The 72,089-nt window shown below is 35.1% G+C and overlaps 4 protein-coding genes across 5 annotated transcripts; 3 read left to right on the top strand and 1 right to left on the bottom strand.

Annotated features, from left to right (window-relative positions):
- The first annotated feature begins 29,685 nt into the window (after positions 1-29,685).
- On the top strand, positions 29,686-39,701 carry LOC132630688 (probable anion transporter 3, chloroplastic). The gene is made up of 8 exons (XM_060346246.1): positions 29,686-30,319; positions 35,302-35,528; positions 36,235-36,586; positions 36,714-36,758; positions 37,483-37,629; positions 38,214-38,351; positions 38,497-38,530; positions 39,214-39,701. The coding sequence occupies exons 1-8, from the start codon at positions 29,912-29,914 to the stop codon at positions 39,381-39,383; spliced, it is 1,521 nt and encodes a 506-aa protein (XP_060202229.1). The 5' UTR covers positions 29,686-29,911; the 3' UTR covers positions 39,384-39,701.
- Positions 39,702-40,133: 432 nt separating this feature from the next.
- LOC132633796 (uncharacterized protein At3g17950-like) lies at positions 40,134-41,443 on the top strand. The gene is made up of 2 exons (XM_060350254.1): positions 40,134-41,127; positions 41,388-41,443. Exons 1-2 carry the CDS (start codon positions 40,494-40,496, stop codon positions 41,441-41,443), a joined length of 690 nt encoding a protein of 229 aa, XP_060206237.1. The 5' UTR covers positions 40,134-40,493.
- Positions 41,444-47,278: 5,835 nt separating this feature from the next.
- LOC132630685 (uncharacterized) lies at positions 47,279-48,387 on the top strand. The gene has a single exon (XM_060346245.1). It carries the CDS (start codon positions 47,922-47,924, stop codon positions 48,258-48,260), a length of 339 nt encoding a protein of 112 aa, XP_060202228.1. The 5' UTR covers positions 47,279-47,921; the 3' UTR covers positions 48,261-48,387.
- A 5,014-nt stretch (positions 48,388-53,401) lies between these two features.
- Positions 53,402-62,291, bottom strand: LOC132630684 (protein DEFECTIVE IN EXINE FORMATION 1). Of its 2 annotated transcripts, none has more exons than XM_060346243.1 (13): positions 61,979-62,291; positions 60,006-60,116; positions 59,271-59,353; positions 58,874-58,991; positions 58,610-58,782; positions 57,283-57,899; positions 57,125-57,195; positions 55,629-55,885; positions 54,986-55,167; positions 54,624-54,907; positions 54,389-54,506; positions 54,126-54,308; positions 53,402-54,024 (listed from the first exon to the last, which is right to left on the bottom strand). In XM_060346243.1, exons 1-13 carry the CDS (start codon positions 62,110-62,112, stop codon positions 53,707-53,709), a joined length of 2,649 nt encoding a protein of 882 aa, XP_060202226.1. In that variant the 5' UTR covers positions 62,113-62,291; the 3' UTR covers positions 53,402-53,706. The 2 variants fall into 2 exon arrangements, with proteins under 2 accessions (XP_060202226.1, XP_060202227.1); XM_060346244.1 differs by having other exon boundaries at positions 58,610-58,767.
- Positions 62,292-72,089: the final 9,798 nt, after the last annotated feature.

Raw genomic sequence — 72,089 nt, 5'->3', positions numbered from 1 at the left:
ACAGAGTCTAACTTCCTAACTCAGACATTTGCTAAGAATCTAGTGTGTTTAGAAGTGCGCAACCTCAATTACTCCTCTTCTGCCAATAGTATGATATGTCAAACTATTTTAAGACTGAGAAACTAAATTCATTCTGAAAATTAGTAAAACCAACATACTCATTATCAGAACCAAAAAAAAGAGAGTAAAACTTCAGATGAAGAACTGGCTTCTCACTTCACTTATCAAAGAAAAGGATTAGAGTTCAATGAATTGGTTTCTTTGAGAAAACTACTTTGCCCCATAAGGGTTTGCAAATGGTATTAGGTGAAAATTACCCCCAGGACAGGGCTTAAGAACAGCACAAGGAAAGATTATTCCAATAAAAAGCCCAACACAATCTTATATCTAAATAACACGGATAATCAAAAAAGGTGGGGTAAACAAAGTAGAAATAGAGGAATAACTCAAGTTTAAGTGTACAGGAAACTCACATAAACTGAGCAGCAGAGAAAAAGAGTCGGGCGGATGAAGCAAAACGATAGAAGATGCTGAGAAAATATTGAGATATGGAGAAAGAACTTTTAGGCAATTCCGCGAATACCCCTAATGCAAGTACGGATGTAGTATCTAAGATAACAAACTCAAAATCCAGCATTACTCACCTTGAAAGAATTGAAACGCATGAATTTTAAGATTAAACCATGAAACGATCAAAAAAGAGCGGGCAAAACAAAAAGGAGCGATTAAGGCCAAAAAAGATAAACAAAAGGAAGGAATTTAATGCTCAAGAACATGGAAGAAAGGGGTAAATACAATAGCAGTGACGTCAACCACGAATTTAATTTCGAAAGAGAACCAGAAGAAATTAGGGAAAAATTTGACATTAAAGCTTAGCAAAAAATTGCAAAACCGACATGAGAAAGACGAAAAGAACTCAAAGAGAAATCCTTGAAAATATTGAGAAGAGAGTATAGTCGAGATATGGTGGAGTCGAGTTCTCTACGTCGTTGGCACAAAACAGAGTTGGAATGATAACGACAGCAGCTCTAAAATTTCAGTCGTCAAATTCAAAAGTCTAAGAAAGCTAGAAACAAAATTTGAAAGACGAACTTACCTAGAATTCTAAAAAATCCGATCGATGATAGCCGAATAGGAGCCACGAACCGTCAAATCTTAGCCTTGCCCTTTCTTTGTGCTTCTAAATACTCGAAGTATAAACACATCCAAGTTCTACATTAGAAATCAAGAAGAAAAATACCCATATTGCTATACTTCTAGTTAGATCAAATTCTAAATCGTGGAATTGGGGAAACTGACCCACAAGGGTAAAATGGAAAATTGGAAGATGGAATATGCAATTCATGCTCTAGATGATCAAACCCCCTATTTAATTGCAAAAACAACTCAAGATTAAGCCTAATTCGGATTTAAAGCAAAACCCCCAAATTTGATATGAGCCTTAATTCTTTAGTCCTCAAATTAATCACTAATAATGAAAGAAATAAGCTTAACAATAATGAATTCATCAAATTATTTGGTTATACTAGTCAATTTCACCATCAATTTCCATTTTGGAAGGCTAAACCTATTTCAAGAAATTTATTATCATACTCATCTTCTCCACTTTGATTCTAGTGATTCTAAGCATGAATTAAGGATCTAGGAAGGTAAATGATGAAATCTATGGTCAAAGATCTTACCTCCAAGAAGATTCAGTGCAAAAGCTTTTCAATTTTCCCAAAGTGTGCTTAGAAAGTGATAAAAGGCATGATAGGGTTCAAGGGTTTTTAACTTAAGGAAAATATGGTAACCTTGCTGCTGCAGCGAGCTCCCCACAGCGGCCAGGGGCCCGCTGTGGCGACTCACGCCAACTCTCGCCTAGCTGGTACGGCAACGACATTCCAGCTACAGCGAGTCTGCCTCAGTGGATACCAGTCCACTGGGGTGATTCACCATGAAGTCTTCTCTCTCGTTAGAGCAGGGTCTTCCTCGCTACAACAAGACTGCTGCAGCGAGGCTAGTGCCACTGCAGCGGACACCAAACACCAGATTTTTCTAGTTTTTGACAATCCTCAACCTTAAACCCTACTATCACTTGAGGCCCCACAGATTCAAAACAACATGCATACCCACATAAAAACGTGCCATGAATTCATCTGCAGCCTCAAAATTTCCAATGGTGGTCTATTTGAGCAAGTCAGCCCCCAATGGCCTAAAGCCAAGTTTCTAACCCAAGTCTCAAAACGCTCCAGAGTACATTGGGGACCAAACCGAACATACTACCAAGTCACAAACGGTCATCCAGACCTCTCAAAATCGACGAAATTTCAAAAAAAGTTTGTTTCCTCAAAAGTCAACTATGGGTCAAACCTACCTTTCGTAAAGGCTCAAAATACCAAGAGTCACACCAAACCCACCCGATGACCTTGGGAAAGGGTCAACAAGGGTAAAATGGTCAATAGTAATATAATGACCAATCGAGTCATTACAGGATATATCTATTACTTAGTCTGTGTTAAGGATACAGACAACTAAACCTTAGTCTGCGTTAGGGATACAGACAAGTAGACCTCATGTCACGCCCAAAAAACCTACCCCGGACGAAACAAGATGCTATGAACAACACCGGAAGCACTTTATAAAATCAATAAATTTCCATTCTTTTGCAATAGTCTTTCTCATTCATTTAAAAGAAGTCATAAATGGCTAAACGTAAACATGCTCAACTTAATAAAATCTGCGAAAGTCTATACTAAACCATTGAAAGCTAAAAGCAACAAATTAAATTAGAGAGGTGCCCTACGAACAAGCATGTGGGTTCACCAATTAGCTTGGAAAGCAGCAAGTTCTCCTACATCGTACGTGTATCACGAACCTGCTCTTCTTCGATACCTAACATATCCTAAAAAATAACAATGGTATACCTAAGTACTGGGTACTCAGTAAGTGTCTCCAGGACAATAGTTAATAGAAAAATATATAAGTAATAAGTTTAATTGAAAACAGTATTGAGAAAAAGTTCAAAACACATAATAGAATATCATGAACATCCAGTATAAGTCAATGATGAAGAAACAATCACTTTCAATCCTTAAGCCGTTCTCATTACCTTAAGTTCTTTCAAAAACAGTTCGAAATCCAAAGATAGAATAAGTCAGTAACCTTGGTAAAAGCACCAGTCTAAGGCAATAACATAGAAATATATCAATTTCAACTTAGTATACCGTTCATTACGTTAAGTGTTTTCAATCATGAACCCAAGATCATCAATAAGCCATTCACAGGCAACCAAAGTATATCACATGCCAATACAGTCCCAAATCAATATAACGAAGGGATAACCATTTAAGGTTCTCTAAATTGCATAAAAGCACCACATCAAGGCTATAAACCCATGATGGCTAGAGATAGAATGTACGAGTCTATCAAACAGTGTAGAGAACCAGGTTCTCTATCTATTCTCTTAAATAAAATAGAAGGTAAATGACACAAGATATTTAAGTGGAAACTTCTTGCTCAAGGAATTAAAACTCACGACCTACCAAAGTAGGATTTCCTCAAACTTCACTAAACTGAGAAACTTCATATTACAACCTACTGCAACCGAGGAATTAAATTCTTAATCCCTCCCCCTTACAATAACTTTATTGCAAGGCCTTTATAATAACTCTAATGCAAAGAACACACCTTGACTAACTCTAGCCAAGTAAAAACCACAAAAGGTTGAAAATTTGTCCTACCAAGAACTTCTTAAAAGCAGTGTAGGAATACAATGTTAGAGAACAAAAGAAAAAGACTCAACAACTTAAAAAGACTTAAGATATTGACAGTAATTAGAGAACTGGTCCTTCAGTTGTTGCAGCTTTGTTTTTTATGAGCAATTTGAGAGCAGTGGCGGCTACTACTTATGAGAAAATAATTTTCTAATTTGCAAAGTGTTGGGGTTTTTCTTGTGACACGTTGTTTAAATAGGTGGAGCAAGTGATGTTATGAAAGAGACATTTTAGTGCCCACTAGCAACAACACAGCTGCTAGTTGGTATAGTGTCAGCAGCTTTACAGCTGTAGAGTTGACTGAGCAACGGCTAGAACCTGATCGCATCTGGTTTCTCATCTGGTCCCTCTATAAACATAACATGCAGCTATGTTGTCGTACAACTGCTAGTTGGTACGGTGTCAGCAGCTTTGCAGCTGTAGAGTTAACCGAGCAAAGGCTAGAACCTGATCGCATATGGTTCCTCATCTGGTCCCTCTATAGATATATCTGGTTCCTCTATAAACATAGCTGGTTCCTTGAATGAGTTTGTCAAATCATCAAAACGCAAAATATCATAACTCATCAATTTTTCCCTTTTTGATGATGACAAACACATAATTTATATTCCCCTTGAGAACCAGATCCCTACTTGTTCCCCTAAGAATTAGACATGTCTTTCAGCAACAGCAGCAATTGAAATGCAGTATCGTTATCGTATCCTCCTTAATTAACCCATTAGAAAACTTTCCCCATTAGCAAACTTAAGTCAAACGACCCCATTAGTAAACTTCCTTTTTTTGGCATCATTAAAAAGAGTAAGGACATGAACATTAAGAGCAAAGTTAGTGACATTAACTAAGCCCACTTTAGGGCAACACTAACATGAACAATCAAAAGCAAGCAAGATAGAATAACATTGCACGGAATAAAGATAGTGCCTAACTAGTAACACATTAAGCAGTAGCATCAAAAACATAATAGTAGCATCAACAAGTACAAAACATGATAATCAAACCAGCAATAGTGCCAGAGTCATTAAAACGGAGTTCAAGAAGGAATAAACGGGGGCATGAAAGTAGGGGTTCTGAGGGGTTAGGACACAGAAGGGAGAGAATGAGAGTGCTAAGAGGAGGAACAACTTAAGGAATCAGCTTGAGTATCTTGTCAACTCGCTCATTTGCTGCTCTGTGGTCATGGACCAACTTCTTGGTCAAATCATCCACCTGTGCCTTTAGCTTTGCATTTTCTTCTTTCAGTGATTCAAAGGCACCAAGTTCCCCACCTCCCATTGCATCTTTCTGAATTTTAGTCTTCAGAATGGTGCTCTCAGCTTTTAACCTGGCCAATTTCTGCATTTGTCACCTCTGGTGCATCAATTAGGCTTGAGATTATCGAGTTGTTCCAAACTCCTTCTCTCTTTGGTACACATTCACACTCCTCCAAGGTGCTCAATGTAAACATTTGTTTCTTCGAACCCACGGTTGCTTTCCTAACTTTGACATCAAAATACTCAAACACCTTTGTAAGAAAGAAGCCATATGGCAAGCCATGTCTACCACCTTTTATACTAATCACCTTTTGTATATGCTTAATCATAAGAGCTGGCAAACTGATAGGACTGAAATTGCCAAAGCCTCGATGAGGTACAGTGTCACTACCCAATTTGACATAAGTCGTGCAGGCACTTACCTTTTCAACCTTGGTAAGCAAACCCTCGAACCAATGATAAATAAAGGCATGAATAATTAAATCAAGCAAGCGGAAAGAATAAATACGTATGTCTCACAATATTATATAATAGGATAGTGCGGAATAAGAAATACCACCAAGGTCTAGTCTAAGTCTTACAAGAGCATCTAATGAAAATATACAAGTCTGGATAATAATACATAAATCCATCCATGTCTCAGAATAGCAAAACAAGACATAAAATAGGAAGAGTCTTCAAGGCAGCGAACGTCTATGCTCACCCTGGAAACTCGCAACAATCCTGAAGGAGACGATCAACAACGAGAGATGAAAGTAGAACCAACCTGATACTCTGCATTCATAAAGGAATGGAGCAAGTGCAGTCAGTATAAAACAATGGTACTGGTAGGCATCATCGGCCGACTAAGCATAGCTAACACAAGTTAGATAATAAAGCAAGATATGCAGGAAAACTAACAAGTATATGTCAAACATAATCGAAGTCGAGTACACGTCATTGCCTAAGTGAAGCATCTAATCCCAATTGCACCAAGTCTCAATATATAACCGAATCCAACATCACAAGTACATAACCAAGTCATCTCAAAGTAAACCGTGAATGCAATGCAATGCCATGCAATAATTTATGGATGTCGTGCAAATGTTGTGTACACATGTACTCCAGACGGAAATATCAATGTCTCGGTAGCACAACCCAAGGTGACTCGCGAAGTCTAAGTGCCACCCCTCTCGGATCTTTGCCCAACTACCCCGGATCTTTTTCCGCGGAGGGTTCTTATCGGCACCATCCTGGGGGACCCGCGGAGTCCATGCACTCACTCAATCCACGAACATCGGATATCGAACTCTTATGTCACTCAAGTAAAAATCGAGCCCAGCTGATCACAATGTTTCATCAAGCATCATCAATATCTCAACAGTATATCATGAAGAATGAGAGTGCGTGCAATGCATGTATCATCATCAATAATCATGCTCAATATCACAAGTACTAACAATGGGTACGCCAACAATATATCCGAATCACAAGTACCAACAGCGGGTACGCCAACAATATATCAGAGTCACAAGTACCAACTGTGAGTACGCCAATAATATATCAGAGTCACAAGTACCAACAGTGGGTACGCCAATAATATATCAGAGTCACAAGTACCAACAGTGGGTACGCCAACAATATATCAGAGTCACAAGTACCAACAGTGGGTATGCCAATAATATATCAGAGTTACAAGTACCATCAGTGGGTACGCCAATAATATCATATTCAAGATAGAACAACAGATTTCAATATCTACTAACAACACGTGGCCTCAAGCCAACACAATAGAACAATCAAATCACAACACAACGGGGTGGCTAGCCCCAAACACACAACAGGGCCCAACCTAAGACAATATCCATCCCAACTTCACACCCGAAGGTTTACATGTTGTCTCCGACAATATCATCTAAATATATGCTTCGCTACACGAGGTTTCACCAAGGGCAAGCCATAACGTACCTGAATGGCCGAACCGCAAATACCAACAACTCACTCCTTTGCCTTGCCTTGCCTTTCCGCTGAGCCTCAGATTCAAAGTAGTCTAAGCAAAATCGAAATCTAGATTAGAAATCATGAAGAATGATACTAATATTACCACCATTCAATTTAGGTCAAATCCAACCCTAGAATTTGGGAAAGCGGGGCCCACAAGGTCAAAATTCGAAAGCAAAATATCAAATTAAGGATTAGGTGATCATAGTCCAACTACTAATTGCTGATTTAACTCAAGGATAGACCTAATTTCTGATTCCAAGCAAAACCCCCAAATTTGGGTATAAACCCTAACTCTTTGATTCAAGAATTCAACTCTAATAATAGGAGATAAGTGATTAACAATCTTAGATTCATCAAAATCTAGCATAGACCCCATCAATTTCATCATTAATAAGCCTAGATAGAACATTCATCAAAATCCACTTTCATCATCCATTACAAAGGAATTTATAAGGAAGAAGGGATCTATGATGATTAGAAACACGAAATTAGTAAAGGGATTAGTAAAACTTACCACTAAGAGCTTTCTCCAATAACCTTCTAAAATAATCCTCAAGAGCTCACTTTTCAAAATGATAGACTAAGGGCTTATTTAATGCACACTTAATGAAATAACAGGCCCGTTACCGCCACGACGGTAACGGGGCCGCAATAAGGGCACCACAACAGCGCCCACCAGACCGCCCCAGCAGTCTGTGCCAAGACATACTTGGCAGCCCCAGCGGCCATCATGCCGCAACAGCGTTGCCGCTGGGACGGCACTGGTGCCGCCAATGCGACACCAGGTACCAGAATCCCACCAGAATTTCTATGTCTCAAACGGAATCCCGAACCACTCCCGAGGCCATCTGCTCATAAACCACATACACAGACCCACACAAAAATATGCTACGAACGTGCTCGTGGCCTCGGAATTCCAACGGAGGTCTCGTTGACCGAGTCAACTCTCGATACCTCATCTCCAACTTCTCAACCCAAATCTCAAAATGCATCCGAGTGCATTGGGAGCCGAACAAGATATACATACAAGTTCTAAATGGCCATCCGGACCTCTCGGAATCGACGGATTTTTGAAAAGGTCCATTTACCCAAAAGTCAACTTCAAGTCAACTTTTTTTGGCTTAAAGCTCATATTTCACAAAAATTCGCCCAAATCAAGTCTAGACACCTCGAGAAGTATGTCAACGCTCCCCTCGGGTTAAAAGTGAGGTAATCAATACTCAAGAAGGGACGAAAATGTTGAAAAGACTATAACGACCAAACGGGTCGTTACATACATATCATGAATAGCTATAATGGACCTTCTCTCAACACGGGAAAGTACCACTTTGTTGACCAATTCAAACAAGAGTTGATATTCGGGCTTAAGTTGTTTCTTGAACATTTTTTCTCCAGAAATGGTCCCTTTTTTACTTCATAATGATGTTCATGAAGTCCGTTGAAGCTACCCTCCCTTTCACAGTTTTTAATCCATCAATAGGTACTTCAAGAATTTCCCTGAGCTTTTCTTCATCAACCTCAAATTCAATGCCATTCACATAACTTAGAAGAGGATCATCTTTGACAGACAAGTTGAGATAGAAATTTCCAACTTCTTCTTCAAACACATTAGGGACTGGAGGTAGAAATAGCTAGTTCCATTCCTGGAATTCTACTATCTCCAGTAGTTCTTGCATTCTTGGTTTTTCTGCAATAACTGGATCAAAGGCTCTTCCATTTAGAACCTTCTAAGATTTCACAATATCCTTCCTCTCCCCCTCTGAAAGTTCAACTTTCAACCTTTTTGACAAGGAACCAGGTTCCTCACTTTCATGTTCCTTCCTCTTTCTGAGAGGAGCTTTTTCTCTCTTTTCCTGGGATTTCTGAGGACCCATTTCCTTCTTATCACCAGCAACTGACTTACCCTTCTTCATTTTATTTTTCTTGACATTTTTCCTCTCAAGTGGATCCTCTTCCACCTCTGTATACTCTTCATCACAAACTTCTAAAACTTATTTGATGGCACCTCCTCCTCATCAATCAACGACCTTCTCACCAGATGCTTGTTCTTTTCTAACGAAGTTTGCTCTTTGTTAGTCTTTTGGGCAGAGTCTAACTGAGCTTTCACTGATTTAGTGATTGGTTTCCTTTTAATGGCAACATGCTTTTGTTTACTTACTCTGGACTTTGGCAAGGACCCATAATTCCTTTTAAAAACAAGATCTAAGGGTACATCCTCTTCATCATCATCCTTTGAAGAAATAGCGGGACTAGGTTCCTTTCCAGTAGATAATTTTTCTAGTGGCACAGTTATAGTGGACACACGCTGGGAACCTGGTGTCCCATCACACAATGGAGCACTCTTAACCACAAGAGAACTGGATTCCCCCTATACAGAGGCACCAGGTCCCTCTATAATTTCACCCCTTCAATGCATCTACAAACCCAGCAATACTCTCAACTTATTTTACCAAACTATTTGTCCCACCATTTTCCCTTTCATTGAGAAACTCATCAAGGAGATAATCGACAGAGGACTCGGAATGTCCTTTGTCTAAATCATCAGCTTTAGCACTATCTAGGGGAGTAGGGTTATCTGGCATAGAAGTTGTTTCCTAGGGACCACAGTGGTTTCCTCAGATACCATCTTTTCTCAAGAAGTCCTCGTTTCTCATTAACAGAGCCAGACGAACTTGGTATAGTAGTCGTTTCCTCAGGGACCGTAACTGTCTCCTCATATACCATAGTTATTTCCTCAGAACCCACCTTTTCTCCAACAAGTTCTTATTCTTTTGTATCAGCACCAGAGGAACCTTTTATTTCTTCCTTATTATTGGTGACTATGACCTTTCCATCATTTTTCTCAATTTCTTTGGTATTCCCCAAAACTTTCTACTACGATACTATCTTACCACTTTTATTCGAAACTGGGTTCTCTTTAGGAGCAAAGGTCGGAGATGAAGGCATGAATTTCTTATCTGATTCCTTTGAGTTCATAGAGGAACATAGGATGTGGGTTTTGAGGGTGAGAGTGAGGGATTTTGGTCGGAAGGAATTGGCAATTTTAGGGGTGATTTCTGAGGGTTTGGTTCAGACGAGTTTAGGGATTTTAGAGGGGATATGGTGATCTCTGTTTCTGGAGTGTTTAGGATGGTGGATTGGGATTGAGACATGGTCAATTTCTACAGGAGAGACTTGAAGAGATGAGGTTTGATGTGATGGATTAAGTTAGGGGAACATGAACGTTTTTGGTTTAACTAAAGAGTGAGGGTGTAGTAGGAGAGTGAAGTTGTTGTCAAAGGTTTTGAAATGAGTAGAGGATAAGGAACTAATCTGATTGGGAGTAAGATGGAATGGCGGAAGTTACACCTGGTCCTCTTTTAGCAGATTATCTTTGCCTTTGATTGCCATTATAACATAAATTTAGAGCTTCAATGTAACATCCCGTAAATCCGAGTTAGGTGGGAATGTATAAAAACCAGTATTAAGTTGATATTTTCTCCATATGAATCAATTCGGGATGAATTCGGGTGATAAACGGTCGTTTTGAAGTCAAACCAAAAAGTGAAGTTTTTAAGGCCTTCTAAATTCGTCTAAGTCTGAGACAATCTGTACTTATGGCCGGTTTTTGGGTACTTGTATTGGGAATTTAAGAAAACTCAAAACATAAAAGTTGTAGGTCTTTGAAATGTCTTTCCAACCATATATTATGGAGCTCAAACGTAGCTCTGTACTAGAAGTTATGCCCGTATTACTAGACGCTGCGCAGTCTGCGCGAAGTGCCTTTTAGGTGCGCGATCGCGCACCAGAGGCATTGTTACTGCCTTCGCTGTGTGATCAGCTGCGCGAAGTGGGCTTCCAGCTGCGCGGTCGCGCACTGAAAACGTTGTTTTGAAAGCCTAACTTCGTTATATTCATCCCCACTTCATTTTAAACCAATTTTTCTGAGGAAAAGAACATCAAAGAAGTCTCTCTAACTCTAAGGTGAGTCTATACTCAATCTCCATCAATCATACACCAAAGTTCATCTCTTCTTGATCATAAATCATCTCTCCAAACCCTAGGTTCTTGAAAATTCAAGAAGAGGAAGAAGAGAGGTGTGTGGGATTCGTCTAAAAGGTAAGACTTCTAAGTTTTCTAAGTTTATTGTTAAGTTTGGGTTAGAGTAGAAAGTTATACAAGATTAGAATCCGCTAGTGATTCATGGAAGTGTTCAAGAACACGTTCTAGACATGAAAACCCTAGTTTTTCTATAAAGGGGGTATATGGGTAGAATTAGATTAAAGCTTTAATCTTTCTCATCTAAATCCATTGTAGATTGATTGTTGAACCTTGAGAATTCCGTTTTGCTAGCTTTTAGCGAGATTTAAGGTATATCTCTCTTTTGAAAACTTATTTTGGATGAAAATCACTTTTGAAACTATTGTTGGAAGTATAACTTTCATTCAAGGTTTTTTAATGAATGAAAAGAAAAGTAATATTTTCTTGTTTCTTGAACTCTAATTCATGTCTAAATGGTGGTTAATGTGTGTGAGGAGACAAACCCACATTAAACCTAGATTGTAACAAAGCCTATATATGTATATGATATTATGAACGTCTTCCTCTATAAGAGATGCTTAATAATAATGGTTAAGGGTTGGTAATGATATTCTCAGTGATGAATTAGGACATGAAAATCTTTCGTAAAGAAGTTAAACGTTTTCAAAACATTGATTGAAATGACTTATTCTTTCAATATGGAATAATGAACCTCAATGACAATTGATGATGTGACTACATTACAAATGAATTATGAATTGGCTTCTATGCTATGAAAACTGGTTGTTGTGTTTTGCCTAGCTACTCTAGAGAAAGGGTAGCCACTATGAATCCTAGTGTGATAAGGCCTAGCCATTCAGGAGGAAGAGTGGACACTTCCAGGTTCGCTACCTGGGTGTGATTATGCCTAGCTATTCGGAAGGAAGGATAGCCACCGCTGAATTTGATATTCCGGTGTGGTACGCTGTGACAAGGGAACCTCTACGGTCACCCCTTCGATATGCTTGATTCTTGGGCCTGTATTGGCATGTGTGATATTCTTGTTTTCTCATGGAATTATTGTTGTTAATTATGATCAATTGAAAATCATATTTGAAGTTGTGTCTTGACAAGAGGCCTTATAATCGATTTTGATAATTCATATTAAGATACACAAACTGAATTAACTGTTCTTACATTGGTTTCACATGATTTTCAGGACTGATTTCTTTATATATTATTGTACTTTATTTTCATATTACTTGTTGTCCCCGAGGCACTCACTGAGTACAAAGTACTCAGGCATACCATTGTTGTTTTTTATGGTATGTTAGGTAACGGTAAAGAGCAGGTTCTTGATACTCCGGGCGTTTAGGAAGGACTTGCGGTTGCTGCTGATTTAGTGAGCCCACACATTCATTCGTGGGACACTCTATTTATTTAATTCCATTTAATTATATTAGTTTCTGGGCTGCGTCCCGATGGGTTAGACATTATTCCTTATTCTTAGAAGCTCCTTAGTATACATTCGAATGTGGGTAGAAGAAGAGTTGTTGTTTAACTCTTTCAGGCACACTATCATGTCTTGGTTGAATTGTTTAAATTATAAAGACTTCCGCTGATTTAATCCATATACTTATGACTTGTTTACCTTTACTTTATAAACTGTTGGAGGCAAATGTTGAACCTGGCGGGTTCAAGTGTTATTATTGTGTCGTTTAGGTTCTTCCAATGTTGTACATGATGTCGGATGCCGGTCACGTCTAGGGTGGGTTTCGGGGCGTAACATTCAAACCAAACAAAAAATTATGTGAATTGTGTTTGTATATTGAAAAACTAAATGACAAACATATCTAGGGAAAATGACAAACAGATTTTATCAGGAAGAAATGACAAACAGATTTGGGGATTTTATCGATCTCTATCAACGATTTGAGCTAGATTGGCTCTAATACCAAGTTGAATCTAAGCTAACTGGATTGAATTATATCTAAGCTAACTGGATTGAATTACCACTTTGATTGAGAATGCAACAATTGAGATTCAAGTTGAATCCCTATAAAATATCTTCAAGTTTGGAGAGAGAGAGATATACGTAAGAAAGAGCTTAAGTTGGGGAAATGAAATCCAAATTCATTTCTGTGTAAACTGCAGTATATATACAAGTATACAAGAGGAAAGGAAAAATATCTAAACTAACTATAAGTCTATAACCAACCTATGATGACATGAGCTATCAATAAGATGTCAAGCTCCTCTCCACTAACTAACTAACTCTAGCATAACTAACAGCTAAGCCAAACATAATTATGCATTCTAAAACTAAAACTAAATCTCAACAATTTTTCATGAGCTAAGTACACGAAAATTCTATTTTCAATTGTTAAAGACAATGAGAGTTGAACCCGGGATCTTTATCTGCTCCGACACCATATTAAATTAAAAGCATTAACTTTTTAAAAAATATATATTGTCAATGAACACAACATGAAACAGGTGGTCTACTCTACTGTCCATGTATGTCAATTTATTTGTAAGTGACAATTTGTTTTTCCTTGTTCCGTGTTAGGTAAATTCAACTAATTAGTAGTCATTGGTCTATATTTTCAGCATTATTGTTAGATAAGACACTTGTTGACATGTGGTGATTTGATGGTGGAATATTTTAGAACATAATTAGATTAAACTATTTAAACTGATCGCCGGTGCAATATCAAAAGAAATTATCAAGGCCGGCTTAGGTGTAAGGCAGGTCAAGCAATTGCTTGGGGCCTATATTTTGAGGGGCCCACTCATAAAATGATCCTATGTACTTATATGTTACTACTACTTTTAAAAAAAAAAAAAAAGTAGTACTAGTATTATTAGTTACATCCACGTGAATACTATTTTTGGAGAGGAAGTTTAAAGCAACTTTTTCTCCATTTAAAGTGGGGAGGGTGCCCCTCTTTCTCTAAAACTACTCTATATAATATTAATTATTTTAAAAAAAAATTGTACTCCCATCTTCTACTGTTAGGAGAGTTATTTTAGGAGAAGATTTACAACAGTAATTTTTTGGGATTTGGAACCGTTGCATTGGGAAGGAATAGTTTCTCTTTATATTCTAATAAATCACATATTATTTATATTATCTCTTTACCTTTTTACTTCTTCTTTTCATTATTATTATTCTATTCTCAAGCCTCCTAAACCCTTAATATTCTACTTCAAAACTTACAAAAGTTTAAAATTTATTTTTTGATGTGTCCTTCAAAATTTCAAGCATTGCAAGAAGCAAACATTACATTGAAGCGATATCATTATATTAACTTATCAAATTCTTGAGCCAGGCGTTATTATTCTAGCTTTATATTATATTTCTCATTGAAAACTTGTGATTGTCAATATTCTTGTATGTACGCTTGTTGTAGTTATTATTAGAATTTATTCAATTTAAATATGTCAACTAGAAAATATGCAACTGGTTATACAAAAAGAGAAAATATGAAGAATTAATTAACTCCCAAAAAGGAGCCCTTGATAGTTTATAACAAATAACAAAAATCTGGAATCGAAAAATATGGGAGGATGTTCTTCAAATGAACAAATCCCTAATAGAGTTGAGTTAGATGATAATAATATCCAAGAAGAAAATCTAGAAGAAGTTACTGAGAAATCTGACACAGTTTCAGAAAATCAAAACTCCTAAATGATTTAAAAATATATACGATCCCAGTCAATGGAATACTATAGATACAACGTTGAGAGATCTATTAGTAGAAAAAGGACCAATTAGAATAACTGACATAAATGTTTCAAAGGATAATGTCTCCGGATATTTTTCTACAACACATTATATTCAAGTACTGGCAAATGGGGAAAGACATGAAATAAAATGGTTAATTTACTCTAAAGTTGGATAAAGTTTTTTGTTTTTATTGTAAATTATTTAGTACAACTTTTAGTACTTGTAACAATAAACTAGCTAGTGAATGTAGTAATGATTGGAGAAATCTTAATTCTAAGCTTAAAGGTCGTGAAGTAACAAATTAGCATATTATTAATATGAGATGTGTGGATTGATTTAGAAATTAGATTGCACAAAAAAAAACAATTGATAAAGATGTGCAGGAACAAATCAATAGAGATAGAGCGCATTGGAAAAATGTATTGTGAAGAATCATTGCCATGATCACTCTTGGAAAAAAGCTTTTGGGGAAAAAAATGAAAAGATCTATCAAGAAAGTAAAGGAATTTTTTAAGCCTAATTGAAATAATTGCATAATTCGATCCAGTTATGCAAGAACATATTCGGCGAATTGAGCATGATAAAATCCATAACCATTACCTTGAGCATAATATACCAAATGAATTGATAACTTGTTGACAAGTGAAATCAAGAATAAAATTATTAAAAAAATTAAAGAAACAAAGTACTTCTCAATCATACTTGATTGCACTCCATATGCAAGCCATCAAGAACAAATGTCTTTTGTATTGCGGAGTGTGGATATTTTAGCTTCTCCAATAAAAATTAATGAATATTTTTTAGAGTTCTTAAAAGTAGATGATATAAGTGGAAAGGTATTTTTGAAGCTATTATAGATGAGATAAAAAAATGTAGGACTTGATATTGACAATTTAAGAGGACAAGAATATGATAACGGATCCAATATGAAAGGAAAATATCAAGGAGTGCAAAACAAGGCTTCTCGATGTAAATCCTAGAGCATTTTATACACCTTGTGGTTGTCATAATTTAAATTTGGTTCTTTGTGACATGGCTAATTCTTGTACAAAAGCTATATCATCCTTTGGAGTGATACAACATATATACACGCTATTTCCTTCTTCTACTAAGCGATGGAAAGTTTTAAAAGATTTTATACCCAATCTAACTTTTAAATCATTGTCACAAACACGTTGGGAAAGTTGTATTGAAAGTATTAAAGCATTAAGATTTCAAGCACCACAAATAAGAGATGCTTTAAAATTAGAAGTTAGTGATGATCCAAAAACTAAAAGTGAAGCTACTTGTTTAGCGACATATGAACTTGAAAATTTTGAATTTTTATTGGGTATGGTTATTTGATATGATATATTATTTGTAGTTAATTCAATTAGTAAAAGTTTACAATCTAGAGATATGCATATTGATGCCGCCATAGATCAACTAAGAGGTCTAATTGCTTTCTTTCAAAAATATAGAGAAGAAGGATTTGTAACTGTTATGATTTCTGATAAGGAAAAAGGTCGCCTGAGATGAATATAGAACCTGATTTCCAGTTAAAAAAAAAAACGCGTAATATTTAGAAAGAAACAATTTGATGAAAATGTAGATAACGAAATCACAAAAAGTCTCTTGAAGAATCTTTTAGAGTTGATTACTTCTTATATATAATATCACTTAAAAATAGATTTGAACAATTTGAAGCATATGAAAATATTTTTGGCTTTCTATTTAGTGGTAAAAAATTGAAATCACTAGATAATGAGAGTTTGAAAAAATATTGTCTTAACCTTGAACTTTCTTTAACACAAAATAGTTATTCTGATATTGATGGTTTAGATTTATTCGTTGAATTAAAAGTGTTGAAAGAAATAATAAATGTAGAAGATAATGATCTAATCGAAATACTCAATCAAATAAAAAAATTTGATTCTTTTCCAAATACATATATTGCTTATAGAATAATGTTAACAGTTCCTGTAACTGTTACCTCAGTCGAAAGAAGTTTTTCCAAACTAAAATTGATAAAATCTTATCTAAGATCAACAATATCTCAAGAGAGATTGAATGGCTTAACTATATTATCAATTGAAAAGGAATTATTAGAACAAATCAATTATAAAACAGTAATTAATGGGTTTGCATCTCAAAAAACTAGAAAAGTAGATTATATATATATATATATATATATAAAACAATCTTTTCTTGAAAAAGTTATAGGGCCCTCTGTGAAATTTTGCTTTAGGCCCCCCTATCTTGTTGACCCAGCCCTAGAAATTATATGCATGCAGTTTACTCGTTTTGATCTTGGATGACAGAATATTTTTTTTGGAAAGTCGATATAAGCAAAGAAAGATCCATAATTTAAAATTTATGAATTTTTATAATGATGTTAAGTTGATATATGTAATTAATAGTAAAAGAATTTATAGTCGAATATTTATAAATATTTAGCAAATTTATTAATACATACACTAATTGACAAAAAATTATTGAATTCACGTGAACACATATGTTACATACCAGTTTCGCCTCCGGCGACGTGTATTTCTTTAGGTTTTTGCAGTCTGTCTTTTTCTTAATTCCTTCGAGAAAAATACGAACTCCCCATCATTAGAATATGCAAGAGTTTTTTTTATTAATCTAATAAAACATAAATAAGAAATACTTGCACAACTACTTCCCACAGCTACATTTTAGCTAATCAAACAGCACAATGAATCAGACTATGAATTCAAGATGAAATCAATACATCGTACTATAATGAGTAAATTGTAATGTGAAACGCACAGGTAGGTTAGATTTAAGATAAATTAGTCTGTCACATATGAATTTTCTTTGCTGTTTACATTTTTTTGTCACATATGAATTGCCCTATGATGTATAAACTAGATTTTGCGACCCCGCTATTTGGTCATATATCACGGTATCCTAAAATGATAGATCATGTTCATTGAAGATCATGTATTCGTCTCAATTTATGTGATTCTCGGATTTCGAGATTCAAACAAATCTTTTTTAACGCATTTTGTTATATATCTTTTAAATATTTTAAACTATTTATTATATCAATTTATAATACTTTATACGTAATTTTCAGATATGTAAATTTTATTCTAAAAAACTTAAAAATTTCATATCCAAATTAAATTGTTTCTCTCGTAATTCGAATTGTGCCACGTAAAATTGAAACAGATAGAGTAAGGTTTGACTCAAGTCTTTGACTGGAGAAGCCGGTCTCCAGTAAACCCACCTAAAATGGTTGTTGTTGGTAGTTGAGGATATGCCCTTAGCAAGGACAACAACTACCTTTAATTCCTTGTTTTCTTTTTCTCTTTTTTTCTCTCTTTTATTATTTTTTCCCTTTGACTTGAAGTCTTAGATCTTCAATTGTTCTTTTTCTTTCTAGCCCCAACGACCCCCTTCCTCCTCTCTTAACAAAGAAACTTTACCAAGTGACTTATCCAAAAATTATGTGTAAGGTAAAAAAAAAAGTATACAAATAAAAGAAAAACTGCATAACAAGACTATGTAAAATTTTAAAATATTCAAATACATTAATAAAAAATATTTGTCCTTTATTTGTTTTCTTTTTCTTAATTTTATATTACTGATAATCTTATTTTTCATACAATTGAATGTACCCTTTTCTTGCCGCATCATGATTGTTTGAATGGTATTTTGAGTTTCTAACTATTTCCCTAGATATACCTTCAAGAAGGTTTGAGTCTGGAGCTGATGCATTGTGAGATTTCGTAACGTTTTGTGACTAGCTTGAAATTTACTGATAGCAATGAGCTTAAAAGCATGTGAACAGATTGTATATAGTTTGGGACTTAGTTGGGAGTTGGGACTATAGGATAGCTCAAAATGTTAGGTTAGTATAAAACGTCTCAGGCCCCCAACACAAGTCATGCAACGCATGGGAAGGATACAGAAACTCCAGGACATCCATGTTACGTGTCATTCACTTAGTAAGATATGTAAAAGTCCTCAACTAACTATTCACTTAATTCAAAGAACTTTATTTTCATCAAATTAACTTAAGTGAGAAGGGTAAAAACAAATGGTATTCAGTGTATTAGTTGAAAGATAAAAATGATTATACTTGACATACGGTAAAAAGACATGATAAACGTATCAGTTTTAGGAGTTATTGTATGCTCATTGCTCACATATCCTTTAGCCCATAGGTAAGATTTCAAATATTTGAATTCAGTTTTAAATTCAAGATATAGAGTTTAAATTTTTTTAAAAAATAAGATTTTAGAGGTTTTTAAAGTTTTCACTCACAAAATTTAATGGTATTTTTATGTGCAAATACAATTATATATTTGAGATTTTATTTTTTCAATTTAGTTTCAAATATCGACCAATTATATCTAAATGCCTATAAGTTTTAAATTACTAGAAGGTTTCACTTTTACCGCAACTCAATTTTAATAATTGTATAGATAAGGTCTTTTAATAATTGTATAGATAAGGTCAATGATTCAATCTATTTTTTAAGTTTTGGGTTGTTAACCACAACTCTGTTTTGACCATATGTAAATCAAGCAAAATAATTGGAGTCAACTTTTTTTTTTTTTTGGTAGTAATTTTTTAAATGGAGTCAACCGATTGACCGGAGAAGTCGGTTTCCGGTATTAGCCACCAAAAGGGACGGTCAGGTAGTAGCTGCGGATATTGGGGGTTGTTGGCAGTTGACATGACTTGCCTCAGTCAATTCCACGTATTGCCAACGTATCACAAATTTTAGACTACTTCTAACCTTTTTTATTTTTTTTTTATTTTTATTTTCATGGACGGCACTGCCCTTTTGCAGTGTCGAATTAATACAACCACTTTTGAAAATATTAAATTATTTATTCATAATGGTAATATTTGAAATGCCGCTTGTTTGGATGGTTGTTGCCTATTGTATTTTGTTATTTATTTTGATTATTATTTAAATTTTATTGTATCGCATCTTTAAATATATCATTATGTAACGATAAAAAATTTCATTTTTTGTAATGATCACTTTGGTGTGATCGCATTTTTATTTTTCCTCATTATCGAATAATCATATTTTCTTCTTTACCCTACCTTTTTATAATTATTTTACCTACCCTACTTTTCTGGAGTCCGGAACCAAAATGTCTCCAAAAAAATCATTTTGAACCAAAATATCCCAACAAAAAAAACTGTTACAAAACTACCTTTAGCGCAGTATTTTACTGCGCTAAATCACTTAACCGTAACGGACCCGTTAAGTGCTTTAGCGCAGTAAAATACTGCGGTATAGGAGTTAACCGTAACGAACCCGTTGACTGCTTTACTGCAGTATTTTACTGCGCTATAGAAATTTGTCTCTTACCTATAGCGCATTATTTTACTGCGCTATAGCGCTTCGCCATTTTTCAAAACCAGCCTCTTATTACATTTTCACTCCATTTTACGTAGTTTAGCCGTATATTAATCATGCTTTGAGATTCCGGAACTTTAATATTTTATATAGAACCCTGCTTATATTTGTACAATTAATAAAATAGGCTCAATACATCAAGAATATGCAATACTTTGGATTGTCGTTTTAGTGGTTGAAAAGTGCTCGAAGTTCTTTTTTGTTTGAAGACTTGTAGTCACTGGCTTTAAGTTATTTATTTTTTAGGGTTTCGTCTTATTTTTAAATTAATGCTTAACTTTATTTCGAATGTGTCACGTTTTTTTTTTAAATTATCAATTTAGGATGTGAAACTATAAACAATAATAAAGACTAAGATAATATTTATAAATATGCAAAAAATATATAATATTTACGATAAATTGTACAACACTAATGTATATACACTATCGAGGATGGGTCCCACATGTAGTATGCCGGAGACTATCCCTAGGCCTAAGGCTCATACCATCCCCACCGCCCTCGCCATCGTCTCCATCGCCCTTTTTCCTCTTAATAACCAGGCGCTCCAAGTCATGATCATCACCTTTTCCCCTGGCCAGTGCGCTCTTGACTAGAATATGCTTCTTCTTGGGATCTGGTCCTGCTCACACGGGCAGAACCTCATGATGACCTGGGTCTGGAAACTCGGACACTTTCTCGTCAGGAGTTGCCACCGCGGGCGCCGAAGGATGAACCTAAAAAATATATAATAATTAATACCATTTCTTATTTATATTGAATACATTAACGTTATATATTGTTGACACCCAATTTTGTCCCGCCTCTCCTCCGAAATACCTATTTGCGCTTCTAATATTTTTTTTTAGAAAATTAAAAATACATATATTTATTTTTGTACTAAATTATTAGCCTCTTATCAATACCGGCACTTCATTATTCTATTACAGTTACTATCATTATTATTATTATTATTACTATTATTATTATTATTATTATTATTATTATTATTACTATTATTATTATTATAGTTCACAACTTTTATCATTTCAGTATTTTACTAGCTTACGCACACGCATTTCATTTATCTTTGCATAATTGAATAAGAGTATTTATTTCACTGAGGATTTTCGGAATATTATTGCACGGCTATTACAACGCCATTTTTTTTATCTGAGCATTAATGATTGCATATTTCGTATTGAGCAATATTTTAACAGAAGTTATTTAAACAAGTCTTTTATTTAAATTTAGAAGCCAAACTATTTCTTGCACTCAGTCCGTTTTTTTGACTTATCAGATCCCAAATCAAAGTCCAATCAATTCATAAATATTTTTAACCAGCCTATATTTTTTACCTTAATTTTTAGACCAGTCCGTGTTTTAATTCGTTAGCCCATTCTTTAATACCCGGTCTAAAAAATCAACCCAGTCCATAAATGGACTGGGTCCGACCCGTAGCAAACAAAATAAGGGAAACCCTTAGGTTTCCCCTCATTTTTTCCTCCACCGCCGCATCTCCTTCACTCTTTCCCCCTTTCCTCTTCCTCTCCGCCGTCTTCTCAACCTCCGCACCACCACCTCCGCCTTCCACTCCGTCGCACCATCTTCCTCACCCCACTGCTTCATCGTCCACACCCATACCCCCACTTCACCACGTGATCCCCACTTCACCACCGACATCCCACTCGCCTCCGACACCTCTGTCACACCCATCACTCCACTACACCACGCGTCTGACGCCACTCCCACCACTCCTCTGACACCCTCCACTACACCACGACACCCACACCACTGTCATCCCCACTCAATTTTGTTCCCCACGCCGCTCTCTCTTTCCTTCAAGAAACCCTAGATCTCCCCTATAAATATTGATTTCTATGATCGTTGAGGAGGGAGTTTTGGATTTGAAAAACCCCTACAAGATAAACTCTTTCAATACCTGAAACCCCTTACTAAAACTCGGTCTTGGATCCCCAAAATCCCTTCAAGAAACAGGGGAAAATTCGAACCAAGGCAGTCTGAAAACCCCCAAAGAATCGAAGTGCTTGAATCGCCAAATTTCTCTAAAAGATACGAGTCTTTAATTGTTCTAGTTCCCCTGTTAAAACCTCGGCTTTCGATTTGCTCGATATCGTCATAAATATTAGATCCTATTCTTTTTTTGCTGTGGATATTCGTCCGAATCCGAACATACACGAGTTCGAATTTCAAAGTGTTCGAGCATAGATCGAACCCGTACTCATTTCGCTGCACCCCCAAAAGGTCAGTGATCCTCATTCTCCCTTTGCTTCGGTTCTGTTCTATGTAAACTTGTGTAGTCTGATTAGTTTAGTTTCGTATTGATTTCCGATTTAGCATGAGGATTAGTTATTTTGCTAAGTATGTTTACTGATTCAGTTTGCCCTAGATATAAGAATCATATCATGTGTAGTTTAATTTGCCTTAATAAAGTTATATGTGTTAGCTTATTTGATTGTTGAGCATAATCAGATAAATAATGCTCTCTACCTTATCTAATAGTTAAACCTGTACGGTATTCCTGGATTAGCTTAAGATCAGTAGGTCCTATATGATCATTCCACTCCGCTAAGCATGATTATGCATTAGTTATCATAGTCTTCTTTGTTTGGAATGCTTAGGTGTGGGTTTGCTTAGTATGATTATCTGATAGCTTGGATTAATTATGTTCCAGCCAACGTGTTCATGTTGGTTTAGTTTATTTTACACAGTCGAGATGATGTGACTTGAGAATCATCAATTTCCAGACCCTATTGCTAGCATATATTTAACTAAATTTCGTGTCTTGATTATCTGAAGTATATTCTACAAGATCTGGGTATGTTGTTAATTCATTCCTGTGGCAAATATTGGTCCTTATCATGTGTCAGTAGTATAATGAGGTTGTATGTATGAAGTCGAATTGGGGTTTAGATATGCATATAGGAGTTTGAATCAAAATTCTTACTTGGCCTTCCAACATGTTTAGCTCATTGTTTGACTCCATCATCAGATTAGTATTGCGTTACTTTCCAATTTCACTTCAGCCTTGCTCTACAAACTTGTTGTTTTGTGTCTATATAATTTCCCATTTTTGGCATGGCTTGGTTCAATTTAAAACTTGTCCATGACTGCCTGTGTTGCTTGTTTATAAGTTTGTATTTAGCTTGTTTGAATATGGCTGAATATTCATTATGGTTCATGTGCTAATATTTTGCATATGGTGTTATTTGGCTTTAGCCCATGTTGAAACACTATTTGGTTGATAATTATAGGTGTCACTCTTATCTAATATAGACAAGTGATATTGGACATCGACATGTTTGTCTCTATTACTTAAGATAATCCTGTGGTATGAATGGTAATCTTGATACACATACACTTTGCCCAGATTTGTCAAATAAGATTATAATTGATCTCTGCTTCACTGCTTAGGACAGTGTCTGTTTTAAACTTTAATATATCGACTGGTTGTGTAATAAATTGGTCATCATATTGTGTTTGCTGAATGTTGAAGCTGATCATTTGTTTCTCTGGTAGTCATCAGTTGGTATGAATGAGAGTAAAGAGTAAATGGGTTTGTCTATCTGAATATGCAACATTACAAGATGAATATTTTCGGGTGTTCATTACTCATATGCTCCCCTCATCTCAAAATACCCAGAATTGACTGATCTGTTCTTTTAGGATATTGATTTGCTTAGGCTGTCTAAATGTTTAGTCCTCTTTATTGAGAAAGACGAAAGGATATGTTTGTCGGTCCTAATCGAAAACTACGAGATATACGTACAACCTGTTGGTTCTACCATTTGTGAATACCTTTTATTTCACCTTTGTTTTGGGTCATTATCTGGCAGAGGGATTCAGAATCCTGCCCTGCTCATTGTGGTGATATGTTCATGTGTGATATTAGATGATTCGTAAATCATTCATAATTTGAAAATCCTCCGTTACTGCTACCGCGATGCAGATTCTTCGTCTTCGCGCATTTGTAGTTAGTTTTGCAGTGGTCATTGGCTGTTGTATGATTGATTGGAATATTCCCAATATACCTATAAGTGCCTTTTTTTTATATATATTCATTTTGTTAAGGCAGTGAGGTGGTATATCCATGTTTATGTGAAGTATATTCCAAATATACGTACAATCTACCTGCATGGCTAACTTGTTTGGGTATATCTAATGTGTTTGACCTCGTTTATTCGATTATATGCTAATCCTTTTCCTTTTATTTTTGCATGACTATCGCGTATGAGTCCAAGCGACTCGTCATCTCCCGCATTCAGCGTCGGGCCAAGGCCCAACAAACTCTCCTTCCGCGTCAGCCCAAATCTGCAGCCTGCAGGAATAAAAATGCATTGGGCCGAGGCCCAAACGACAGAATATATAGCAGCATATATTCAAAAGAAATAAATGAATTTTGGGCCAAAGCCCAATAGCGTGAACGGATCACAACAGCCTGTCTTAAAATGGGCTGAGCCCCATTTAAATTATCTCTTCTTCTATTTTTCTTGTGCACTTAATTTATATCATGTAACTAACTCCTTTTTTTTATTAGTTTGGATAAATCGTGATTAATTAGTAGGTTTAGTTTTAGTCGCGGGTAGTTAATTTAAGTGAGGTATTAACATTAGTTTCATAAGTACCACTCCTTCCTTTTCATGTTAAAATCCCTTACAATGTCTAATATTTATTATGTTTTAAAAAATCAATTTACAAAATAGGATGGTTATATATATATATATATATACATATATATATATATATATATATATATATATATATATATATATATATATATATATATATGTATGTATGTATGTATATCAAGTAAAGAGAATCATTTTATTCTTATTACCTAAACATTTCAAAACGTCGTCAATATGCAAATATAAATTCAAGTATATTTATAAACAACTCTTCAAATTTGGAGTCAATCATGCATACTTTTAACTGGGCATAATTAGTAAGAAAATTCACTTCCTTTTGAATCCTATTATAAGTTCAGATTTTTTTTACATTGCTACATTCACGTTATATTTTCTACAAGTCTTATTTTAAATAATAGTTACTATATTTCATATGAAATCTTAGCAACATTTTAAGCTTTATCTAAACAACATCTAAAATTCTCTTTTATGCAAACTATCTTTTCATAAGTTTTCATTTCCAAAATAGCATTTCATTTAAAGCCGTAGTAATATTTATGAGTTTATTTAAAATAGCATTTAAAGTCCTCTTTTGTGTAAATCTTATTCCAACTAACATTATTTTCTTTTAAAAACTTCAGCAATATTTTAAAGTCATTTTTCTAAATTTTATATTTAATCTTAATTAATTAACCTAAGTTGGTCGGATAACCGTAAGTTAACGGATTCTAAAGGATGCCTAACCCCTTCCCTTTAGGATAATATAGAGTCCTTACCTAGAATTACACTGGTTAAGCAGACTATTAACTGAGGTTTAGTTTTAACTTTGCCTTAGTTAACATTTAGGTGTCCTAATTCACCGTTAAATTAATTAGGTGGCGACTCCTTAAAACAAATAAATAGGAATCACCAATGCGTCATACACCCTAAATCAACCCGGTTAAAAGGGGGTGCGACATATATTTAATCAAACCTGCGTGTCAACGGGCGCCTGAGTAGGCTCCTGAGATGGGTCTGTAGGCTCCTGAGATGGGTGTGGTGGTGAATATGAGGTAGTCTCCTGGACGAGATGCTGTTCGAAGTCCAAGTAAAGGTTATAAAAATTAAATAAATATTTACTTTATATTGAATAAAATTAGTTTTAAGTAAAAAACTTACATGCGACTCGGTAGTCTCATGAGAAGACACCTCTGCCTCGGCAGACTGATGAGAATGCTCCTGAATGGGTCGCTCCTGTGAACCTACTGGCGCCGAATCCTAAAATATGAAAAAAAACGAAATAATAAGTAACATACATATTTAAAATAAGTACTTTAAATAATCAAATATGTATATTAAATATTGACCTTATATTGAATGAAATAAATTTTAATAAAAAGCTTACCTGTGGCTCGGTAGTCATATGGGAAGTCACCGCTGGCTCGGCGGACCCATGAGAAAACGCCTGAGTGGGTGGCTCTGGTGGACCCGCTGGCGCCGAATCCTAAAATATAAAATATTACTAAATAATGAATAATATATATATATATATATATATATATATATATATATATATATATATATATATATATATATATTTAAAATAAATAATTTAAATGAACAAATAAGTATTTTAAATACTAACCGGGATAAAAAACTCATCAAAGTCAAGAATCCTGGCTCCCTCTAAATTCCTCACAGGCCGCTCATCAGCTAATGAAGCGTGTAACGCTGCCCTATCAGCGTTATTACGCTCCTCCATGTATGCATTCTGGCTCGGCTGTGATGAAGACCCAGGTATCTCAGTAAGTAAGAGCGCCGGCATAAACGTAGGTGAGTCCTCAAGTGAGCTGCCACCGGCCTGGAAAGGCTGTGGATGGACTAGACCGTGAACATCCTCTGGAATGGGATCGGCCTCATCCGCCTCATCTACCAGATGGTGTCCTCTACCACTAGGTCCTCTAGCAGCAGCACCGCGTCCTTTACGCGCACCGCGTCCTCCGGCAGCACGACCTCCTCCTGTAGGAGCACCCGGTCCTCCTCCTTGCGCTGCCTGATACTCAGCCTCCGGAACAGGGTAAACAATTAATTTTTTTGTTCTTGTTCGACTGGGCAGTGACTTTTGCCACTGTTCCGATTTATTTTTTTTGTTGTTTAATTCATTATTTGTTAAATGTTTATGAATTGTTAATTTATTAAATGTTTATGAATTGTTAATTTGTTATATGTTTATGAGTTGTTAATTTGTTAATTATTTATGAATTGTTAATGAATTATTATTTTGTTAATTGATTATTTGTTAAATATTGATTATGAATTTATTAGTTGTTAAATATTGTTTACAAATTGAAAGAAGTTGATTGATAATGAATTATTATGTTGTTAACACTTTGTTTGGATGATTGTTATGTATTGTTTTGACATTTATCGTATTGTGTTGTATTGTATAGGACCAAATCAGTGGTTACATAAAATAGGACTTTTCGTCGTTACATAACAATAAAGTTAAAGTAACAATCAAAGCAAACATTGTATTTAAACTAACAACATAATATAATATAATAGGTAACAACCATCCAAACAAGTTGTAAATGATTATGAATTGTTAATCTATATAATTTTAAAAGCGTGAATATATATGTTAAATAAAAAAAGATTATCTTAAAAAGAATAGTTAAAGTTCTTCTTTTCATAAATAGTTGGCTATTTGGTCAACTAAAAATATATCACATATTCAAAATAGAGTTCTAAACAAATATTACTGCTGAATTTCGATTCCCTAACTAATTAACTTAACAAGTCTTTGCCATCACATAATTCAAAAGTAATTAACTTAAAAATCTTTGCCATCACATATGTGTCCTTACTATCACATATTAAATTTACTGCATGTCCCATGTTAATTATTCACAAGATATAATACTACATAATTCACATATTCCCTACAAATTATTAATTAGTTAATATAATTTATCTTTCATTTCAAGAATAATGACTAATTTAGTTTGTATAGACCGGACTCTTTCATGGATCTGAATGTTCCCCCGGCGCCCGATGCTCACCCGGGGCCCGCTGATAGATCAGTATTGTCTTTGTAAAACAATCATAGGTTAGAGTTATTATGGGCTGGTCCTATAGGGATATCTACTAGGCTCCGTCCCCGTAGGCTGCAGAGAGCGTGGACTCTTTTACGCGAGCACCCCCCACACCCTCGCGTGTTGGAGATATTGTTTCTGGGCCGCATCTACCGTTGCGTGTCCGTTGGTCGGGTACAACATGATTGGGCACTCATCACGGCCATGGTTGAGCGATGGAGGCCAGAAACACATACTTTCCATCTTCGCACTGGTGAGGCCACGATTACACTTCAAGATGTGGGGGTCCTCTTTGGATTGCGGGTAGATGGAGAGCTACTATACACTAGGTACGAGCCTCCTCCTGGTCAGACGTGGGCGACAGAGTTGACTAGGCTCACCCACTTCGTGCCTGATGCCGAGGGCCAGATTTCGGGACAGAGTCGGGTTAAGATTAGTGCACTCTGCACTTATTTGGAGGGTCTGGATCCGGTTGACGACGGCACCCCGCAGGACGATGTTGATCGTCATGCCCGTTTGTACCTGCTTATTATATTCGGGGGCATCTTGTTCCCGAACTCATCGGGTGCTTTTGTCAGCTTACGTTATTTGGTTTTATTGGAGCATCTGGACCGCCTGGGAGACTATAGCTGGGGTGGTGCTGTTTTGGCGTATCTTTACAGATGCCTGTGCCGAGCGTCTATTGGTGTTGTCAGAGATGTGTGTGGATTTTTTGCTCTTTCTCCAGGTAATATTTTAATTGTGTCTTCCTTTAATGTAGACAAACCTTTTGAAATGACAACTTAAAAATCGTATTTTCTAATATCGCTTACAGTTATGGGCGTGGGAGAGGATGCTACCTTTTCAGCCCGTACCTAGGCATCACCTCGAGATTGACATGCCTTATGCGAGGAGGTGGACAGTGGGTTTGACCGGGATGTGGATACGCACCACAGTATTCTTCCATTCCAGGACCAGCTTGATCACATGACGGACGATGCGGTAAAACTATTTAAATTTATATTAATAATTTAATTAAACGTCTTTTCTACTTGGTGATCACTGATTTGTATTTATATGTTATGCAGCTATTTATATGGACGCCGTACGCTGCGATATTAGATGGTTTGCCGCCCTTCTGTAGGGCAGGTCAGGAGGTTTGGAGGTCGCAGTGTCCATTGATACACCTGGACATCGTAGAGGATCACATGCCTATAATATATATATATATATATATATATATTATAGGTGCATTGTTTGCTTTCTTGAAAATAAAAGAAAATATACACTGCGGATATGCATTTTTGAGATGTCACATTTTAAATCGTTGCGTATATAATATTCGAAGTTTGAATTCCAAAGTTCTCTGATTAATGTCAATTAATTTTTTTTTACTCCTTTTAGTGGAAAATTATCTGAACTAGATAGTTATATCAAATCAATCAATGCATTACGTATATTTATAGATAGACTTTTAGCCTGCTTGGCTAAACTTATAAAATCAGCTTATTTTAAAAAAATGTTTTTCAAAAAAATACTTTTGGCCCAAAAGCAGTTTATGTTTGACCAATTAATTTAAAAAATACTTTTGAACAACAATTAATGTTTGACTAAACTTTTAAAAAGTGGTTTTAGGTGTATATTTCTCAAAAAAGTGTTTTTGGACAAAAACTATTTTTTTAGCTTCTGTAAACACCCGATACCGATAAGTATTTAGCATGTATTCTGTATATAGTATAAACATGTGTACGTATGTACACAAGATATATGCATCACCAACATTTCTATTTTCTTGTTAGGTAGTAAATATTTTTAAATGGACAAAAATACCCTGAAAGAGTAAAAGTCCTACTCCATAACAAGTCCTTAAAAACTCACCAACCCAAACACGCACTCTTCTTCCTTCTCATTTCTTTCTTCCTTCTCTCACCAAAAATAACCAAAAATTTCTATATAAATGCATCTAATTTATCCTCATCAACAACCCCTTTTCATTATTATTTTGGTTAATATTATCAAAATGGTTCATATAAAGAGCTTGTTCTAGTACACATTACAACAACAAAAAAAAAAAAAAAAAAGACCCATTCTTTTATACCCTTAATTCAAGATTCTTTTTTCCCAATGGAAGCTGTTAGATTTAGCAATAAAATTCAACCACATTCTTCATCTTTTTCAAATACCCATTTTGGATTAATCAAATTTAGAAAAACCCATTTAGGATTTCAACCAAAAATCCAAAAAAAATGGTCAAGTTTGAATCTTTTTGGTGGACAAAAAATAAAAAAGGAAAATTTTTTGGAGAAAAAAGAAAGAGGAATATTTAGTGTGAAGTGTAGAGCAGAGGGAATAGAAAGGGGATTATTGGTAGGTGAAGAAAGAGAGTTTATTGTGGCAGAAAGATATAAAGTGGTGGCATTAATGGCATGTGTTATGTGTTTGTGTAATGCTGATAGAGTTGTTATGTCTGTTGCTATTGTTCCTTTAGCTGCTAAACATGGTTGGAGTAGTGCCTTTTTGGGTATTGTTCAGGTATATTCTTTTTTTGTTGTATGTGATGATGGATTAATTATTTCTAATTTCATAACTAGTTTATTCCAATATTTTTTGTTTTTGTGCATTTGTCGTTGATCAGAATGGTAGCTGTTATTTACCTGCCAAGTCTGTTAATAAATAGGAATACTACTGAAAGAATGGAAAGCAAGAAAAAGCCTAAGATATGGCCAGATTGACATAAATAGCCGCCCACCAAAATAATAGCCAGTAAATATATATTTTTTGTATATCCATGTAATATACATTTTTGATACAAAATAGTGTATATTTTTTTATATTTGGCTAGCGATTGTAATTTTTTTTGGCCGAATGGGCAAATGTGTAACTTGCCCCAAAAAAATGGTGTTAGGTTTTAACTATTTCAAGTGGAAGATGCAAGTTTCTTTACCTTTAAGGAAATGAACTTTCATTCAAGGTACGTCTAGCGGTCAATAAAGCGTGCGAAAATAATAGCCAGCAAATGTATATTATACAAAATATAAACATTTGCTAGCTATTATTTATGTGTATATTTTTTGTATAATATATAATATACATTTTTGATACAAAAATAGTGTATATTTTTTGTATATTTGGCTAGCGAATGTAATTTCGGCCGAATGTGTAACTTGCCCAAAAAAATGGTGTTAGCTTTTAACTCTTTCAAGTGGAACATGCAAGTTTCTTTACCGTTAAGGAGACGTCTAGCGGTCAATAAAGCGTGTGAAAATAATAGCCAGGAAATGTATATTTTTTGTATATTATACATTATACAAAAAATATGCACATGCTAGCTATTATTTAAGTGTATATTTTTTATATAATGTATAATATACACAAAATATGCATTTTTGATACAAAAATAGTGTATTTTTTGTATATTTGGCTAGCAAATGTAATTATTTTCGGCCGAAAGGCCAAATGTGTAACTTGCCCAAAAAAATGGTGTTAGCTTTTAACTTTTTCAAGTGGAAAATGCAAGTTTCTTTACCTTTAAGGAGATGAACTTTCATTCAAGGTGCGGCCAATAAAGCGTGTGAAAATAATGAGAAATAAGATTTTAAATCCCAGTTGAGCCAAAAAATGATAGGTGAAGCTTAAGCTTTAGTGGACGGAGTTATTTGGTGACACGTAGGCAGTGAGACTTTTAATGAGAAGAACTCCGTAGAAAAACGTACACATGAATCATCAAGCTTTGTCTTGTTAGGAAATCCACATTCAGGCAGAGAGTGGGGATGGATTCTGATCTGGGTGGGACCTCTACTCTGGCCTTTGTGTCGTATTTCTGAGAGTTTTAGTTGCTGTTTGGGTCCCTTCTAGTTGGTTTTATTAAAAGTATTTTCCTTGCTCCCAAAAAGGGGTGCCACTTTCCTGTTATTTCTTCAAACATTTAGATATTTGGGCTAATTTGCGCTCATGTCGATTATTTCACTCGGTACTTATTATCTTCTACCAGTGCAAGTACTGAGTAACTTCACCTATTATGTTATGCTTAGGTAAATTGGAAAAAATCACCTAGTAATTTTTGTTTCTAATGGAATTTGAACCTTCGTCTGACATTTATTCACTTTATCAGACCCTTAAGTCACACCGTTGAGGGCAAGTTATTTTTCCTGATTCTAACATTGGTTGGTAGAAGAAGAAAAAGATGTGCCCCCAAGAAAGGGACTTGGGCAGAGAGGGTTGGATTGAAAGAGTAGTCATTGGCACCTAACAACAATTGAAAGTGAAATCCACCTACTAATCTTCTTCATTTTTCAGGACTGTCCCTCCTTTGTAGTAGGTTTATTACTCATTTAATTTATATTAATTTTTTTTTTATTAATCATTTGTTTGAGGGAGGCCTGCTATTCGACTGGTAGCTCTGGAAATAAAACTATTCGACAAGTAGGCCTAGAAATTTTATACTCTATTTTAAATTGATTGGCCTAAGTTGATATCTTAGTCAAAATTATACAATCTGACCACTGAAATATTTTTTAGTTTATCTATTTAGTCTTAGGCAACTAAAACGCAATTATGTGGAGATGATTACTTTTTAACTTTTGAAGTACTTAGATCATATATAATTTAAAGTGTTTAAAGTTAATCTTACTAGTTAAATTAGTCCAATTTAACTACTAAGATTAACTAATCTTTAAACAATTCAAAACGGCACAATGAATACAAAGTACTTCAACTGTTCGTGAAAAAAAAGAAGGGACAAAGAGAAAAAAGTCTGTCCTACTAGCTTACAGAAAGTTCCTTTAGCCTAATTAAGGAGTTTTGGATGATAATGTAATATTGATCAAACATGTAGTCTTTCTATTAATCATCTCATACAATATAACGTCAAAATAAAAGATCTTATAAATGTAATGTATGAACACTTGTTTATTTTGGTGTTTTATTTCGTTATGAAGATTTTGATGTATGTTTTCTTCTCATTTTAAGCCCTTCGAGAACTCACATAATCTCTTAGTGTTTCACCGTACCTGTATCCAGTTACATTACCTTTTTCATTGCCTACTGTGATATCACCTTGTTTGGCTTTGAATCCAACAACAACAACAACATACCCAGTGTAATCCCACAGGTGGAGTCTGAGGAGGGTAGGATGTACGCAGACCTTACCTCTACCTTTGCGGGGTAGAGAGACTGTTTCCGATAGACACTCGGCTCAAAAGAAACGTATTCAATGTAGGATTGCAAGAAATTAAGACAACAAAATATCAAGATACAAAACAAATGGAGCAACACCAAAGTAATACACGCATAAAGATAAAGATTCGGTTTTGAATATTTATCTAAAATGAGAAATTCTTAATCTTTTCTCCAACTTCTAGATGGCAAAACTCTGGATTTATCGCATAACCTTGTCTCAGTTTACTCCTCCATCCACTTTATTCTTTTCTTTTAGGCCTGTACTTTCCCTCAGTACTGATATTATCCAGTAGTTGTGTCATGCTAAAGTTACAATCAGAATTCCTCCTGTGTAAAGGGAAAGTTTATTATTATTATCGATATTAGAGAAATCCTATGGAGATGCTTGGAGGCTAAAGGTGTACCTGTGGCGTACATTAGGGTGATCAAGGACATGTATGAGGGAGCCAAAACCAGGGTAAGGACAGTAGGAGGAGACTCAGAGCACTTTCCAGTTGTGATGGGGTTGCATCAAGGATCAGCTCTTAGTCCGTTCTTATTTGCCTTGGTGATGGATGGATTGACGCGGCAAATTCAAGGTGAGGTGCCATGGTGTATGCTTTTCGCGGATGACATAGTCCTGATCGATGAGACTCGTAGCGGAGTTAACGCTAAGCTGGAGGATTGGAGACAAACTCTGGAGTCTAAAGGGTTTAAGCTGAGTAGGACCAAGACAGAGTACTTAGAGTGTAAGTTTAGTGAAGCACCTCAGGAGGCCGGCTTGGAAGTGAGGCTTGGTACCCAAGTCATCCAGAAGAAAAGTAGTTTCAAGTATCTTGGGTCTATTATGCAAGGCAGCGGGGAGATTGGCGATGATGTCACACATCGTATTGGGGCAGGGTGGATGAAATGGAGGCTTGCTTCCGGAGTGCTATGTGACAAGAAGGTGCCACCACAACTTAAGGGAAAGTTCTACAAAGCGGTGGTTAGACCGACTATGTTGTATGGGGCGGAGTGTTGGCCAGTTAAGGTTTCTCACGTTCAAAAGATGAAAGTTGCTGAGATGAGAATGTTGAGATGGATGTGTGGCCACACCAGGAGTGACAGGATTAGGAATGAGGATATTCGGGACAAGGTGGGAGTGGCCTCGGTGGAAGACAAGATGCGAGAAGCGAGATTGAGATGGTTTGGGCATGTGAAGAGGAGAGACACGGATGCCCCAGTGCGGAGGTGTGAGAGGTTGGCCATGGATGGTTTCAGACGAGGTAGGGGTAGGCCAAAGAAGTATTGGGGAGAGGTAATTAGACACGACATGGCGCAGTTACAGCTTACCGAGGACATGACCTTAGATAGGAGGGTTTGGAGGACCCATATTAGGGTAGAAGGCTAGTAGATAGTCTCATTACCCTGCCTTATTAATAGTCGCATTATCGTAGTATAATTTCTTGTGCTCTAATTTATGCTATTATGCTATTATCTGTTATTTCCTGTGCTTTGATTATTCTATGTTATCTGTGTCGCTTGCGTTACTTCATTTCCATATCGCTTTGAATCTCTTAGCCGTATCTGACCTCTTTTTATGTTTTTATTGAGTCGAGGGTCTCTCGGAAACAGCCATCCTACCTTGGTAGGAGTAAGGTCTGCGTACACTCTACCCTCCCCAGACCCCACGTTGTGGGATTTCACTGGGTTGTTGTTGTTGTTGTTGTATCGATGTTTGAACTTAAACTTTCAGTTCAACAGTACCAGAGTTACCAGATATTTGATTATTTGAGGGGCGATGGTCATTTGCAGCCGCCTGGTCGAACCAGCTTAAAAACACCTTTTGACTTGTTTGTGGTGTTTGGCAGACTTTAAAACTGCTTTAAGCTAAAATAACTTAAAACAGGCCAAAAACTATAAGTTGGTCTATTGCCAAAACCTTTTTTATTCAGCTAAATCCAAACGGGCTCTAAGTTGGGGTAGACCATTTTTGGGGCTTAAAAGCACTTTTTAAATTTGTCAAACACCATCTAAACATAATTATGATTCATGCTTGAGGTTTTCTGTTGATCACACATCTTTGGATAGGAATATTCATGCTCCAAACAGACTATATAAGGGAAGTAGGTTGATGCAGGATGTAATGTCACCATGTCAGTTGGGTATGTAACAGACATGTAGTTGAAGTATCAATTTAAAACCTATTCCCAGCTTCTGCTTCTTCAATACAGAGTAACACATTGACCTGGCCATTGTTCATGCATATAGTAAGGAATATCAAGATTAACGAAAAAGAGTTATAACTAGGCATTGCATTTATTGAGCATATTTTATTGTCTATAATGCTGACGATGAAATAATTGTTTCTTTGCTAGTCATCTTTCCTCTGGGGTTACATATTTTCCTCGGTGATTGGAGGAGCGTTAGTTGACAAATATGGAGGAAAGAAAGTGATTGCTTGGGGTGCAGCTCTTTGGTCTCTGGCCACTCTCCTTACTCCATGGGCAGCAAATCACTCCACAATCAGTCTCTTGGCTATTCGTGCTTTCTTTGGTCTTGCTGAAGGAGTGGCTTTGCCTTCCATGAACACCCTTTTGTCCAGGTAAACACCTAGAACTATAATTCGCTTAATTTGACCGAGCCAAGACTTTTTGGTATTTACTTTCACCAAGTACTTTATAGGAATACAACAATGTTTTGACTTACTATATGGTTAAGAATATACGTAATATTTTTTTCCTCAAAAAAGACGAATATATGTTATAGTATTATCTGTACTTAAAGAATAATTGTGAGCCACAATTTATTTGAAGTTGCCTCATTTTCAGTTTGTGGCGAACTGAGAATACTCCTTCTAAATACTGGAAATGCTTTTCCTAATTGACCTTCACTGTTGTTATTGGCATATTAGTTAAGGTGAAGCTTTTGTGCTCAAGTTGCAGACAGTGACAAGTCCTACAAAGACTAAGTTTGTGTTTTGACTAATCAATTTGAAAAGCACTTTGCCAATATAGTGCAGTAATTTTGCTTGGCCCTAAAAGTGCTTTTGGGAAAAAGCTATCTTTTTTAGCTTTTGAAAAACAACTTTTGCTATTACTCAAAAGCACTTATTTTAGGGTTTAGCTAAGCCAAACAACTCAATTGCCAAACAGGCTATAAGATTTAAAATCTGATGGTTCCTTGTACATTTATTTTGACTATGGCTTGGAGCGTCAAATTAAGGGAAACCTCTATGGCTTTATGTTACGGAAAGAAAATTTCTACAAGCTCAACAGAGGCTGAGTTTGTATGTGCCTCCAATTATGCAGGTGGTTTCCATGCCATGAACGGGCAACTGCTGTTGGAATATCCATGGGCGGGTTTCATCTCGGAAATGTTGTGGGTTTGGTGCTAACCCCATTATTTATGACCTCGGTTGGAATTTCTGGTCCCTTCATCCTTTTCTCATCTCTTGGGCTTCTCTGGCTTACAACATGGATTAGCCGGGTGACAAATGATCCACAAGAAAGCAATTCTATCAGAAAAGCAGAGTTGAGGTTAATCCAAGCAGGGAAATCAGATTCTCCTCCTTTCAAAAAAGGAGAACTTCCACCACTTCGACTGCTCTTGTCCAAAATGCCCACTTGGGCTATCATCTTTGCTAACGTCACTAATAACTGGGTACCTCTTTCTTTCTTTGACTCGGTTCCTTCTTGGTATCAGAGCATATATGTTGTTACTTTTTGTGATAAAATGTTGAACTTTGGAGATTGTATAATGACATTTAAAACTCTTTAACTTGTTGCAGGGATATTTTGTTCTTCTCTCCTGGATGCCTGTTTATTTCAAAACAGTGAGTCACAGTTCCCTTATTTCATCTGCCTTTTTGCCTCTATGAATATCTTGCATGAGTTCATCTCTCTTAGAAGGATAAAAAAAAGTTAGGATAAATACATATTTTGGACCGCTCAAAAAAATAAAAGACAAAATGTATAGGTTTTGTATATTAAGTATAAATACACCTATAATATACATATTTATCCTGTGTCATCTGCTCCGATTTCTGCTATTATCTGTTATTTCCTGTGCTCTGATTATCCTGTGTTATCTGTGTCGCTTGCATTATTTCATTTCCATATCGCTTTAAATCTCTTATCCGAATCTCTTAACCTTATTTGACTTCTTTTTATGCTTTTATTGAGCCGAGAGTCTTTCGGAAACAGCCGTCCTACCTTGGTAGGAGTCAGGTCTGCGTACACTCTACCCCCCCAGACCCCACGATGTAGGATTTCACTGGGTTGTTGTTGTTGTTGTTGTTGTATAATGTACATATGACATGCTTAATCAGTGTATATGTTTTTGTATATTTTGGCTAGCACCCATAATTAATTTTGGCCAACGGGCAAAAACTAAAAATAAAAAAGTACCCTCTACCTCTATATAATATGTCATAAGTTACATTCTTTAACTTTTGGTTGCGAATATGATAGGACCTTAAGTGTTCAGACTGAGAGCCTATTATCAGAAAACCTTGAAATTTTTTCTGATATGACTGAAATTGTTACCGTTGTTACTAGGTTTTTAATGTGAATTTGAGGCAAGCAGCTTGGTTTAGTGCAGTGCCTTGGGGCACAATGGCAATCTCAGGCTATGTCGCCGGAGCTGCATCAGATTTCCTAATCAAAGCAGGGTACTCATTGACCTTTGTCAGGAAAATCATGCAGGTAATTTATCTGCCTTTCGAAACAGGTTTCTTTTTCCTTTTAATGGGCACAAAGGGCAAAAGGATTTATAACTTTTTTCGGGTGACATAATACGAAATTTGTAGTTTACATTGTCAATAGTGATCACAAAGAAAAGGCCTATAATGATATGATGTTTTCTCAAGAATTACACCTTTGAAGAAACAGTCATGAACAAGTCATCTATTACATTTATTATATAGCACAAGAGTAGTTCTTCGTTTCCTCGCACTTCTACTCCCCAATTATCATTTATAGATATGAAAAATACGTGGATAATCCGTTTCTTTTCTATTCGAAGTGGGGTACCGTGCTACTTAAAGAACAGGAATTAGCGACAGACAAATTTTGTAGCTAAACAACAAAATCCGTCACTAACCAGAATAGCGCCGGATTATCAAAAAAATCTATTAGCTACGAGCAATTTAGCGACCTTTTTTTTTTTTTTTTTTGAAGTGCCCTGATCCAAAATCTTGGTCTATTTTTCATCTGAATGTGTTCATTTTCAGGATGTGTATTGAAATTTTTACCAAATTCCCACGTCTATTATGTCTTAACTATTGCAGTCTATCGGTTTCATCGGACCCGGGGTGGCTTTGCTCTGCTTGAATTTTGCCAAAACACCTGAGGTTGCATCAGTGCTGATAACTATAGCCCTGAGCTTCAGCGCTTTCAGCCAAGCTGGTTTTCTACTCAATATGCAAGTAAGCCAACATATCGCAATTCTATAATCTCTCACAAGTCACTGTTGATTCTTCCTTCAACTAACCTCTAAAGCTATTTATTGACAGTTAGTTTTACTCTGAAAGAAAGTCTATTTACTTAGCTTGCCTTTTTCTTTTTGGACAGGATATTGCACCTCAGTATGCAGGATTTCTACATGGTATGTATTTATAGAAATCTTACTTCTGCTACTCTAAGGGGTTGTTTGGTTGCGGTCTAGTTATATTGGGTTTATAATGCAACAGTAGTTAATGCGGTGAATAATAGTGCAGGTATTGTTAATTAGGTGAATAATGATACACAGGCTGTCATGCAATGAATAATAATACACGGATTATTATGATGGACTGCATAATTTAAGGATATTTTGTCTTTAAATACTTTTATCCACGTATTGCTCCGCATTAAAAGAACACTGAGAGATTCCCTTATAGGTTACTAGAATTAGTAATAAAATGTTTGGTTTGCGGTATTGAACTCCATATACCAATAATCAAGTTGTATTAGTCCTATAGATATTATATTAGTTATGCAGGATTTTATACCGGAAATCAAGGTTGCATGTGTAGGGGCGGAGGGAGAGTGTCCATTACAGGTTTGGCCAAACACAGTAGCTTTGATTTGAACTCCGTATTTGTCTTAAGAATGCATTGAATATGTACAAATTATTAACTCAGAACCTGGTAACTTTAAAAGATTAGAATCCAGAATTCATAAGCTTCAAATCCTGGCTCCGCCTCCATGCATATGTTATACGGAATTTTGTATGGAGACTAAATTTTCTTATACTTCAAACCAAATAACCTCTACGCGCACCTAACATGTTTTCTATTATCCAAACAGGGATTTCTAATTCAGCTGGAACACTGGCAGCTATAATCAGCACAATTGGAACAGGGTTCTTCGTACAGTGGCTAGGATCCTTTCAAGCATTTTTAACACTCACTGCTTGCCTTTACTTTATCACAGCCATCTTTTGGAATATCTATGCCACTGGAGAGAGAGTTTTTTAGACTATGAACAGTCTAATATATTCTCCATGATGACTTATATGAGGATAAATTCATTAAGAGATAGTAGTAGGAAAGACCACAAAGTACATGCTTTATAAATATTCCATTTTTTCTTTTCACTCTGTCTCATAGATGTGAGTGAGCAATATATTTATTTATTTTTCATGTGTAGTTTTATTAATTTGTCTTTTCAGTAACAAAGGAAAAGGAATAGCCTACTTGTTCATTTTTTACCCTTGTAAACATTTTACTTACTTTTTAGAAGCATAGCCATAGACTACTCAGGTCAAGAAGAATTATGGCAGCATTGTTGTTCTACTCCTATTCCTACACTCTGCAGACCACTGAATTTGAATCAATTTCAGTTTTATGCACTACCGGTTTAAGAATTATCTACATAATCAGGTCATTTAAAAGATAATTGCAAGTAATTTTATTTAATAACATTGATTGGTAATTTAGAATAAAGGGTAAAATCACATTGATGGTATAAAAAATGTGCTATCCTGTCGCTGTATATAACCTAAAATCAATTTGAACAATGACAACACATTGCGACCAGTATATCTCTCTTTAGTGCATTGGAGGGTCCACAATTTAGACGTACTGCTGTGATGAAAGAAAGTGAGTTTTGAGATGTATATCTAACTTTTATTTGTACTTTTTGTGAACACACATATATATAAGGTTTGATCTCAAAACATTAAATTATGATGAGCCTCCAAACCAATAGTTGGATCTGTGTAACTGCCTGGCTGGCATACACTAACTACTATTTTCCTTTGCATGGTGAAAGTTGCGAATACAAAGATTCATTTGGAAGCATGACTAAAATTAGGTTTGAGAGGTAATATATAAAACGAACTTGTGAGATATAGAAACAGAAGTTCTTTATGGAGCAATTATTTCAAATTTCATTCTATTAGTAAGTTTTTGACATTTTGTAATATCAAATTAAGACAAGTTATAAGTCTTAATTTGATCATTAGTTTAAATTTTGTATTTTTCATTAGCCTTTTTTGGCTACGGTTATACAAACTTCTGGATTTTTTGATAAAAAAAAAAAAAAAAAAACCCAAAGGCTATATGCAACAGTGCTAATTTTTGGTCATGGCGCAACAGGAAGAAGGATGGCCTTTGGGATTGCAGCCATTAAATTTGAGAATAGGTTTGGGTAATAGAAGCAGGGATGGATCAACTTCATTCAACACTTCACTTAGTGACTCTCTTACTTCCTCCACAGATTCTTCCTCAGATTTGGACGCTGAGTCCACAGGGTCTTTTTTCCATGATAGGAGCACAACACTTGGAAGTCTTATTGGTGTTAACAGCATAATTAATCTCTCAAGAAGATCAACAAGGGGAATTAGACCAAATGGTGTAATGACAGAGGTACAAAAAAACAACTACAGGTCTAAAACAACAGCATGGTGTTTCTCTTTGTGTCCAAGAAACAGCACAGATGCTAAGAATGTAATGATGATAAGGAACAGTGACAGTAATGCTCCATCACTTGGTCATTTTCTTGCAGTTGAAAGAAGAGCTGCTAATGAACATAATAGAAGAAGCCACCACCATAGTCCTTTGATATATGGACCTGACGAATTTGCAATGGCATTGCCTAATAGAGACCAGAATTCATTGTTTGCCAATGGCCAAATTGCTCCACCTCAGTTGAGTCCATGGTCATCAGGTTCTGATGATATTGAAAATAGACAGAGGACCAACAGAGAATTAGGAGCCCGTTTGGATTGGCTTACAGCTTAAAGCTGTTTGCAGCTTATAAGCTGAAAAAAATAAGTTGGGGTAGTCCAACTTATTTTTTTTGGCTTATAAGCTATTTTCAGCTTATAAGCTGCTTTAGATAAACTAAGTCAAATGGGTCCAATTATTTTTTTGAGCTTATTTTAAGCATAAAATGACTTTAAGCTGCCCAGCCAAACACTCAAAAAAGCTGAAAACAGCTTATAAGCCAACTTATAAGCCAATCCAAACGGGCTCTAGATCATGATGCACATGGACAAGGTGCTCCACTTTTGTTTCCATGCATGTGTGGATGATATCTTATAGAGTTTGAGGCTTTGGTACAACTCTGTGTATTACCTGATTTTTGTTTCTAATTTGGTTTTCTTGAAAAAAAAAAAAAAAAAAAAACTACTAAATCCTATGAAATGTGAGAAGGCCCTCAAATTTTGGTCCAGTGATAAGAACACAACATGTGATATGCGGGTCAAGCTGACGTTACAAGTTTGAATTTTGCCGCTGCAAACAAAAGTCTTAAATTTAAGTGGAAAAAAATTGTACAATCCATCGAATTTCAAATCATATGCCTCTAACTCTTGAGGATTTATAGATTATCGAGAAAACTTTTGAAATGTGAGAATAAGAGTATCCAGTGATATCTAAGGGGATTACTCATCTGAACCATAAAATTCATAATATAATACCAATATTTGGGGCAATAAAGTGTTAGTAGATCCATCTATAAAGTTAAAATTTTCACAATTACAAATGATATATATTAGATTTCCTGTAAGAAGAACCTTGAAGCAACTCAAGAAAATCAATCTCTGGAGAGATCATGTGCAAACAATTACAAGTATACAACTAACACAATACTAATGTCATTACTTTAATGATAACAAGCCTAATAGTACCAAATAAACTTACTTAACGAAAGATATGTTATGTACATATGCCAGCAGCAAAAAATAAACACATATACTGAGGTCTGTTGTTGTCTTTCTTCCTTTATCTGTAACAAATTTCTTTGGTTTTCAATTGGTAAGCTTTTCCAAAAATTAATTTCTTGCCTTTTCTATTACATCGCGAAGATAAAAAACCTTAACAAGGATTAAAATCCCGTGATTGGAGATTATTTTCTGATATTGTACCGGTCAATCATAATAATTAATAAAGCTTCCTGTAAACGTAGCTTGTAAAGAATTTTTTTATGGAATACAGCCAGGGGCGGAGCTAGTAAGGGCCAAGGGGTTCGTCTTGGGCGAAAAATTAAACTGTATATACAAGGTGAAAATTATTTTTTTATGATATAATAGACGTTGAACCCTCTTGACTTCTTCGTTTGTCTGGTAATTTATATTTTTGAACCCCCTTTGTTAAAATCCTGACTTCGCACAGTGGAAAGAGATAAGGACCTAAACTTTTTGGGCTTCTAAGACAAAACTAATTGTGGTTTAATTACAGGAGTATAATTTTTTCCACATAATAAACTAGAGAAGTTAAGACTCGTAAATGTTAAAAAATTACGGAAAATACTTTAAATATTTCATAGTTTGAAGCGTGTCAAAGACACTGTTCTTTAAGGATATTTTCACCAATAAATGTGTATTCCTAGATTCGACAAGTTTTTCTAGTATAAATTAAGAGCAGAAACAATAAAATATTATCAAGAAGAGTACCGACAAAGGTTAGAAAGAAAGGTACAATAAATTTTCTATTCTTGATCACTCCATCCAAAGGAAAATGATACGTGTTTATATAGGTAAGAAAAAAATGAACATGTTATAATGAGTGAGTAATTGTCATTTACTCAACGGCAAAGAATGGCTAGAAATAAAGGCTCATATTTATGATATTCTGACCCATTTCTGGAGGATGAATCTGGACATTTACTTTATACTAAGTAATCTCTAGAGTATGAATTTGATCATTTTCCTGATCAATAAGGTCTCTTTCTTTACCATTCTCATTTTTTCTAATATCAACTACTTTGAGTTGTAACGAATATATGATATTACGAATCAATTCCTTATATGGTCATTGATGAGCTTGTAGAAAAGTCACTAAAGTAACTTTTGAATTTGCTTGGACAATAAAGTCATCAAACCATACCTTAGTTTCCAATAAAGTAAAACAATTTATTTTTTGACATAAGATCCCTTATTCCATTTTTTAAATTATAAAATCCATTACCTAGGCACAATTTTTTGATATTCCAAAATTCTTGTTCAAATTACTTTATTGGAAGTTAAATTGTATATTTCATGTTTTAATAATAAAATAAAAATATTCAATGTAATATTTCAAGCAATAAGAATAAAACAATATAAATCATTCAAACTTTAAGTATGCTATAAAGTTTTCTTTGTTGTATCAACTTCTTTTAAACTATTTTGATATTTTTCTATTTCTTAAAGCCGGAAGATAAACATTTTACTCAATTGAAGTGCTTGGACAGAATTGAAACACATGAGACGCTATATAGATGCATGGTGCATGTTATTATTATTAGTTTGTAAGAATTAGAATAGGAAAAATAATATTTTTGGTCCTTATATTATTACATTATTCCTATTTTTAAACACATTTAACCTTCAATCAAGCAATGTGTTTGCTTTTAGTCCGTGTACTTACACAAACCAAGTAAATCAACTGACTGTTAAATCTAAAAAGGACAACTCGGTAATTACACTGTCACTTTAGTGTGGACCCCAAACTTTTTATCTTCTTCTTCCTTCAAACGTTGGTCAACCTCTGCAACAATATTTCTCCAAGTCCTCTCTCTGCCAAAGCCTCTTCCCCTCTTCTTTAATTTCTCTTATTTTCCTTTTTTGAAATTTATACATAGCCTAGTTTCATTTTCCATTCCAGTTGTTCTAAAACTTATTTCTCTCATAAATATTAATCCATTCCGTTTACTTCACGCATTCCATTTTCGCATTGCTTTGAGTTAGGTTCTCGCTTAGCAATTAATACTTTGCCTCTTCTAATTAGGTTGACATGAATTCAAGTTATATTTTCTGGGTATCACGCAGAGAATCAAGTTATTCATGGTTTACCTCCTCTTGTTTTCTTGTTTTATATATTTTTGATATTAACCAAATATAGATTGACGTCCAAAAGAAGCATATTCAGGCCGATATCTATTTTCAAGCTCTGTTTGGTGGTTCTTAAGGTGCTGGTTTGGTGGCACGCTACTTCCGGCGATGAAATCCATGGGGTAGTTCTTTAGGTGGAGTAAACATAATGGAAATTTACAAACCCAAATTTGCCCTCCTTAATATCTAAGGTGTCGTTTGGTTAAAAAATAAATTACGCTAGAATAAGTTATGCTGAGATTAATTACGTTTGGATAAGTTATGCTGAGATTAGTTATTTTAGAGTTATTTTTTATTAATTGTTTGGTATGTTGGACTAAAAGTATTATACATTGGATAATTTCTAAAAAGAAGAGGTTTCTTCCTTATCCCAAGATAATTTATCCTGGATAATTTATTTCACCCTATGACAGGTATAAGTTATCCCAACACTATTTTTACTCTTGTGATAACTTATCCCATGATTACTGACCAAACAAGGAATAGGGAATTGCTAAATTCTTATCGCAAGACTATTTATGTTTATCCTTCATACCAAACGACCCCTAACAGTTTGTTGATTTATTTGATTTCTGTTAGTATAAGGACTAAAAGCATAGACATTGCTTAATTGAAGGTTAAATGTGCTTAGTTACATATCACAAGGATTAAAACAGGAATAATGCAATAATATAGGGACTAAAAATGCTATTTTCTCATTAGAATAAGCTTGATTTATTGATAGAATATTTGAATAGATTTTCTCAAGAAAAAGATCACTCTGGATAACTCCTTTGTAAAAATGAAAGCAGTATTACAATTAGTTATATATATTGCTTTCTAAAACTTTATACTATATGACAATCAAAATAATAAAACATTTTTTGGTTCAATTTTACAATTAGTTGTATAAAATATTATTACAATTACCCGTATATTTTTATATTAGTTGTAATCCACTTATTTATAAAACTTAAATAAAACTAAAATATTACAAGCTCATCTCCAAGAAAATGAAAATAGTAACTATTGATTTTTCAATAATTGTAAAGTTTATATATCAGGGAAAATAATTTACAATTAGCTAAAAATTATATAGTTAAGCGTCATGCTTAGTTCTACTATACCATTCAACTGCATACTTTTATTGTTTACTCAGACACAATTTTCTAATATTCTGAAATTTTTGTTTTGCATTAAGACTTTCCACATTTTAAAAATAAAATATAAATATCGAAATGGGTTTTGTAATTTAAAAAATAGGTTAAGGGGTCTTATGTCCAAAAATGGTTGTTTCACTCTTTTGGGAACGTGGATATAATTTGATGACTTTATTATCCGAAAAGATTCAAAAGTTACTTTAGTGAGACTTTTCTACAAGTTCAATGATCATTTAAAGAATTGACTCATACATTACGGTTCAAATTGTGATTTGTTAACAATGAATATATTACTATTCTCTCCATCCCAATTTTCACTCCTTTCGTATTTCAAGATTCAAACGAACTTTTCTTTGATAGTGCATTCTTCCATACGCATCTTTCAAATATTTTGAATTGTCAATTATTGTGACTTGTAATACTTTTTACATAGTTTCAAATATGTAAATTTTATTTTAAAAAATTAAAAAATCTCACGTCCTTATTCACGATCAAAATAAACAGGTTTGACTTTCAAAATTCGAACTGTGCGACATAAATTGGGAAAGAGGGAGTAATTAACAAGATAATTTTCATTTTATTCCCACTTGTTAAAAAAATATTATATATATATATATATATATATATATATTTTTTTTTTTTTTTTTTTTTTTTTTTTGGAGCCTAGTGATATCCAATTGCCAAAGTCAAGTAACAATAGGACGAAAAGGGCGGACACTGGTCAACATGGACAACAAGATAAAAATAGGACCAATCAACATATCACTCAAATCTAGAGGTGGCAACCGGTTTGGCCTTACCGGTTTTAACCGGTAACCGGACCGGTTAAATCGGAACCGGATCGGTTAAATCGGAACCGGAACCGGTAAAACCGGTTAACCGGTTCCGGTTAACCGTTTAATGGTTTACCGGTCCGGTTCCAATATTTTGGAAACCGGAACCGGACCGGTTAAACCGGTTTAACCGGTAAAAAATTAAAAAAAAAAAAAACTAAAGTATATAAGTAAGTATATATAGTATATAGTACATATATATAAGTATATATAGTATATATATTAAGTTATACACATATATAAGTATATATAGTATATAAGTATATATAGTATATAGTACATATATATAAGTATGTATAGTATATATATTAAGTTATACATATATATAAGTATATAGAGTATATAGTACATATATATTAAGTATATATAGTATATATAGTAGATATGTATATATATATATACATATATATTAAGTATATGAAATTTTGAACGAAATAAGGCTTACCAAATATTAATTATAATTTGCATGAGCAAATCACGTCACCAAAAAAACAACTGGGACTTCTTCCCAACTTCAAAAGTTTACACAAATTCCTGTTAGACCAAGAGATCCTAATTACCTTAGGCGAAAAAGATTAAACACCATAACGTTCATATTGCACGTATAACAAAAAGTAACACGAGTAGTAAAGTTTACTTTTAGTTGGCCTTAGTAGATATGTATATATAGTAGATATGTATACATATATTTAGTATATATATTAAGTTATACATATACATATATATATATATATATTAAGTTATACATATATATAAGTATATGTAAGTTATACATATATATGTATACGAAAAACACTATTCTGTATTGCTGACTTGCTGTTAGGCTGTTAGTCAGTAAATATTTAAACTTTAATTATAAAGTTGTATAACATATGAAAATATAGCTACAATATACAAATAAATACTATAATATATATATATAATACAAAAAACAAAAAAAAAAAGATTTTAACCACTCCAAACCGGACCGGTTCCGGTTTGAGGTTTAAAACCGGTAAACCGGAACCGGTTAACCGGTTCCGGTTTTTTAACCGGAACCGGCCGGTTCCTTAACCGGTTCCGGTTGGAACCGGTTGCCACCTTTACTCAAATCTGATAAATTCTTTTGCCATCACACATCTGGAATTTGATAAAGACCATTTCACAAATATTACTATTTCAACATTATACCTTTAAACTTCCTCTTTATCTTTCCATAAAGAGAAATTCAGATTTCAGAGAAAGAAAAAGATCATTTAGCACCCACCTTTTTAAAAAAAACAAAAAAAAACAATTAATTTCCCACAATTTTACATCTTATTTTTTACTTCAGATATACTTGGTCAACCACACCAATATTTCTTGGATCTTGCTACCAAACTTTGTGTTTTTGTCATACCCAAAACCTTAATTTGTTGAATAGATTTGTGGGTTTTTTAATTGTGAACTCCAAGGTATTGACCTAAGAGCCAATAAAACCCAAGAAAATTAATTCAACTAAGCATTTTTGGTTTCTTTAAACTGTTTTTCTTGGTAAAATATTTTTGGGTTATTGATGATTAGTTCAATGATCTAATCTTTAATCAAGAATTCCAATAAAGTTGATTGAACTAAGCATTTTGGGGTTATCTAAACTGTTTTTCTTGGAAAAATATTTTTGGGTTATTGATGATTGGTTCAAAGATCTGATTTTTAATCAAGAATTACAATTTTTGTTTAATTAAGTTGCGGTTTGGGAGCTAAGCTATGAATTTCAGAAACATGGAGGAATTTTGGCCTTACTATATGAACCAACACTCAAAAGCAGCAACAAGGAGATGGCATTTTGTAGGTACACTTTGCAGTATGTTATGTTTGGTTTACACAGTGCTATTTAATAAGTGGTTTGTGTTTTTTGTGCCAATTCTTGGGTATGGATTGGCTTGGTATAGTCATTTTTTTGTTGAAGGGAATGTTCCTGCAACATTTGGACACCCTTTTTGGTCTTTTTTATGTGATTTCAAGATGTTTGGTTTAATGCTCACTGGTCAAATGGATAGAGAAATCAAAAGGCTTGGGAAAAGGCCTGTTTTACAGGTCTATTGATATACTTGTAATTGCATCTCCAAATGCTTTTTCTTTCTGTTCAGATTTACCTATATGGATTGTCTAAACTTGTATATAAATCTACTCTTTGTTGTCAACTTTGCAATGGAACATGTTTTTTTCTATACTAGTGTTGTTCCTTGATGAATTGATTTTGATTGGCTACTATAAATCCGGGTTCAAATACCAGCTGAGACATAAAAAGCTAGGTGTTTCTTTTCATCTGCCTAAGCTTTGTTGGGCGAAGTTACTTGGTACCTGATGGAAGGTAGCAGGTAATTTGTGGAACAGTCGAGATGAACACAAGTTGCCCAGAACACCGTTCTTATAACAAAAAGTATGTGATTTGATTTTGTTCAGAACTTGGTTGTCTATTTGACAAAAAAAGGTGCCTTTGCTTATGTTCTCGCTGGTATATGTTGTGGCGAAATGTAAGATGAGTATGATTGTGAGCTTAGGATTATACTATGAGGTATTGCTTAGTTCTCTTCTTCACGTTTAAGCCTGACTGCTCCAAATATGGCAGCATGGGTGAAGCTTAGGATTAAAGACAAGGGGATTAAGAATCGACTACCTAAAAGATTTTTCAAACCCTTTGCCACTATGCTATACACTTTCCTTATGTTAATGGGATTCAATGGCCAATTTGTATACATCAAAAAGTTTCACTTATGCACAAGGTTCTGGCAAAAGGGGATTCAGTTGACTATCCTTGGACCAAGGTGACTCCGACACTGTATGGTAGCTTTTACTTACTCCCTTTGCTTGACTAACCTGATTGGAATGCTTACTACCTCGCCTCTATGGTTCTTTAAAATCTTCTGTTGTATCTAAATGAGTTATAATTGGTAATAGCTTTTGAGCCATGATGCACAAACTCAGCAGAAGAGTTGTTTTACCTTTGTTCTTCCGTTTGGTCTTTGGGTTCTACTTTTAACAGTTTCTTTAATAGGAAGTATTAGATATTCATTCTTGTTCGTCCTTGGAGTACATTATTGGATGTCGCCCAAAGTTAAAGTCTCCAATATTGTGTATGCCTTGCCCTTTTACATGAGGAAAGTTACTAGTGCAAGTACATGGACACCATCTTCAATTCTTAAGAAAGGATTTCTCATTCACTTCGAGATGTTGTAGTCTCTTTTGTCAAAGTAGGTTTAGTTATGGAGGATAAGCTGTTAGGGTAGATCTAGAAAACTAGAAGGATGTGCAGCTTACAGGTTATCAGTTCTGTCACTCCAATTCTACATTTTGTGCTAACATAGTTTGCATGTTATGGCACTTCTTCAATAGTCCCCGTACTCCCAACCTGCCGACCACTCTGAAGAATTCATAATTTATATATGTATAAGGCTGGTGAGAGAGTGTGAAATAAGGATTTATTCCGATGTATCTGTATTATTACGATTAAATGCTTGTTGGAGACTTACAATTGTTCTCCCCGGCGGAAGCAGATCATCTGTAGCAATCACTGTAGCAATCACTGCCCGTGATGAACCCCCAGTTCCACAGTTTAAAAATACTTTGATGATGTAGAGAATACTAGCCTTAGTCATTCCCTAGACGATTCAGAGTTGTCTTCCCAACACCCATAATGGTGTTTATATAGACAATGTTAGGCCTAGGGAGTTAGGGTTAGATTAATTAATGGGACGACTCACTTAGCTAGCACCCCTTATGGGTGTACAAGGACCAAAACCTTGCCGTGGGAGGGTCTTTTCCCTTTGTCAGGTGGAGCTTTTGTGGAGGGTGAGCGCACTAGAAATGGGACTTGGAGCTCTCCCCTTATCAACAAGCCGAGAGTTGATGACTCAGGAGATTCGATCGCATAGAGTTCAGTTCCCGTTTTCAACCCATTATAGCTTCATGATTGGGACGGCTGACAGTCAACTGACAACTCAAACCCATCCATTACGAGTTTCGATTAAATTAACTCATTGTGAAATAGTTGCCAGAAGAAAGCATGATAAGATCATTTTTCATAGTGGATTCTCATTCTTGTGGGAGGTCTCTGCATAGGTCAACATTAAGGTATCACTGAGGAACTAGAAGGGAAGTAAATACGGGCAGGACATTGTCCTTGGAGAACTGTTTTACACACAGTTGCCTTTTGTTTTCATGTGGTATCAGATCAATCAAAAAAGGCATGTTGGATGTATATAGTTTGTTTGCAAATGCATGTAAATCAACCAATATTTATCTTACATTCTCCTTTATGCACTCTGAAGCTCAAAATCTTCGTTTTTTCATGACTCGGAATGTCGACCTGATTGGCTGATCAACTAGGCCTTTATCTTTTAATATATGTCCAACATTGTATTTTTCAATTCCTTTCGCATATATCGAGTTCTAGCATTGTCAATGTAGAGGTTAAGTTAGGTCCCTAGGGCTTTGGTCTGGTGCACGACCATAGCACGTGAAGTGTGTGGGTTAAGAGCACATTACGGGTTCAAATTCTACTTCAAACAAATACATACTCCCTCGGATCAAAAAGAGTATTCATTTAGCCTTTTTTTTTTCGGTAAAAAAAATGTTCACTTATCAAATTAAGAAAAAGTTAACCTTATTTTTTAAAATTTGCCTCTATTAAGTGTTATATGATCAAATCTCAATACCTATTTAATTAGAGACAGTTTAGGACCTGTTTGGCCATAAAAATTATTCATTTTTTTTCGGATTTTTTTTTCACTTTTGTCAAAAATTAGTGTTTGGCCATAATGGAATTCGAAAAACAAGAAAAATTTATTTTTCACTTTTTTCACAACCAAAATCTTGTTGAAAAAGTACATTTCAACAAAAAAAAACTATTTGTAAAAATTATGACTAAATACAACTCCCAACTCCGAAATTCCAAAAAAAAAAAAGTGAAAAAGTTTTTGGTTTCTATGGCCAAATGCTTATTTCAAATTACTTATTTTTTTTCTAGGAGTTAATATTTTCTTTAAGGGTGTGTAAATGACTAAGTGGATACTCTTTTTGCTCCGGAGGGAGTAGTATTTAAGTGGAAAAGGGCAAAATGGCGAGAACACTATCCACCGAGTTTCAAAAATCCTTGTTATTTAAAAATTTAAAAAAAAATGAAAAAGAGAGGATAAACTAGAATCGAAATGTATATGCATGCCATGTTAACATTCTTTTGCGCGGATGTCCCTTCTTCTGGGATGGTCTTTAATTTTTGTCCCTCAAATTAGTGGTTTTTAATTTTTGACCTTCGCCTAATACTTTGCGATTTTGAGTTCTAATCCCAGCGCAGTGAAAAAAAAAAAAGTAATTTCGCAAGGCAGAATTTTGCCCGACGGTAAAATTCTGCCTTTTGAAGGCAAAACTCTACCTTAAGGTAGAGTTTGAAAATCCAGCCGAATCATACAAAATTATGCCTTGCGAATTCAAACTCTACTTTGCGATTTTTTTTTAATTTTTTTTTGACTGAGCAGGGATTTGAACTCGAAATCAAGGAGTTCTAACGAAGGACAAACTATGCCATATAAATTGAAATAAAGGGAGCATAAACTATGCCAAAAGCACCAACCAAGTCAAACTATTTTACTACTAGGCCATGATCAAAAAGAGTATTCACGTAACCTTTTCTTCTTGGGTAAAAAAAAATATTTACGTATCAAATTAAAAAAAAATTAACCTTATTTTTCTAGATTTGCTCCTATTAAGTGTTATGTAATCAAATCTCAATACCTATTTAATTAGAGGCAGTTTAGGACCTGTTTGGCCATAAAAATTATTCACTTTTTTTCGGATTTTTTTCACTTTTAAAAAAAATTAGTGTTTGGCCATAAAGATTCCAAATACAACAAAACAAAAAAAACTTATTTTTCACAACCAAAACCTTGATGAAAAAGTACATTTCAACAAAAGAATACTATTTACAAAAACTATGGTCAAACACAACTCCAATTCCGAAATTCCAAAAAAAAAAAAAAAAAAAGTGAAAAAGTTTTTGATTTCTATGGCCAAATGCTTACTTAGTCAAATTACCTTTTTTTTTTTTTTAGGAGTTAGTATGTTCTTTAAGGGTTGTGCAAATGACCAAGTGGACACTCTTTTTGATCCTGAGAGAGTAGTATTTAAGTGGAAAAGGGCAAAATGGTGAGAACACTATCCACCGAGTTTCAAAAATCCTTGTTATTTAAAAATTAAAAATTAACAAAAAATAAATTGAAAAAGAGAGGATAAACTAGAATCGAAATGTATATGCCATGTTAACATTTTTCAGCGCGGATTGTCCTTCTTCTGGGATGGTCTTTAATTTTTGTTCCTCAAATTGGTCTTTAATTTTTAGCCTTCGCCTAATACTCCGAGATTCTAGGTTTGAATCCTAGCCCAGTAAAAAATAAAAAATAAAAAAAAGGAAATTCGCAAGGTAGAATTTTGCCTGAAGGTAAAATTCTGCCTTTTGAGGGCGCCGAGTCATGCAAAATTCTGCCTCATACAAAACGCTGCCTTGCGATATTTTTTTTTTTTTTTTAATTGAGCGGGAGTTTAAACCCGAAACCAAAGAGTTCTAATGAAGGACAAAAATTAAAGATCACAATTTAATGGGTAAAAATTAAAGACCACCCCAAAATAAGGGTGTTCCCGCGAATTGCCCCCATGTTAACGCAGAATCGTATCAGCCCACGTCTTGATTTGAGTTGTGAAAAATGTCGGCATGCAATTGAAATCTCAACAGTAAATCTGTAATGATGAATTAGCGAAATTGGCGAAAGAATTTGAGATCAGCCATTCAAATTTAATTCTAAGGGGTACATTTGATGAAGAATGCTAAGGAGCACTTAAATGAGGGGATAAAAGACTACTTCCTCTGCATTTTCAGTGTATAATACTTCAATATTATGTTACATTAGTATGATCAGCTCAGGAAATCAACGATCAGTTCCAGTGTCTCAATTCCTGGTTCTCTTAAATCGTAACGAGGCTAACATTTTGAGATGCGTTATGCAATAATAAGATCAATTCTTACTGGAAAAAGCGTGAGTGGTGGACTTGAACATACGCGATAAACATTGCCAGGAACCATCTCACGCACCAAAAAAAAAATGTAGTTCAATAACATAGGTCGAACTTCTCTCAATTGCCATCATACAGTACTCAAGTAAAAGTACAAAACTTCTGAGGGAGATGAAAGTGTGTACCTTCAAACAAAATTCTGATTCCATAAATAATCATGGTTTACTCGAATGTGTCAACAATTATCAGTATGTTACACCTGGGGAAGGGTACAATGTCAAAACCAGACTTGTATACTCAGAATTCAGATTCAGGTAGCATCACAGACAATTGTCTCTTCATCCTATACAGTTCAACATACATCTAGCTCACCGTTGAACTGCTGAACGTTCCCACTGGCCAGAAAGGCTGTTGTCAGCTCAAGTTCTAGCCGGAGAAGATGCCTCATTTCTATAACTCAACAATGTGCTGTATTTTATATCGAACATTAGAGGTTGGTGTTTCGTGAAAATGATGGTAATGGCATGGCCTCCTGCGGACGAAGAATGACAAGCACACCAAACATCCCCAGCATAGGAAGAACGAGAAGCCATTTTAACAGCTTATAATAATGAAAATGGAATGTCAAGGAGAAATCATCAGAGAAATATAGCCCATTCCTGTCAACCATCTCCACCAACACCGTACCAGAAGTCCTCACAGCAACAGTTGGGAGCATAAGCCGATGTTTTCCAGCTTGATTAAATATCTTATTTTGCTTAATAGTTCTATCACCTTGGTAATTCCCAGGTACTAACAAACTCACCTGTGTATTAATGGAGAAACAAGAAAGGACACATTACTCACTAGTAAGCAGTGAGAGATGTTAATAGAAGGCAAACTTGACTAGAAGGTAAAGCTCTTTACCGTGACATTATATGGAGCTTGAGACCCAGATGGATATCTGTATTTATCAAAAATTTCTATTTCAATCCAAAAATTCTTGCCTTCTTCATCACGGAAAGCTCTTGATGATGGAGTAATATAGACTCCTTCACGATCTAATCGGTATGCAGCATTATTTCTCCCTTGGTTAGATGATCTCCATGCCTGCAGTTGATATCATGCAGTTACTACTAATCAAAGATCTTAACTAAGCAAAGGGCCGAAAAAAAGATCTTGTTGAGTACCTTGAGGGGATGATGCGGAGAAGGTGTAGAGAAACATAAGACGTTGCCATTCATGGTTGTCACAATAAGATCGAGGTCGTCTCCACCATCAACATTATCAGCCAAGACCATGCTGTATCTGTGAACAAGAGCAAAGAAAAAGAGATTTTCAATTATAAGTTTTAAAATAGACGATTTTATCCTTTAAAAAAGAACAGTAGAAAAAGGAAATAGAGAATCTAAGGATATATCTTACGATGTTTCACCAATATCTACAACATCAGCACATGATGTAGGCCCGTCTATGAGATACAAGTAACCATCAAATGAAGTAGTGACAATTGTAAGCCCTTTTTTCCTCTGCCCACGTTTCGTCAAGTCAACAAGAAGAACTTGATTCATGACTCTACCGTGAGTCCTGTAAGGATATGGGCGTACAATGGAGCCATCCTTTCCACTCAGAACATAAATATTCCCTGAAATTGTTGGAACGACGATATCGGTATGGCCATCCCCATCCACATCCCCAACGGCAGGTCCCTGGGGTTTTAAAAGTTTTGTGTTTCATATCACACTCAGCCTAGTGAAACTTTAAGGAGACAGGAAACCATAGTGTACCTGTGGAATTAGGCTTTTAAGATGCTTTTCCCAAATTTCTTTGCCCTGTGCAGTCCATGCAGCAACATTGCCATGCGAATCTGTAGTCACTAGTTCAATCTTGCCATCATCATTTATATCAGCTGCAACTACTGCTCCTTGGATTTCAGCCATTTCAAGAGGAAACTTATCCCTCACTTTCCCTGACACAGTAAGTCTTTAAGCCTTCAAACATTATGATGCACAATAATATCAAACAGATCAGATTACAAATGGACGCTCTTGCTACTTCTCTTTCCATGATAGACATGTCTACAACACAAGTCAATGGAATACAGTTGCACCAATCAACTACCTACTGGTTTCATCCGGGAACTACCCCAAACTCATGGGCATAATTAATCTAAAAGGAAAGCTAGCAGGGAATGGACTCATGCAAGCTTTAGAAGAAAATGGCACACATTATAAATATCATGACATAAAACGGGTATTTACAAGTCGATTTGCATCTCATGCAATCCCATTACACCCAGACAGAGGCAGGGGGCAAATAAAGAAGAACAGATATTTTGCTTTTCAGGTGGATGACAGAGAATTGAAAATTTGAAGATGCTTAAAAAGCATATAGCAACATGACAAGATAAAACAAATTAAGACGGATTACCCTTGTGATCCAAGACATAAAACATGCCATAAGAGGTCCCAACTAGAATGTCTAAATTTCCATCACCATCCAAATCAACTACCGTAGGGGAAGAGTGTATGTAGGGACGGAAGCTCCCCGAGTCAGTACTTAGGTCCAGCTGTTGAGTCCATTTAACTTGCTTGGTATCTAGATTAAAGACTACAATACCACCAGCTACATATTTTCCAATGTCAATGTCTCCAAGCTCCTTCGAATGTTCTGAGTTTTGGTAGTACCTGTGGATTAAAGATAATCAATCAGCAGTTACATATGCACTAGACTAGACTTGCAATAGTTGTTGTTAATGCTAGTAGACACCTAAAATGAAGCAAACCGATGGGGTTGTTTTAGATGTAAAAGTATGGCATATGAGTTACTTCAAAGCAGTGTTATCAAAGGCACGCTTAATCCTTGAAGAAAGGCTCTAAACATGTTGAGCGCTTCGCCTCGATTAATGTGTGCTTCAGTGTCATCATCAAGGCTCTAAGACAAACTTTTCCTTGCAAATAAGCATTTCCTAAAGAGGCAACACTAAACAATTGATTTTTAACTTTATCATTAAAAAAATCAATTTCTTTGTCCATATATTTGTTATTCATGCTTATAATTATTAGTCTTGGACTAAACATATATTTTTGTATTCTTTGCTCCATTTGTGCCCTTTTTCATTAAAGCCCACGCGATATTAGCGCTTTGCGCTTAAAGCCCCAACGGACCTTAGAGCTTTTTTGAGCTTTTCGCTTTTGATAACACTGCTTTCATAAGTAAATTAAGGTGTCCTCAATTAGCAAAGATGAGAGACATCACAAACGTAGTGGCTGAGACACAAATAGAAACCACTCCAAAGATCTTAGGCTCTACTAATTGCACTAGCATCATTGTTTTGCAAGGATGTACACTGGCATAATAACACAACCATGCTCACAGGTCAGCTCTCACATATTCATGCTTAAAGCAATAACCATCCAATACATAGCCAGATTCAAGTTAGTAACAACCTAATTAACTAGGAACTACCAGATGATAAATAAGAGGCGTTTTCACCCGCAAGGGTGGCTCAGTTGGTTGAGCATGGGGCTTTCATGATGGAGGTCTCAAGTTCGAAACCCCCTGCCTACAACAACAGGGGATTTTGCCTTCTGGGTCGAGCTCGTCGCACCGGGCTTGCCTAGTGTGGGTTACCTCTCTTGTGTGGTTTGCGAGCTATTGCACAGAAGTTGGGTTTACCCTGTGCGCACCCGAAGGGTAGCGGCTGCGGGGTTCCATGTCATCAAAAAAAATAAAAAAAATAAGAGGCGTTTTCCCTAAAGAAACATGGTTTGCAAGTGTTCATTAGCATGTACTGCACCAGGAAAATTTGGTAACTTTCTAATGATCGCACAACAAAGAAAGCAATCATCAGCGACACATAGTCAGAAGCAGGGAAACAAGACAGCATAGCAAACAAAAATAGCACCTCATAAGAGAGAACTTACTCATGGTCAAAGAAATAGGAAACTGCAACAATCATCTCTGACACCCCATCATTATCAATGTCAGCTATGACCTGATACAAATGATAAGACCCGTAAGCGTTTAAAAACATCAGGATCTTAACAAATATGGCATGTGACCCGTGTTGTAAAAGACTTACAGGGGTACATAAAACATGAGCATCAACATCCACATAATCCTCCAATTTATCATGTTCTGGCTCCTTAAATTCTTCATCGTTCCAGTCGTGCTCATCAACATAATCATCATAGTCGTAATTATACTCATCTGCCAGCTCATCACTGTCACGGAACAACTCAAAAGATGAATCAGCATCAGCCTCTAGACCTTCTTCATTTTCCACAGTTGCAGCTTGAACATCTTCCTCAGATTTTGTTGAGACATCATCTTCAAGAAGCCTTCTTCCGGTATTGGTTCCATTCTCCAAATTGCTAATTTTATCAGTTTCAGAATTCAGAATACTACTGTTCAAGTTTGCCATGTTAGTTTTTGCATCACCTAGACTGTTATTTTTCCCCTTTTGGTCCTCTAAATTAGACGAGTTGGCATATGAAACTTCTGATGGCAAAGATATTGAAGCATTAGATGCATCATGGTGGACTTCTTCCGGAACAGAATGTGTCTCATTGTGAACTGCTGACACCGTAGAGTCTGAATGGTTTCCACCGTGACTTTCTGGAACAGAATGTGTCTCATTATGAACTGCCGATCCCGTAGAATCTGAATGCTTGCCACCCTGACTAGATGCATTATGACCTAAAAGAAAATTTTCAGATCTATGATATATCATAGGATATAGTAAAAAAAATTTCAGATCTATGATATATCATAGCATATAGTAAAAGTTGACGAAGGTCAAGGCCATGGCTTTCCACTTCAAGAGGCCAAAGGGATTATTATAGGAAAGGAAATGTTAAAAAATGACATGCTTGAATATCTCCCGAAACACAAAGATATGATCACTTGTAGAATCTAGTCATTTTATTGTAGCTTGTTAAATCTAAACAGATACAGAAGGCTGAATCCCATTGAAAACACTTGAATCTTACGACACATGCATGGAGGAGAAAGCGCAGGCTCTCAAATACCTAAGTTTAAGGTCCATGAATTCTGATAAGATACCAAATTATAGGTGAAATGTTACCCAAGGTACCCAAATACAAGTATAAACCACGGCTCATACCAGATGAAAGAATTCAAACTGGATAATCCATAAGAGGCAATAACTTTCGATCCCCAGCACTATATATTAACTTATGAAATTAATGAATGAATTGCTGCTTCTTCAGACTTCTAACAGGTATCACAACACACTTGGAAAAGAAAAGATCCTATTCTGGTTCAGTTTTTGGATATGCAACAAAAACAAATAGGCATTAGAAAGAGGACTGAAAGAGATATTAATAGAAATAACCAAGAATTTGTACGCTCCTTTTGACTTGCACGTGAAAAGGGGAAATACTTACGGGCAAGAGATTCCATCAGATGCTCCTGGATTAGTTGGTCATCATGGACATCTGGATGAGAACGGTCCACAGGGTCTGAACTCAAACCCCCATACCAATTCTTTTTTACCTTCAACCGAGGAATCTCAAGTTTATCAGACATCAAGTATCCTGACACCCTATTTAGGGACACCCTATTTAGATGCTAACCATGTCATGTTGAATCGAGACAATGTCTGTGATTACTAAAAGAGGAAATTATTACGAAAGATGGTCTAGCATTACCTGAAAAAGAGAACCTCACCATTGTAGGTGGCCAAACCTATCTCCCTCACGCCATCCTTATCAATGTCGTACAGGAGAGGACTCGAATGAATGGTAGATTGATGAAAAGCGGGCCAGCCTGATAAGGTGAAGTTATATAATTAGCAGCAATATTATCCCCATTTATGTAATTCTCCCAAGTTTCTAGAATATTCATCTAGAACAATATTCATATAATGCATTATTTGTCTTTCAGCATGCCAAAATTAAACTCGGATCCAATTTATAAGCTAGTTTGGGTGACTGTGCACAGGATACGGATTGTTTCCAGTCTTCTGTAGCCAACCAAATAGTTTTCATTTAAATTTACATAAAAAAGTTTGAATGTACTGTCACACCAGCCTCTCGCAGATTATACCTGGTAGTTTATCTCCATCAGAACCTTCCAGAACTTCCAAGTAATGAACAAAAGAGGGAACTACAATCTCAAGCTTCCCATCACTAACATAGAGATTGAAAAATACAGTTAGGATGAATAAATGAGCCCAGAGGAATAGATTGAAAAAAAACAATTGCAATGATACTATTAAACTTCAACAACTCATACTCGTCAAATTTGGTAGAACTGCTATAATGGTACATTTTGCTTTCTTTTCTCTTTGACGAGAGCGCAGTGGGCTTGAAGACACATTCATTTACTTTGTAAATCCACTGGTTACCTCTCTTATTAGTTCCAGCTAGCCAGAAAAAAGAAAATCTATATGATTGATCTTCTTTTTTCTCTTTTATGACGGTTCCATTGATTAAAACAGGTAGTTTGTGACAGTAATGCAGAACTCTTACCATTACACAAGCAGAATCCAAGAAACAACTACAGAACATTAAAAAAAAAAAAAAAAAAAAAAAAAAAGGGGGAAGAGGGGGGAGAGGCCGGGGGCAGCCCGGTGCACAAAGCATCCCACCTTAATAGGGTCTGGGGAATGGCCTCACCCCGAGGGGTGTGATGTAGTGGCAGCAGCCACTGCTCGAACCCGTGACCCCTATAGGTCACACAGAGACAACTTTACCGTTGCTCCAAGGCTCCCCTTCAAATACAGAACATGTAAAGCAAAATAAATTACAGAATGAAAATCAGAAGCTTGTACCATGTTACCTGTTAATATCAGCAATCAAGGGTGAAGCATACACGCTAGAACTAACTTCTGTCTGCCATCTTAGCTCCAAATGCTGAGGGCATTGTGTATTCAGCAACTCATCCTCATCTCTGCAGAATTCAGTTTAAAATACTCTTCAACCATTTTTTAATTGTCTTTTTGATAAGTCAAAGGGGAAAAGCTTAAGCACTTTTAACCATTCTCTCATGATGTTGAATAAAAAACAGTAACAGGAAGAATTTCCATACAAACTGGAACTTCATGGGTGTGCCAAAAAGAAACTAATAATGAGAGCCTATTCCTCAAACAGGCAGCCAATTTCATTTTTATTCTCAGTAGTTCTTATCTCCTCCTAAGTCTATCATCAACTAACGGCAAATATCACTAAACAAAGTGCAAAACTGATAAAAATCACGAAAAATAAGCAGAGAAAAATCCAATAATTACTACTGCCTCCGTTCCAAAAATAATGGCAGATTTCTATATTTGGAAACAATTTAACTTGAACTTCCCATTTTACCCTTAATGAGAAGCTTTTATAGCCCGACAAATGTTATGGCATGTTTAAGACGACGAGTTTCAAAAGCTTTATAATGACATAAATGTTCTGACACATTTTAGACCACAAGATTCAAAAGTCTTCTTTTTTTTTCCTTAGACTTTGTAGCCAGTCAAACTTTGCCATATAAATTGAAAAAGGGAATACGAAGGAAGCAAGAGTTGAAAACAAAAATTTCTCTTACAACAAAATTTAGTCAAAATACAAGAAATTTCCCACGGTGCATCTAATCGAATATAAAAGAGATTGAATGAGATGCGAAATACACAAATTCGTATCAACGAATCATATAAACTCCAAACATAGCTAAACAAAATATGAAATTGATCAAATCTCAGGCCTATGTTGCTCGGACTCTTCACTTTTGGTGCCGCACCCGTGTCAACACGACAGGGGTGTGGGATCTGTATCTGGTCAACCAATTTTGTGCACTTTGACCAAAATTGAGGGAGAAATTCCGGACAGATTCAATGTTTTATGTAAGCAAAACAAAAGCTATGGTGCAATTGAAGAAAATGGATAACTTGTATATAGATGGCCACTCCTTTTCCTTTTATCTCCTTTTTAGATTCTCCTCTTGATCAATATTTTCTCCTCAAGTTTTCCACTTAATATCTCATAATTTAGGTTTTATAACTCTATTTTTTGAATTTTGAATTATTTTTTGCCGAATCCCCGCACCCGTATCTTTACCTGGATCCGTACCCACGGATTTTAAAATTTAGATCATGACGAATCCGACCACTAGATCCGTACCCGTATCCGACACCTGCACCCAAGTCCGAGCAACATAGACTCAGGCTAATACATACAATAAATACTCATTAAACACTATAGAACACAAATGCAGCTATAATTTCAAACAGAAATTTGTATAAACTAAGCCAAATACAACAAATTTTACACAGTAATTGCAAGTAAATACAGAATTGATCAAAATTCAGGCTAATACATACAATAAATACTCATTAAACACTATAGAACAAAAAATGCAGCAATTTTTTTTTCTTTTTCGAGAAAGTACCAGTTCCAGCTAAAATTTCAAACAGAAATTTGTATTACAAGTTAACCCCCCCCCCCCCCCCACCCCAAAAAAAAAAAAAAAAAAAAAAATTGTATTACACAAAAAGATTAAGTGAAATACAACAAATTTGTAACAACGAATCATCTAAACTCAAAACACAGCTAAACAAACTAGAAAATTGATCAAATACAACAACTTTTCCACAGTATTTGATATATTCAGGCTAATACATACAACAAATTCTCACTAAACACAAAAAAGAATACAAATCCAGCTAAAATTTCAAACATAAATTTGTATTGCAGAAAAATTAAGTCAAAACAACAAAATTTTCCACAGTAATTGCAATTAAATACAGATTTTTTTTTTAGAGTAAATCGAAAAATTACAAATTAGGATAAGCAGCGGAATCATCTGTAGCTTCTCTCTCTCGGAATTTATTACTCTTTGATTCCTCGGATTGTAAATGCGAGAAATTCGACGAAAGTATTAGAAAACACAGTAAAATAACCCTAATTTTCATCTAGATCGTCGATTTTAATCACAATTTTGACGAAAATCAAAATTAAGTGAATTTGGACAAGAATTAAAGTGTTTTATTAAAACCCTAACAATTAGGGTTTGGGTGTTTTAAGGATCTATACGAGAGATTGAAGAGTGAAGAATTATGGAGTTGCAGAGATTAGTCAAATGTTTCTTCAGTTTAAGTTTGGGAAATAAGAAAGTAACCCTTAGTTTGTATATATTTACAATTTTAGGATACAAAATTTATTCTTTGGAAATAGAATTTGGGTATAACACTTTATGTCCATCCGGAGAAAATATTTATCCGAAATGGCCCTTTTATAATTTATTATACACTTTTATACAAGATTAATATATTATCTATAGTAAGTGTATAATGTTATATATCGTGTGTATATACACTGTTGCAAAAAAAATATATATATATATATTGGCTATACGAATGTAACTTAAAAATATGACTATGAGCCTGTTTGGATGAGCTTTAAAAAAGGAGCTTATAAGCTGGAAACAACTTATAGGCCAAAAATAAATAAGTTGGTGTAGTCCAACTTATTTTTTTTGGCTTATAAGCTGTTTTCAGCTTATAAGCTGCTTTAGATAAGTTAAGTCAAATAAACCCAATTAATTTTTTGGGCTTATTTTAAGCACAAAATGGCTTTAAGCTGGCCCGCCAAACACTCAAAAAAACTGAAAACAGTTTATAGGCAACTTATAAACCAATCCAAACGGGCTCATAATATGGATGTAACATTTTATGTTGGATTGTATATTATTGAAATTATACCGTAATTTTATGGCTATTAATAACTATAGTATTTATCAGTTATGTCATTCTAGCGTTTGCTAGTAGGAGTAATATAAGTATATTTATTAATTGCTATTAATTAGGCATGGCAATAAAATTCAAACCAACTAACCATGATATTCCTTTTCGTTTCAATTTAGGTGATATAATTTGATTTGATAATAAATTTATGAAATGCAGAACAACAATATACAACATACCCAATATATTTTTTTAAAATTTGTAATGTTAAACATGCCATATCATTTATGTTGTTACAATTTTTTTGAATTTTGTGATAATGAATTCAAATAAATTTGTAATCTTTTTGAATTTTGCAATATAGACCCTTATGGTTCGACCCTTTTCCGGACCCCGCGCATAGCGGGAGCTTAATGCACCGGGCTGTAATATTGAATACGAAATGAAATATATATGAATATACAAATTTATCATTAAGATTAAATTAGACGACGACAATAACAACATACCCAGGTAATCCCACAAAAATTAAATGAATTAAAACTAAATTGTTTTTAAACATATGAATATGATATTCTAATTAAATATCAAATAAATTAAAAAGAGGGAGTATAACTTTTGAATTGAGTGGAGAATTTTCGGAGCTGAAATCTAAAAGTTACAAAGATTAGTCAAATGCTTCTTCAGTTTAAGTCTGGAAATAAGAAAGTAACCTTAATTTGGATATATTTACAGTTTTAGGATACCAATTTTAATTATTTAGAAACAGAATTTGATTATATAAATAAATTTTATGAGTGAATTCTAAAGAAATTTCTGAGAAGAGAGAGAGAGAATAAAGAAGCAACTCTACAGACAACTTAAGTAAAAGAAAATATATGATTGCTCTCGGTGCACGTAATGCTAACGTGAAGCGGCTGAGGTTCGAGCCATGGTGAAGATGGGTCGACCTCGCAAAGACAAACAGGACACACTGATCACTGTAGGAAGCTTGGTTAGTGCGAAAGTGCTGGCTGGAACACTTGCAAAAGAAGCATACAACGGGTTGATACGCCACTTGCATCGATGCATATACCGTCGCTAGATATCGGGGAATCGAGTGGAGCTATAAAGAGGCTGAACTTAGGGTCAACTCAAGCGATGAGGATACCAATTTTGTCAAAATCACTGGCTATTGCTCAGTTACAACAGAAATCCCCAGATCTGAGGGTGGATAAGGGTGTTGTTGTGACCCAACTGGGAAAACAGTAGCAGGGAAGGAAGCTCCAACTAGAAGTGATGCTCATGGGAAACAACCAGCGAGGAAGGTACCAGAAAAATTGCCCGATACGCCATGGACAAGCTTGTTTACTAGAAATTGAGCTGTGGAAAATGGTATGTCACTTGATTACATTTCCCCGGAGTAGTGGATGGTAAAATTGTGGTTCAACTTGAAAAGATAAAATTTAATTTGGAGACAGTTGTTGGACACCTAATTTTTGACCTCCCGTAATTTATTTTGATTTACTCGAAGTCCTTGGATAACAAATAAAAAAATCTTGCACATTCACAAAGAACCTAGATAATTTTGCATAATTATTCGGGCCATTATTTACTATCAATTACTCAATGATTTTATTTAGAATTTGCAGCATTTACGACATTTTCTATTAAATATTTTTAACTTATCAACCGCTGGACAGTTTTAAACAACTGTTCATTTAATTAATTCAAAGATTAAATAAGAGAAGCAATTGATTTTATTTATCCAAGGAGTTCAAGTAAATTTATAATATTACAATTTTACCCCTCAATCTTTGAATTTTGTCTATTTATTTTTATTTTTGACCAAAATTGTATTGACAAAATGCCTTTTCCATTTAATTACTGAGTTCCAACATAAATGACCTCCCCGTAATTAACTAGTTCATGGTTCAAGATAAGCCGGGATCATTTTGCAATTCTAGCCTCCCAGATGACTTTAATTGAGATACTCAATCAATTGGCAAATTAATTAAGGTTATTAATGCAAATAGTTTTAGCTGGTAAAATTAATACCAAATTGAGACTATGTTTGCAATAATTAAATTATTTAGCAATAACTAAATAATTTGATAAAGGGAATTTCTGATTTTTGTTGCAAAGGTTATAGTTGCAAACCTTCTTTTAATTTTTGACCAATTCAGGTCACACTTGCAAAAGAATTCAATTTATTAGCTTTTAAATAATTTTCTTTGCATAAATTGATGTCTTTTAACTAATTAGTCTTCAATTTCTTATTTTTCTATTTCTGTGCTATTTTTACAATTGCCAATTTTGTCCCTGCCTAGGCATATACACCTGATATACATTCTCATATGAAATGTATATCAGGGACTTTTAAAAAAATATATTAGGCCTGGGTTCGTGTAGCATTTAGGGGACATTTTTTTTAAAAAAAATTAGGGCGAGTCCAGTCCAAATGGACCGACCCAACCTAGCTTTTAATAATAATACCCCCCCCCCCCAACACATCGTGGAAGAGCCTAGAAGGCTCCCATCTTTACCGCTGCCTTCACACGTTTTTAGGGTTGAGGTTAGGAGCGTAGGGTGGCGGCGTGGACATTCCTCCACCACGCACCACCCCCACTTGCCTGTCCCATCGCCACCAACCTCGAGCCCCTCCCTCCCACCACAGTAAGCTGGTTTCTCTTTTGTATATGTACGTTGCCCTTTTTTTTCTTCAGATAGTCATGTTCGCCGATTAACCATTGATCTCCTCCTCCATGGAGGAGATCTTGGCCGTAGAATCATTGTCCTACATCGATATTTCAACAAGTTAACACAACTTGGGGTTTCTAGTTTCAATGCAAGGAGGTTGGAAAAAATAGAAGATAAAAATAGTTATAAAGATTTTAAAGGCTTGAAAGAATTAGTCTTGAAATAGTTGAAGTTTTTCCTCAAAAGTTCTTAAGGTTCTTCGTTTATACGAAAACCTAGTTTCTAAAATGTTTCGTGTTTTCTTTGTTTTTGGTATTTTCTGGGCTCGAGTTCAGAGAAGGGTCTTCCAAGTACGAATTTGGTCTTGGCCATGCCAATAAAAAGTAACACTCTCTCTTGTTGTTTCTTTTTTTTTTTTTTAATTATTTTTAGTCTTTTAAAATGCCCATTCTAGTTAATTTCAAAAGTTTTGTGGCTTTGTTAGTTAATGTTGATCATAATATGGTTACCCGTGTTTAGATGTTAGTATTTCATTATCTATTTAGTGATGTTGCAGTTTGTTACCTATGGTGTGTTTAATGTGCTTACTATTTAGCCTAGTTTGATGTAGGCATTAGTGATGTTTAGTTAAGCCTGGATTCATTATATGCCCTGAATTTGTTGTTCTCATTTTCCTATGTGGCCAGGTGAATTCTGATAAGATGAATCAGTTTAGTATACTTGCATTCTTGAAACTAGTAAATAGGATTGATGTTAAGTTTAGTTAAGATGATAACTTAATGGTACCCTCATGGATATTTGTTTGGTCCTACTTGTGCTTGCTTGATTGAGATCTAGAATATGGAGATAGGTTCATGTTTCAAAATTTGGAATACTCACTAAGTTTACTTCTAATCACTGAACTCTTCAAATTTAGTGACTAATAATTGGAGCAGTTTTGTTGTTACAACCTACCTTGTTTAGCAACTACCCCTCTGGGGAACTGACTTTTGTTGGTTGGTCTAGTTTGGACTTGTGTGTGTTAAGTCTAGCCTACTTAATCTGTTACTTAGGATGATACTATGTTTTTTGTTTATTTTGTGGTATGACTTGATTCACCTAAGGTCAGCCTTGCCCAGTTGAGATTGGCCCTTTGTTTGGTATAAGGGTTATCCCTTCTTTTCTTTTCTTTCCAAAACTGTATTTAACACTTAGTGTTTTCCTTTCATTGAGCCTTAGTGTCCATGCTGAAGCTCTGGCCCCTTCCCACTTAAATTTGTTGTTCATATTAAGTGGATTGTTGGGAATTGCTTTAATGTAGACATGTAGTTTGAATTGGTTAGGTGTATTTCTAGTTGACAAACACTTCTTTGTTTTATTTTGTCACGACCCGACTAGGGGCCATGACGGGTACCCGAGGCTAACCACCGAGCACGGCTCATACCATTACCCATCGTACTCATCAAGCGTTTATTCATTAATCTTATACTCAAGTCATAGGAAAAAACATTTTTCACTTCGAAACATAATTACCTTTATATACATAAGCCCTTCGGCTATCAAAATAATGTACATACAATAAGGGCATCGTGAGACCATACTACCCACACATACGTATCTACGAGCCTCTACTAGAGTGCTAGACATAGGGACGGGATAGGACCCCGTCATGCACAAAAGAAGAAATCAATGGCACCTCCGGAATAAAGGGGTGCTCTCAAAGTCTGCTAGTAGCTCCTACGAGTCTGGATCACCTCCCTGCCTACCTGTGGGCATGAACACAGCGTCCAAAGAAAACTGACGTCAGTACGAACATTGTACTGAGTATGTAAGGCATGAATGAAATAAATACAATGGAGGAATCATAAGACATAAGATGGAGATATAACCTGCTTAACCTTTAAGAATGGATGCATTTCATACATATATCATATATAATCGTATTACATATATTGTAACACCCCGTACTTTTAACCTAAGCTTTGACCATGATCCTAGACTTAGAAAACCAGATAAAGAATGTGGGATTGGAAATTTCCTCTTTAGTTGTAAGATGGTGATTTACACCCATGAACAATGACCGTATTTCAGTATACGACCCGTATTTCAAGTCGTAAACTAGTACCAAAGATTTCTGAGCATTCTGGAATTTGACACTTAGAGGTTACATCGTTAAATACAGACCATATTTCAAAATACGACCCTTATTTCAAAATCTATTTGGAATTTGGGAAAACTTCCTTGATAAAAGTTGTAGATCTTTGAAATACCTTTCCAACGGTATATTATGGGGGTCAAACGGACATCTGCGCAAAGAGTTATGACCATTTTACTGAAGAGACGCAGTGTAGTCCATACGGAATACGGATTGTATTTCAAAATACGACCCGTATTTCAAAATATGGCCAGTATTTTACTGGACGTAAAATTCAATTTTCCAGAACAGTATATATTCATCCATGTCAGTTCAAATCATTATTTTTCATTCCTTCAAGCCCTAGAACGACCTCCTATCTTCCTCCATCATCAAGAACACCAAGGTAAGCCTAGTCTGATTATTCCAACTTAATTCTAACATATACTCTAATAATTTAAACAAGAAATCATCATTCCTAAACTAGGGTTTTCAAGAAAACCCATCTCAAGGTTTAAGATTCAAGATTTTGGAAATCTTCTTCAAAGTTCAACTCTTTAATTCAAGTTTTGGAGCATTACCAGGTATGTAGGGTTGCTATCTACGTGTGGGAACATCATTGTTCTTCCCCACGCCTCTTAGTCCATAAAGTATGAATCCTTACGAAAACTAGGGTTTCTATACCATGCTCATGACAACCCTAGGTCCATGTCCATGATTATATTATGTATGAATTGCTATTATTTTATCATTATGTTCTTAATAACTCCATATGATTATTGAGAATCAGTCCGTAATCCATGAAAACCCATATCTTGTATTTCATGGGTTCTTGCATGTATGTTTTTAGCTAAAAATGATTATTTCATGAATATCCTACATGTCTACAAGTTTTCACGCAACTACATTATATAATTACTTTCATGCCATTATACAAGATACACTCACATGCTAAATACAAGCTATTTCATGAAACCATGTTTACAAGTTATTTCGTAAAATCATGATTCCAAGTCAAGTACAAGTTAATTCATGAAAATCATAGGCTTCTTAGCCAATTATATCATGTTCATGTTTTTTAGAGTTGCACAAATTACCGAGAAGGCTTAGATAGCCTGAAACTACGTAGCCACCGTAGCACAAGGATCGCTCCGCCCAGTTAGGACGATTCCTTAATTTTACACTGAATGGATCTATCAGGTGTCACACCCCTTTTTTTGCGCCTCGCGCTATAAACGCGCAAGTTTTTATTATTAAAGGGTTTTTCCATTTGAAGTGACGGTTTTGAAAAAGGATTATTTTATTTACAGAGTCGCCACTTGGAACTGAGTTTTGGTGTTCCAAGCCACCTTATGAATCCCTAATCAAAAGGAAATGACTCTTTTATTATGGTCCGCGAAAACAGAAGACCGGGTAAGGAATTCTGTTGACTGGGGAGAATGTGTTAGGCATTCCCCGAGTCCCATGGTTCTAGCACGGTCGCTTTATCGACTTATACTTAGCTTAAATTAATTTCGGATATATTAAGTATCTGAGCCTAGATTTGCTCGTACTTTTATTTGTTGAATTTTTTATTGGTTTTAACTCGGATGCGTAACCGTATTCCGGATCTTTTAAGCGTCTCAAATAAGATGCATAACTGCATTCTTACTCGAAACAAGATTAATTATTAAAACGAATTTAGCCAAGGTGCGTAACCGCATCCTTGAGTTATAAAAAAAATGTCTTAAAATAAGATGCGTAACCGCATTCTTAATCGAAACAAACGTCTTAAAACGTGCCTAAAGCTCGTCTAGCGTTAAAGGCAATTATTTGTCTCTAAAATCTGAGACTTAAAATTATTTGGTTATTATTGATTTTCGCTCTTTTGACAACGAGATTTGAAATAATTCGCATCTCGTCTCACTCGTCTCACTCATCTCACAATTAATTAATTAATTAATTAATTAATAACGGGCCTTACATAATGGTCTGGGCCCGAAGAATTCTTATGGACGACCGACATTTGTAACCACAACCCAAAGTAATAAATCAATTAAAATCCAAATATGAGTAAAACGAAGAAAGAAAAATGAAATCATGCAAACCATGACACATAAAAGAAGCTGTTGATAAAACATTTATAGAAAGAATGTGAATTTAGCATGACAATAGCCTAATCAAGTTTAAACTGTCTTTTTTTTAGAATTTGAAACCAAATAAAAATCCATTACGTGACCCCATGTTAGTGATCCTTTCAATCACCCTTTAAGTGACTGAACCCACCAATGACGTCTTATAATTTTTGCTAAACAGTACTTAACAACAAACGAATTGAATATATATATATATATATGCTCTCCCACATAGAATTAATCCCACTCTAATTTACTACTACATTTCACTTATGAACTCAACAGAAAAAAAAAAGCTCGATTCTTTTCTTTTGTGGCACTTCTTCTACCTTACATCTACTTATCGTCATTTCAAGAATTTTTACCATACCCCTTTTACTTTACTTTTGCAACTATTCAAAAGAATTCTAATTTCACTAACGGTGTAATGTTTGATCAATGAAGACTAGAACACAGTAAACCTTGTCTCTTCCCAGAAAAGAATATGAATAACGCTACCCTATTTATGGAAGAAAAATCATGTTTCATTAACTCTTTTCCTTCAAAAATTTTCTCCTTTGAGTTTTTGAAAGAAAGGTGATATGCAGGGGTCTCACCCACTACTGAACCAATTTCATTTCCAACTTAACAGAGCTGAATCCGCTGGTTATTACCAAATTTTAAACGGAAATAAGATCACCACTATATTATAGCATGGAATAATACTAATCATCACATCATTTAATCTCTAATCAAGATCATATGACCATACAAGTTCATAAATGAAGCAGAAAAGGGATCTTTAAGGCAGAAATTACTTTCGTATTGATGAAATAAGAATTAAATCGGCGAGTAAACTGAGCGAAACTTACAAGTTAAGGGTGAAAGCGAAAATCTAAAAATGGAACCAAAACCTTAACCGGAGCTTCGTCGAAGCTCTCACCGGACCTCGACCTCAAATGAAATTGAACCCAAACAAGATGTAGATTTTAAAAAGGGAGAGTTTGTTTTTTTTAATAATTATTTTAGGTGTTTTGAGTAGTGATTAATCTGGAAGATGAAGCTGATGTTTTCATGTGGCTAAAAAAAAAACTTGGTCAATGCCTTTTTTCTTTTTTGGTGTTCAAACTAGAGATGTTTTCTCTGTTCGTCACCTTCTCTTTCTATCTTCAAAAAAATCCTCTCCCACAATTTCTATTCTCTATCTAAATATAATGATCCCTCCCCTCCAATTCTTTTCATATGCTGTACGTGTATATTCCCTTTTTCACTTGCTTTTCTTTTTTTCTTTTTTTTTTGTGGGGCCCACCCTCAACAATATATTCCCTCAATTCACGTGAACCCCTCCCCTTTTGTGATAAGATTATAATTCTATTTGCTCATTTTTTTAATATAAAAATAAAAAATATTTAATAACTATTTTTAGATAACTGAAAAAAAAAACTTAAAATAAATGACTGGCTAAGCAAAATTAAAACCTATAAAACATATTTTTGTAATTTTCTTTCTTTAAAACACAAAACTTATACTCTAAAAATAGCAAATATTTTTGTTCTTTTTGATTTTCGCAAATAAGCCTACTAAATAAAAAATAGAATAAAATCGACACGTCAAAAATTAAAATTAAAAGAAATATTTAAACACTATACGGTGAAACATGCGGGGAGGGTCAAAATTACGTGTCTACATCAGGCACGACACCACCTCATACCCTGGCAAGGTATGGGGGCTCTGCTGGTCCGGCGAGGTACCAGACTCCACATACCCATGTGGTGATATTATATTGTCGGTTATGAAATGCTCTCCCTACCTACCATGTTTTACTAATGCTTTATATTATATATGTATTCATGTTCATGCTCATAACCAGGTTTTAGTTTCACGTTCAGTTCTTATCTTTATTACTTTATGTCCCATGTTTTTTCATTCAGTTGCCTTATATACTAGTATATTTAATGTGCTGACGTTCCCTTTTATTTCCCGGGAGCCTGCAGTTCACAATGCAGGTACTGATATACAGGACGACACATCTGCTCAGTAGGACAACATTCGTATCAGCTTATTGGCTAGCCCCATCTCATTCGGGGTTTAGTCAACTTTTGTTTTATGATTAGTTATGCATCTAAGGTTTGCTGGGAGCCTTGTCCCAGTAAGTATGATTTCCAGTCAGACTCATGATAAATGTTTCATAAACTAGACAAGTCAGTTATGTTATGTCAGACATTCGGAGTAGTATAGCCATTTTGGCTCATTCATGTTATTTCCGCACTCATGTTTAAACAAGTATTTTTATTAAGTATTATGACTTACTACGTTTTATA

This window comes from Lycium barbarum, chromosome 3, assembly GCF_019175385.1.
Source record: "Lycium barbarum isolate Lr01 chromosome 3, ASM1917538v2, whole genome shotgun sequence".
In the NCBI taxonomy this organism is placed as follows: Eukaryota; Viridiplantae; Streptophyta; class Magnoliopsida; order Solanales; family Solanaceae; genus Lycium; species Lycium barbarum.
Note: the sequence above shows the minus strand (reverse complement) of the source record. Positions and strands in the feature narration are given on the sequence as shown.

Coding starts and splice junctions, on each gene's coding strand:
- LOC132630684 (XM_060346243.1), bottom strand. CDS start 62,112: ATGAAAATTAGGGTTATTTTACTGTGTTTTCTAATACTTTCGTCGAAT. Junction 58,783..58,873: donor GGTGAGGTTCTCTTTTTCAG/GTAATGCTAGAC, acceptor GCATCTAAATAG/GGTGTCCCTAAATAGGGTGT. Junction 55,168..55,628: donor TTATGTCTTGGATCACAAGG/GTAATCCGTCTT, acceptor TTACTGTGTCAG/GGAAAGTGAGGGATAAGTTT.
- LOC132630688 (XM_060346246.1), top strand. CDS start 29,912: ATGGAAGCTGTTAGATTTAGCAATAAAATTCAACCACATTCTTCATCT. Junction 36,759..37,482: donor TGCCTGTTTATTTCAAAACA/GTGAGTCACAGT, acceptor CGTTGTTACTAG/GTTTTTAATGTGAATTTGAG. Junction 38,352..38,496: donor GTTTTCTACTCAATATGCAA/GTAAGCCAACAT, acceptor CTTTTTGGACAG/GATATTGCACCTCAGTATGC.
- LOC132633796 (XM_060350254.1), top strand. CDS start 40,494: ATGGCGCAACAGGAAGAAGGATGGCCTTTGGGATTGCAGCCATTAAAT. Junction 41,128..41,387: donor CAACAGAGAATTAGGAGCCC/GTTTGGATTGGC, acceptor AACGGGCTCTAG/ATCATGATGCACATGGACAA.
- LOC132630685 (XM_060346245.1), top strand. CDS start 47,922: ATGAATTTCAGAAACATGGAGGAATTTTGGCCTTACTATATGAACCAA.